The sequence below is a fragment of the Anguilla anguilla genome, chromosome 14 (assembly GCF_013347855.1).
Source record: "Anguilla anguilla isolate fAngAng1 chromosome 14, fAngAng1.pri, whole genome shotgun sequence".
NCBI classification, from domain to species: domain Eukaryota; kingdom Metazoa; phylum Chordata; class Actinopteri; order Anguilliformes; family Anguillidae; genus Anguilla; species Anguilla anguilla.
In genome coordinates, this window is record NC_049214.1 from 18,570,295 (window position 1) to 18,621,182 (window position 50,888).

The 50,888-nt window shown below is 42.1% G+C and overlaps 2 protein-coding genes across 2 annotated transcripts; both read left to right on the forward strand.

Moving 5' to 3' along the window:
- The first annotated feature begins 1,971 nt into the window (after nt 1-1,971).
- urm1 (ubiquitin related modifier 1) lies at nt 1,972-19,334 on the forward strand. The gene is made up of 5 exons (XM_035391239.1): nt 1,972-2,103; nt 8,502-8,572; nt 15,469-15,550; nt 17,138-17,186; nt 17,830-19,334. Exons 1-5 carry the CDS (start codon nt 2,069-2,071, stop codon nt 17,896-17,898), a joined length of 306 nt encoding a protein of 101 aa, XP_035247130.1. The 5' UTR covers nt 1,972-2,068; the 3' UTR covers nt 17,899-19,334.
- A 17,393-nt stretch (nt 19,335-36,727) lies between these two features.
- Nucleotides 36,728-45,068, forward strand: cercam (cerebral endothelial cell adhesion molecule). The gene is made up of 12 exons (XM_035391238.1): nt 36,728-37,202; nt 37,730-37,840; nt 38,143-38,260; nt 38,846-38,980; nt 39,280-39,484; nt 39,608-39,727; nt 39,986-40,062; nt 40,645-40,751; nt 40,867-40,999; nt 41,464-41,591; nt 41,819-42,022; nt 43,310-45,068. The coding sequence occupies exons 1-12, from the start codon at nt 37,003-37,005 to the stop codon at nt 43,539-43,541; spliced, it is 1,770 nt and encodes a 589-aa protein (XP_035247129.1). The 5' UTR covers nt 36,728-37,002; the 3' UTR covers nt 43,542-45,068.
- The last annotated feature ends 5,820 nt before the right edge of the window (nt 45,069-50,888 follow it).

The window sequence follows — 50,888 nt, forward strand, 5'->3', positions numbered from 1 at the left end:
AACCTTTTTGTGGGCAGTTTTGTAAGTTTCCTTGAATAAGCTAAATCTGCTAGATGTCTAACTGTACTATAATGCAACTGCATTGTGGCATGTTCTGGTGAGAGAACAGTAGCATGGCAGGTTGTGATGGCAGGAGGGTAGTGTGGTATATCCTGGTCAGAGAAGGGCAGTGTGCTGTGTTCTGATAACAAGACAATCACATAGAATGTTCTGGTGAAAGAACGGCAGTGTGACATGTCCTGGTGAGGGAATGGAGGAAATGACATGTTCTTGTGTTAAAAATGGGACTTTGACATGTTCTGGTGAGAGGAGACACCAGGCCATGGACAGTGTGGTGTTCTCTGGTGAGCCCGGGGCAGAAGAAGAACAGCGTGTCGTATTCTGGTGAGCTTAGCAAATGTGAAGTGACTGGGTGACATGTCCCAGTGGTCTAACACTTTGTTGTCTAAATCCTGGGGGCTTATTGAACAGGATCGCCACCCTCTCCGTGTGACACCCCCCTGCACCCACACACCCACCGACCCACCTCCGTTCAGCAGCCTTGATTCACATTTCAATCTGCCATGTCTCTCTTCCGTCCGTCTGTCTTGACTCGTGAGGCTACGCCCACTTCTTACCCCGCGCCTTGGTGTGCGTGCCTGGAGTGACTGTACCAGCTCTGCACTGCAACTGCAAAGCAGGGGCGAGTTCACGCAGTCTGGAACTTTGTGAAATGACAGAACTCTATAGAGGAAATAGACACTCTAATGCCTGGGCTGACAGGTGATGACAGTTTCAGGAAGCTGCGTCCCAAATGAAACTGCTGACGGTGAACGCTCACGGCCTCGCCGCACTGGACGCGTGCAGCAGCTTCTCCTAACTCATCTGCTCCCAGAACGAGAGAGAGGAGGCAGCAAGCGAACGGCCAGCGTCACCCATTTCACATACTGGCAAGGACATAATACTTATTTTTATTTATTACAGAGCAGAGTATGATGAAATCTGGTGTAAAGCCTGAATGTAGTATTACCGTAATGGTAATTCACAGAGAACTAAAATGAACGTTTTTCAGTTTTACTACAGAATAACGTTACTCTTGTCCAATTACACACCATTTGGTTAATCTTAAATTGAAAATAGCATTCATTTTTACCAACTAGATTTTAACCATAAGATCAATGCTTCTGAATCCATGAACGATGGGGGACTACTGCACGTTGCCTGTGGCTCCTTTTAATTGAATTAGGATATAATTCTGAGTTAATGCCCCAATGGCTCCAGTGGTTGGAGGAGGGGTGAGGGGGGTGATTGGGGATGTAGTCCAGTGTTCAATTCTTCTGGTCACGGCTCTAAAGCCCCCTTATACTTTCTGTTGACAGTTTCCCCTGGCCGACGCTCTTTGGCCGGCGCTCCCTCAACCCCTGACACCCCATGGCCTCTATACCCCCCACCCCAACACCCCATTACCACATGAATGGATGCCTAGGAAGGGCCACTGCAAACTCGGACGCCGACAGAAGGCTGCAGATTTGCAATTCAATCTGCCCCCCACTCGGGACAGGGCTGTCACCGACCTGACAGAGGGGAAGGGGGAGGGGGCCAAGCCGAGCAAAGCAGCCACCGCCTCAACATCCCCCATACCTCAGGCGCAGGCTGCTGTTTTACTTTGTGTAGCATGTATGCCTGAATTATGGATGGTTGGATACTGTTCTTTTCAACGATGTCTTGAATAGGTGCTTAACCTAAAGTGCAGTTCGAATTCTTCGTATGTTTTTCCAAAAAAAAAAAAAATCATTAATTCAATCAAAATGACATTCACGCAACTTATTTCATCCGTGCTGCTTGGCTAAATTTATAGCAGATTTAAAATGTAATTTAATTCCATCGCTGATCAGTGGAAATGGCAAGATTCCTATGTTTTTTTTTTCTCATGTGACGCTCCCTTAAGATTTGGTGGTTTTCCCGGCGTCACGCTGATTTGTAGGGGCATGAGAACAGCCCATAAACGGTAGCCCCCATAGAACTGTGTGGTAGCTGCGCACTGCTATTTCCGGTGATATGGTGATTACTTCCTTTTTCCTGGATCAATATGGCGGCGCCCATAACGTTGCACCTGGAGTTCGGGTGGGTAATTTTGAGATCAGTGTACTGGTGATAAAGATTTCTGCCTTTGTTGTCATTGACAGTAATTCGAGCTAACGTTATTCCTTCGTGAAATGACACGCCAGCACATGCTTGCTTACTGTCGATACTGGAGCAAATATCGTACTCAGCCTTAATGGTTAGCTAGGTAGCTATCGTCAACTTTTAAAGTGTTTGCCACCTGTGCTTTATAGCTGTCTTGGGAATCCAGTAATCTTATCAACAGCGTTGCGTTTTTTCAGTTTAATTAATTATTTTTTTAACTCGCGGTTGGTTATTATTTGCTATTTAGATAAGCAGCTGTGTGTGTATGAGCACATTGCGTGTTTTGAGAACACCGGTATCAGACGGAAATTGGGTATCGCCGGCAGGGGAAGAGGGTGGGGAGTTTGTTCAAGTAGTTATTGGACGGACAAGGTAAAACCAGGCAACTGCCGCTACAATAGCTGAGAATGTGAACGCAACAAAGAGCAACATACTGAAGCTGATGGAGCGTTCACATTCCGGAGATTGGAGACAGTATTTTTTGTACAGAAACAACGCAGGATTTTTTTCAGTTCACTAGTTTAGTGAACACAAATAACCTTATACTAACGTCAGTGAAATGTGTCAGTAAAGTCCATATTTGTGGCAATCATCTGTCCTTGAAATAGTTCTTTATGTTCCCAAGAAGAACAAGTTGGACACTTCTATAAGAAATAGGCTAAGCATTATGCCAAGGTATGGATGAGCAAATTTAAGAGCAATATTAATGATATGTGAAAATGAGTTTTCATTATTAGAATGTAGTCTATCCAAGTCCTTTATGTTTCAACTATAATAGTTTTTCATGTAATATTTCCACAGGTAGAATCTGTTTAAAATATGAAATGGTATATTCTTACAGAATATGTTTTTCATGTCAGCTCATCCCGAAATGGAGCTGCTAGGGTTTTTTGGTAGGCTATTAAAAACGTCCTGCCAATTTTTGGCAGGATTTCTTCACCAGAAAGATAATCTTGACCTGTCTTTTTGCCAGCATTATACATTCTAACCTCATTTTTGCTACTTTAGTTGAGAACAAATGAGCGTTTTCTTCGCTCACATTTGTCCTAATGCTTTAGTTGTACAGAGATAGGTCTAAAAAGTGCAAGCGTGAATGTTGAAATTGTGGTGACAGGCTCTTAGAGTTCGCTAGGCATGATATTAATACTTTAGCAGATTAGCATCAACATACCTATTTGACAGAACATTTGACATTCAGATTGGTAATTTCCTATTGAGGCCTATGTGTGGTTGAAAATGGAGACTATGACTTTACTGCTAGCATATATATATATATATATATATATATATATTAGTTTTTTCTTTTCAGTGTTTTAGACAAATTAACATAATGTCAAATAAAAGAGTCATGTTTTGTATTTGGTTGCATATCCTTTGCATGCCATGACTTCCTGACTTCCTATCAACGTCATCAGAGTCTGCATATCTTATTGTCAGGTTGTCCTACAAGCGATACAAAAACTCTTTGCATTTGAATTGATCTCTGTGGGAATTGGGGGGTGGGACTAGATTCAGCTGTAAATTATGCTGATACAGTATGGAACACATTTGTTGGCTAAATGGCTTTAAGTCATCAAGGGTCCAAGGTATCAAATGAGCCTCAAACCACCGTGCTGCTGCCAGATATGCAGTAGATACTACAAGCATTGTTTCTCCTGAATATTTTATCCATTGAGTTCAACAGGAAATTTAATCAGGAGAAACAATGCTTGTAGTTTACAGACATTGCCTATCAAAGGTGGACTGAATTGTATTAATATAATGCATCAAATAATTATTTATAATTGGTTATTGTGATTCTCTGTTGTCATTAACAGTTAACAGTTCTGTATTAAGTAGCTAGCTATATGATAGTTTGTTTTTAAGGCAGATGTCATGGTCAGGTACCATAGACGTGGATTTCAGGGGGACGCAGGGGATACGTCCCCCTCAATATTTAGTGCATTTGTCCCTCCCAATAAAATCATGAAAGAAGCAAAGGACTTTTAAATTGATGTAGAAAAGGCACAAATTGGTGCATAAAAATTCACCAGAATGCAGGAAATGAAGTGTTTGACGCTCAGAATTTCCTGGGGGAGGACCCCCAGACTCCCCGCTTTATGTGCCCCCCCCAATGTTCAAACGAAACCTACGCCACTGTCAGGTACTGCTGACTGCTCCCTTGGTCCCTCATGTTGTCTAGAAGAGAGACAGAATTTCATACTGTGCGTTACAGGAGCTTCTTCAGATTGACTGCAGGGTATTAGGGTATGCATCAGAAATAGTTAAGGGTAAAATTTGTACTGATTCAAGGACATATTTTTCAGAGAGCTAACTTACTAGGACTCAAAGTAGAAGCAGAGACTGGCTATTCTACGGGAAAACGGTGCTGAATAGTCTTTTGGTTCTATGACAAGCCTTGCTGAGCTGAATTGTCTAATCTATTCTTGGGGCTAAATGCTTTTGCATTCTTGTGTTTAAAGTGTTATTGGCCTCATGGTGTTAGCACATCAAAATTAAACTAAAATGTAGGCTATATTTGGTGTTGCTTAACTTCCTTTGCATACTTTTGTCTAAGTGGTAGGCTATGCATTGAGTTAAAGCTGCTGATTTTCAGTCCTGAATATAAGCTGTGCACGGGTATGGTTTGATGATGCTGAAGCTTGTTCCATTGTCAGGCCTCTTTGATGCTTCTGCCTCTCTTTAATCTCTGACCACACAAGTGATTGTTTACTGTGGGGAGTGGATAGCAGGGGACCAGATTGGAATAAATGTGGTCATTAACCTTGATCCATACTTAGACATTCCCAGGGAGTGTAATATAATGCCTTTATTGTGCCCGGTTACATTTTCAGAAGAAATAAAATGAGACTCTGTCTCTGAAAGAACAGATGTTAAAGATGAAGAAATTATTGCAGCAGTTATGGAAACTTTCCGGGTTTCTTCAGGTTGACATCACAAGTTTCAGGCAGTAGAACATTTCATACTGCAGCTTTGTTGTTTGCGATACCATTTCAAAAGAAAACACTGGCAGAATGTGTTTTACAGGCAGCATGAAAAAAATACACTCATCTTTGTCATTGGTTTGTGGTGAAAAATTCAGTTATCATAATTAGATTTTTTTCTTCTTCTTCGGAAAAATGACTATCAGACAGCTATAATAACCTCCTGGAATAAAGTAAAAATCAGCACAGATCTTTTTCTATCAGGTCTAACCAGTTGAGAACAAAAAGAAAATCCAGATTCTTAGAGGATGTATTCTAAAATGCAAGGGAATAAAGAAGAATCTGTCTCCAAATGTTAGTGATAGTGTTGACATAAAAAGGACCAGGAGTCAGGAGTAATAGAAAAAAGAAAATGGTGCTGCTTGCTTAAGCAGTTTTACTGGCCCTGAACGATTGCTTTATCTCAGTGTAATATATTACACGGCGTATTGATTAGATTGTGTAGGGTCTTTCTGGCCTGCATTCTGTGTGTCCCTCTTGTATAGATTTGAGTGAATCTCATGTCTCATTGACTGTGTACTGGTTGACCTCACTGACACCTGAACAGAAGCGGGTATACAGAGACAGGGATGTGTGTATGTGAGAGAGAGATGAAAGAGTATGAGAGGGATGTGCTTCTATGTGTGTGTGTGTGTGAGAGAGAGAGAGAGAGAAGGGCTGCTTCTGAGACAGTGTGCGAGAGAGAGAGAGGCCTGCTTCTGTGTGTGCGTGAGAGAGAGAGATTGCAAGAGAGAGGGAGAGAGGTAGAGGGGTCTGCTTCAGCACATGGACCAGTCCAGAGCTGAGGTCCAGTGCAGCGGCCGGTCTGTGTGCAGATAGAGCGCGGGCAGAAGGCCAGCAGGGGAATATCTGGAATACAACTGCACATTCTCCCCGCGATGTGAGGCCCCTTTATGGCCCTCGCACCTGCTGCTGCCGCCGCCTCACACTCCCTCTCTCTGTCACTAATGCCTGTGTGACTGTGGGAGTCTGGCTAAATAACGCCGGTCTGTTTACTGTGTGGAGGATGAGCATCTGTGCGGTGCCATCATCCCAACCCTCCGCGCTCCCCGCTGCGGGGCTGCTGTACCACTCTCCTGCTCCTCCTCGTGCTGCGGGTGACCGAGGGACAGCGCAGTCCTTCATGTCCGACCCCCAGCCCTGACTGAGGTGTGAGGGTCAAAGTTCACAGCACTTCAGTCAGTTTTTCTGTTGGAACCTGGGCGAATGAAAGGGCGTATTTGTGATGCGGTCGGAATAACAGACAAAATGGCACCCTCTCTCAGTGTAATATCAGGACAGGGATGAAAAGGCTTCACACGGCAAGGCCAATAAAGGACTCAGATCATACTAAGGAGGGGTAAAGAGGGTGGGTCATTCAGATTTGTCCCTAGAAATCCTGCTGGCCTGTTTCCTCCTCGTTGTCCGTTCCTCGTTCCTTCACTCCTCTTGAATCCTAATCTTTATATCCTGCTCCATGCACCTCAGTGGAGATTATCCCCCTATGCCCAAGCTGGATAGCTAAGCCCTCCCAGGACACAGATCTCTGCGGGGTGTCTCCACACTGCAAACGGGCAATGCCAAAGGTCATCGTCCAGGGGAAGATTAGGTTTTTTTGAGAGGGAGGGGGCAGCACCCTGACCTTCTCCCATGTATTCATGCGGGTATGTCAGATCATAGCACAGACTGAGTCTCCTCACAGATGCAGATGCCCCTCAGACCACCATGGGAAAGCTAGGCCCTGTATGTTTCAGCATTGAGGGCGCTAAATCTTTAGCTGTATCATGCATGTCTGCAGACAGGCTTCTGGGTTATTTATTCTCATATCAATCACCTGTTGAGCTTGGTCCTTTTTATTTCAACATGCATGTTTCCATAAATGTTTGACCATGAGAGAAATGGTTTGACTATGGTTTCTGGACCTGAATGACCGACAATTCAGGGGGTCAGCAGTACTCAAAAGTTCATCCATTTTTAGCCCCCACCCCAGCAAGTCTGTGTCTTCATCACCAAAAACAAGAGCGATTTAGATTTAGATTTTTGAATCGGGTATGTAAAACTTTTTTTCTATTTGTGATGACAGTTGAAGAGATTTCCTGCTTTTTGACAGAATTAAGTGTCTGGTATCTTAGTTTGGTCGTATCTGTGGATCTAATACAACATTTGGTACAGGTGAACTTCCTATACTCAGTGGGACCATTCAGGTCCTGTACTTTCCAAAAACTGCCTGATTGAATCAATGAATCAGCCTGTGTCTCTTCAGTTGTTGGTCATTCCTGTCCAGAAATTAGTCTAACCATTTATTCCATGAAAAATATTTTATGTAAACTTTTGTTAAAAGGAATAGGTGGCTGATTCATTATTCAAGTATTATCCTTTTCCCAGAATTCCTCTCGAATATATGTCATTATTGTATTAATTATATGTGATGCTGTTATTGTAATTTTGTACTTGAATATCTAAGATGATAGTTTATAGCCTATATGCTGTTGAGCTGTGTCCAACTTTGAAATTCTTGTTTTTGATTAATCAGTAAAGAAATAAAGACTGCCCTTACTCCATTTCAGTTTTCTGGTGTTCCATTTTTTCAAACTACAGACATGATCACAGAATTGACCTTTGAAAACCAAATTTGCCAGTGAGTGTTAAAGTACTTCTGTTTTTGTGTGGAATTTGGAACCTCATAATGGAGTAAGGTTTGTGTTGTAAACAGTAATATCACTGGAGTCCATGTACTTTTTACAGTACTTTATTTCATTTTACATAAATATTTAATAGGAATTTCTTCTTAAGAAATAAGAGAAATGTCAATAGGTATTTTAAAATGAACTGCAGGGAAATTATTTTGCTAAACATATTAAAAACAGCAAATAAACGGCTGATTTATAAATTGTTTTATTTTCTTGTCACCTCCTTGGGTGCCTTTTCGAATAATTATGTTATGTTAATAAACATGAGGTAGTTGATTTTGAAAACAAAAACAACTGAAATGGATTCGGCCTTTAAAAAAGTACAAGCAGGGGCCTTCCGTGTGCCTTTGCAAATCAGAAATGGGCAGCAGCTGATTCTGTGCATTCTTCACAATCGAGTTGAGAGTAGGGGCTGCCTGCGTGCCAGAGCCTGTGCTCTGCACAGCCAGGTCTGCTGGAGCCCGTGGCCAGTTTGTGCTCTTCAAGCATCTCGTTTCCTTACAGCCTTTTCCAGCAGCGTTTATCCAGCGCAGCCAGGCTCGGTTGCACTCTCGCTTTGTGGGTGACTTTAGGACCAGGTCACCTGGTGGGGAGGGAACCCCTGTATTTCCGACTGAAACCTTTTGTGTTATTTATGTAATGTGGTGCAGTGGTGTGAGATGCCTCTGCCTTTCTTTCTTAGAGGAGGGGCGGAGCTTCTCTTTGACGGTGTGAAGGATCACCAGGTGACACTGCCCAGCCAATCACAGCCCTGTGAGTAAACATGAATAAATATCATTTCATATCGCAGCTGTGTTCTCGTGTTCATGTTCTCACCTACGCTTTTTCAAAACAAATCTGTATTTACGCTTGTGTTATTAAAAACATTATAGTTTGTGAATGCCAATGTGAGCTCTAGCTGAGTGCGCTACAGTGAATGCACTATGTTGAAGCACTAGAAAAATTAGCTTGATCTGATGTGTTTTATTTATTTTTATATGTCCATTACAATTTCTGTACTAGAAATGAGACGCTGCACTCTACAAAATGAGTAGCTGTCAGAACATCAGACAGGGAGAGAAGCAGTAGTCACTTATTTGGGTTGAATGTAAATTTCTAGTGTGCTCGATAAAAGTATTACATTTCAAATATATGATCTTATATGTTTCTTAAACAAAAATGAATTGATGTTATTTTTCAGAAAATGTATTGTACAAATAACATTTTATTAAAATATGTGTAATACATCAACATAATACTTGTCAGTGTACTTGTCATTAATCATGACATGTTCTGGAAAATGTAATGTTAGCTATTATTATGCTGTTTTTAAATTAGTGAGATGGCGCTGTGCTTTTTGTCAAAACAAGTTATGGTGCTTCAATGATACAGCCCAAACATTGAACATAAATATATTTAATACTTCACTGAAAATTTACATTTATTTGTTCAATGTTAAGGCTGTATCAATGAAGCCCTTGAACTCATAACAATATAGCAGACATACTGTAATTTGCTTAATAAACCATGTTGGGTTGTTTCAGATGCCTTTGATATAACATGATACACTTTTCGGAGTCAAAACTTCCCTGCTGTGGATCTATGCTTAAGTTTTTACAGCAAATTGCCTGAAAACATTCATGAATGGAAACTTGTTATTATTTTCTGTATTTTGCAGTGCATTCGATTACAACTGCCTATTTATATTAACATTTATATTAATCATTTGTATCACTGCGTGAAGTTTCAGATACATTGCAAAATTTGTGTTTGCGTTCAGTGAGACGGGGTAACCTATGTGGCCATATCCTAGACAGTACTTGTTCTAGTCTGCATAGTTGTCAAGTGCAAAATACCAAGGCATTTACAACGTGAAGTGAAAGTAGAGGCAAAGTCAATCTGAATACAAACTGCCATTTTTAACTGGGGCGGTTGAATTGGGTTCAGGTACAGATAACGGAGGCTGGGACATGTAGTGCAGGCCAGAGAGAGCAGAGTGTTGTGTGAGGTGCTGAACTCCTGGGCTTTCTGATTGATACTCACAGCCCCCTCCCGCAGAACTTTAGAAAGTTATGGCTTGCGTCTGTGGTGCGGAGTGGCGTTGGGCAGACAGGCCGGTGACGGCTTCATTAGAGAGCTGCATCTGCAGGCTCTTTCTCTGTGTGAGGAAGCTGACGGGGGGGCAGTGCTCTCAGTGGCCTCTTCACCCCATCTGGAGCCGAAAGGAAGGCTTTTCTGCATTGCAATTTCAGGGGACAAAAAGTAGCGCAAATCATAGCCGAAGAATCCTGCCCCCCTCCGTCTCCGTGCCCCCAGCCCAACCTGCCCCCCCCCCGGCTGGCCCCCCCCGGCCGCCCGGGCCCTCCTCTGTCCCCTCTGCCACTTTCTGTTTGACCCCTGAGAGCCGGTGTTCACACGCTCCCCCGGACAGCTGTTGAGCCGGACGGCCCTCGCTCCTCTGTTCGGCCAGCTCTGCCGCTCCGTCACAAATCGGGTTTAAAAAAGCACCGGGCCCCCCTTCCTCCACTCACCCCGCTCTGACAATGGGCTGCGGCCCCCCCACACCCAACATCTGTGAGCGCCCCTCTGCCTCCCCATTCTTCTTCTAACTGCTCCATTATTGCCCCCCTTTCACTTGTAAATGCAGCTAGTGATACTGTTGATGGGTCTTTTATCCACAGCACCAGGGTCAGAGGAAAGGTAGGGGTTGGGGGGGGGGGGGGGGGAAGCAGGGGGACAATCGCGACAAAGAGTTAAATCCTTTTTGTGTGCGATCATTTTGGACGGTTGGCGGGACAAACGACTCTCCCTGCAGCTCGCATTCCTGCACCCTCCGGGCGGGACGTGGGCTGGAAGTGCGGCTGGGCCCAGCAAACGAGTCCCCCAGGCTTCCGCGGGCTCCCCTGGGCTCCATCCGCTGCCGGGCGCCCCTTCTCTCCGCAGGTCCCTCAGTCTGCGCCGCTCCCTCTGTGAAGCACGCCGCTCTGGCATCACATCTGTGAAGAGCAGGGAAACCCTTCTGACTCTCTCCTTGAGCTCCCATCTGCATATCAGAGCACAGAAAGCCTGATGCAACACTGCCAGGTGTTTGAGATACAGTTAAGATGTTTAATAATATGTAGAACAATCTGGGCCAGGCCATCCAACCTCGGCAGATGGGTGTACTTTTTAACTCACATTCTCTGTCTGCTGTTTTCAGTCCACATCAGAGTTTCCCAATTCTCAAATGGCTGGACCGTTGACCCATTTTCTCTTTAGCCCATTCCCCAGTGGTTGACTGTTAACTAAACGTTTTCTTTTTTTGAGTGGATTATATTAACACCAGTGCAAACTCTCAATTTATCTTGTAGCAAAGTATGAATTCATTAATGGAGCCATTTTTGTGAATATTTGTGAACATTCTGGCGTTATTTATATGGCAGTCCGTACCCTGTGCTTAGCACCCCACCTCCTGTGTTTGGGCCTGCCTGTGTGTGGCTGCTGAAGGAGCAGGCCTTTACTGTGCGACTGTAACAGCACAGTCCGAGCAGCCTGTGCTGGACTGTGCGATGCGCACACACTCGCCCGTGCGGTGCAGACGGGGGCCGGGGGAGCGGCGGGCTCATTTTTGCCGCTCGGGGAGCATCGGGGCGGTTTTCGGTGAGAGACGGAGCACGACCAGCACCAGGCTCTGTAGCCAGACCCACACTCGCCCCGCCAGTCTAAATGGCTGCAAAAGACAAATGTGACATCTGCTTTTTTTACAGCCTTATTCCGCAGTTTATATTGGCTGATAAACACAGAGCATAAAGCGGGGGGGGAAGGCTGTGTACAGGCACTCGGCCTCTCTGTGGCTCCCCCTCCATTTTAGAGCCCCGTGCTTCTCTCTCTGCCCTGCTTAGCCTTAGCCTTTAGCGCTGCCTGTGTGATATGCTCGTACGTATGTGCGTATGACAGATGGAGGTCTGGTGTGTGTGTTTTGTGTTTCTTCGTATTGCACATGCGTGCTTTGTGTGTGTGTGTGTGTGTGTGTGTGTGTGTGTGTGTATGTGTGTACACGTGTGCATGTGTGGTGTGTGTGTGTGTGTGTGTGTTTGTGTACACGTGTGCGTGTGTGTGTGTTTGTGTACACGTGTGCGTGTGTGTGTGTGTGTGTACATGTGTGCGTGTGTGTGTGTGTGCATATATGCCTGCGTGTGTGTGTGTGTGTGCGTATATGCCTGCGTGTGTGTGTGGAGGTGCTTGAGTTGTGCAGTCTCCAGTTGGCAGTAGTGAGTGATATGTGTTATTTTAGCTTCAGCGCTGACCTCAGTGAAACCACCGCACGCAACAAAGGGGGTCGCCTTTGTGGCAGTGGAGTCTCCACGGCGACCTGAGCACAAAAGGTGACCGATGGTGGGAATGTGGGGAGGGGCACAGAATGGGGTGCAGTGGACGACCTTGAAGGACCGCTGGACCCCGCGGTCAATCATGAACAAGTGACCAGGAGTGCGAGGGGTGCGAGGGGTTTGGGCCGTTACCCTCCGCGGGTTAGGGGTGACATGGGAGTCCAGAAATAATCCCTGCCATAGTCCCAGCCTTTCATTTCAACCTCCAAGTGATTGATGACCCGGCCAGACCCCCAACACTGAAATGTGCCCACCCCCCACGCCATAGAAACATTCCCGCTCGGAACCTCAGGAAGATGAATGACTTGGTTCCCCACAAATAATGCAGACGATGATAATAATGCAAAAAGGAGTGCTTTTGAGTCACTGCGCAGACACACTCCCTCCCACGCAGAACTATCCCAGCATGCACCGGGCGAGAGTGACGCACTCTCTCTCTGCCCCACCCACATCAGCCTTGCAGGACGTCACAGTGGAATGGCACAAAGGGAGAACCTTTCTCTGCCTCGTAGCTCTTAGAAGGGATATCTGCAGCCTGACTTGTGTGTGGAAGTTACTACATACGGAAATGAAGAATCCGGAGTGATTGCTTCTGTTTTTAGCCCTGTCATTGTGTAAGTCAATATTAATTGCTTTGCACCACACAGAAGTGAGCATCATTCTTCTTTATAGGTTTGGAGGGAACTGTCTCGGCTGCTGGGAGCGAGGGCGATCGTTACAGAAGAGAAGAGCTTGACAACCATCCAATTAACCTGAGACAGCGTCTCTGACGTCCCTTTAGAAACAGACCCGAACCACGGATGGGTTACTGCCACACGTATCCCACGTGTGACCACCTCCAGTGGTTACATGGGGAACGTAGCGTTTTAGCCTCAGTACGTACCGCATGCCTTGTGTGCCATTCCCCTCCGTCCGGGCTCTCTTTGTGCACAGTGACTCCATTTTGAGAATCGCCCGGCTGGAGTGATGTAAGCAGCTCTGTTTATGAAACACAGTTTCTCCCCTAGTGGTCTGGAATAGCCCTCCCTCTATGTGCAGTTGCACATATAGAAAGATCCTGTGCTGCCTCGGTTAGCATTGAGGTTTAATACACACACACACGAGCACACACACACACACACACACATGAGCACCCGTGTACTCACACACGCTCACACACACGCATGCTCATGAGCACGTGTACTCATACACACACACACGAGCACACGTATACTCACACACGCACACAAGCACACGTATACTCACACGCACACAAGCACACGTATACTCATATGCACACATACACAAGCAAGCACACATATTCTCATACACAAACACACACATGTGTATGCATATATACATATATACACATCATAAACCCCTTAAACCCCATCTTGTGGCAGTACATATCTCCAAAGACCTTTAACCGCCTCCATCATAGTTAAAATATTAAAATTCCCCTTGCTTGTGAGGAACGCTCCGTTTCCGAGTGTTCAAAATGGAGTCGGAGCGCCGGAGAGACGGTCCTTCCCGGGCTGCGGGTGAGGGGGAGCCCAGGAGTATGGCGTCACGTTGACCCGTCATGTGAGCGTCAGTGCCTCCTCCGCATCATGACCGCACCATTCCTGTGGCTACATCAGAAATGGCTACCAGGACCCACTGTAGCGGCAGCGGCTAGCAGAATTTGGATGTTGCCGTGGGGCTTCAAAGACTTGGTACACCAAAGCAGCAACCCTTCTGTTTTTTTTAAAAATGTCAGCGAGATGACCATCATCATCAACCTTGTCTGGTCTCAACAATTGAAATCGTGACAAATGAGCCTTTGTTTAATTAGCGATCTTGATGACATCACAATGGTTTTTTCTGATGGTAATGGTGTGATTGTGTGTATGTGTGTGTGTGTGAGAGAGAGAGGGAGAGAGGCTGGAGCGTATGAAAAGAATGAACAAACAATAGTGTGTGCTGGAGTTGAACGGGCAGCTCATAGCAAAACAAGTCACCGATAACAAAGAAGAGTCCCTCTATTGGTGTGCAGGGGTGTGTGTTTAAGGGGGGACCTCCGCTGGGTCACTGCATTGGTGCTGGGTCAGCGTTTCGCTGACCACACTGGGTTGGCTCGAGAATTTCTCCCACCACTCGTTCATACGCTTGAACCTTACAGCCAGAGTACTGCAAGCCTGCACTCCACACTGCACACCTGCATACAAATACAGAGCTGTGCACATCTCCCTCCTCTCTTAGTCCTGTACATATGCACAGCACCAAGTTGAGTTAAGTGGATTTTGCATTGCTTCACCATGTTCTCTCTCCATCTCTCTCCCTCGCCCTCTCTCTGTCTCTCCCCCCCCCCCCCCCCCCGCTCACTCTGTACCACTGAGGAACAAACTGGCTGGATCCAGCAGGAGAGCCTGGTTAGGTCTGGGGTTGGGTGGGGGGGGGGGGGTGGAGACATGGGTAGTGACAGTTCTGGTCTAGTTTCCTCCTGCCATTGTGTGTGTGTGTGTGTGTGTGTGTGTGTGCGCGTACGTCTTGGGAAACCACAGAAATGTAGAGAATCACACACGTGCACAGAGCTGTACTCAGGACCGTACAGCCGAGCTGACAGATATGCACCGGAACACTGACCAAACCGTAAATGAACAAACGGAACAATTTAGCTGAACAGAACACATCCACACATTACAGAGACAATGCCTCTGCTTGCAACCATCTGACTTCTGAACCTTAAACATAAAGCTGGATCACAGACCGCAGACTTGGAGAGCAACTTTGAGTCTTTGAGAAAATGTGGGGTTGGTGGTGTGATGTGTCCAGAATACGTTTATCAGTCATCTTTGTGTCTGTCATATGCATCCTATCAAATGGCATCTGTGTGCTTATTTTTCAAATGTTTTATCATCCAAAATAATACAAATCTCACTTTAAATCCAAACTTGGATATGTTACATAACAGAGGTTCGGTAAAATATTGACACGCCGTTTACATTAAATAGCCCCAAGTGCCCCATGCATTCTGTTCTTCATAATCACACTGTTTGACTTTTCTCGGCAAAATGTATCGTAATTCCATAGAGTTGCATTTGTCCCAGGGCTGAGTTATTCATTATGAATTCCACAATATTTAATAATAAGATGGACAATGCCTGTGCAACATCATCTCTGTTATATTAAATGCTGAATTTTTATATTTAATTTTAGGTTTTTAAATGGAAAGAGTAGGGTAAAATGGAGGGCGATGGCACTGGGGCTGGCTGAAGTGAAATGGGTGGCTTTGAGGTACTGCACTGGAGAGTGGCAGCTTGAACCCGTGTCTGTGTTTTCCAGGGGACATGAAGCAGCTGCTGGTGTGGATCAGGGCAAACATGCTGAAGGAACGGCCTGAGCTGTTTGTGCAGGGAGACACAGTGTGAGTACAGAGGTCCCAGCCTGCTGCGCAGTCATCACCGCTCAGAAATGGCAGCCATTGGCTGAGAGGCCTTCACCTGCTCTCTCACTAAGCTTGGTTGCGTGCGCCTCCCGGCTCCGGTGTGAGGGGTAGGGTGAGGAGTTGGGGACTGAGAGAAGCCCGTGGCGTGTGGCACGTGTAAACTGCAGGGGAAGTGGGACGGGTCTTTGGGGAGAGTGGAGTGCTTGTGGTGCCTTTTGGGAGGGGGGGGGTGTGGGGGCTGGGTGGCCTCCTCTGGAGTCCGCAGGGGAGCGACTCCTCTTCGGCGCGGGGGAGAGGCTACGCTCCCTCTGTCTGTTCGTGAGACGATGGGATGGATGCGCTCAAGCGAAGAAGGGAAGAAGCGCGAGGCGATAACATTCGCAGTGTCTGACATTGTTGGGACACTTAAAGGGTTGAAAGGTATTATGTTCAGGTGTGTGTACTCACAGGTGTGCGCATCTCCGAGCAGACTGACCCACTGACCAGGGGGCTGTTTATAGCTAAATGCAGTTTTTCTGCTTGCCTGAGTGCTTCTAAACAAGCAAAAATGTCATTGGATTAACTTTGCAATACCTTAAATGTCACAGATAATAGGGTCAGGCTAAGATGCACAGATATTCCTCTTTTTTCAGAGATTTTAAAGCAAATATGAGCCGGAGGATGAGTTTTGGCTGCTTAGACTACAGTGGGCTAACAGAAGGAAAAGGGGGAAGCTGTCTGAATGATACAGAAAGATGCCTGCTCAAGCTCAGAAACTGTCGGTTCACAATGGCTGTTCCTTCTGAATGCATCTCTTACTGTTCAGATATGAAATCATGTGATTCATATTGTTTTCCCCAACTCATGCATGCATGCCTACATACATATGTACACATGTTTATAACCATAAGCACAAAAAACGATAATAATAATAAATAATAAAAACAATAATAATTATTATTATTGTTTTTAAATTATTATTATTATTATTATTATTTGCATGCTGTTCTTAAACCTTAAACATCCCAAAACTCTAAATTTGTTTTTCTTATATAAAACAATGTTCCCAGGCACAAGGCACTGGGTGTGTTTTAGTTTAATGTTGTTATTATCATATCTTGTTTGTATTATTGTAAACTATGTAGTACTGCATTACTGCTATATCTGCATTGGTATTGCTGGCTAAATGCAAACTCATATAAGTTACATAATGTGTATATATGTAAGCTACATACAAAGCTACATTCACTGAGTAAATGTGAGGTCATAAGTGTATGGATGTTCATAAATATGCAGAGTGTTTATAATGGATAAACAGGGTGTTCTGTCTTTATTGGAGAAGATGTGTGCATGATGACAGTGTATTTTATGTGCAACCCTGGACTTGTAAACTGAGTATTAAATTTTATCTTGTCTGTTTCTACATGTCTATAGTATGCACGTCTGAGTATCCATCTGCCAAAAATATTTCTCTTTAAAAAAGAATCAAAGGGATAACTCTGTAACAAGTTATTTTGTACTTTTGTAGATATTTATATTAGAGAAAGAAGATCCACTTCAAGTTAACTGTGACTTGTGCTTTTCTAGGCGGCCTGGAATTCTGGTCTTGATCAATGATGCAGACTGGGAGTTGATGGTAAGCAAGCCCGTTTGGTCTGTGGTGGGGGCCTATTCCTACGCCCCTCTGTGCAGACAGCGTGGTGTGAGACAGGGTGGGGGGAGCAGCATGTAGTAGTTGATTGGATTAACACATGGCATCAAGAACAGGAGTTCTATCTTTTTTTTAGGTTTACTAAGAATTCACAGTTATGTTTGACATAAATTGTACATTTTCTTTGGTTTTTCTTAAATATTTTCTTAAAACATATACATATGTTTTAGTGAAATCATGAATTGCCTTGTTTTACACATTTACTAAAAATGCATGGATGACAAAATTCCCTTTGATTTTTAAATGTTGACTGAAATGCATAGATATGTTTGACGTAAATCAATAATGGTAATGTAAAGAGGAACTGACCATTAAACCCACAAATGGTAATTCATTGGGAATGACCATTCTACTGCAAGCGGTTCTGTGTGGGGTGCTTGCTTCATGAATATTTGATACAACCAAGGAAACTGTTGGCCGAGTCCAGTTTTATCTGTGTCTCCTGCAGTAGAGCTTGATGGCTCGGTGCATCTGTGAACGGCCTCTCGGGGTTTTTGTGAGGAAGAGCTTGTACGTGTGTCCACATGCAGTCAAATGCCGATCCTCTTTTGTCCGTTTCCGTCTTAAGGGCGAGCTGACCTATGAGATTCAGGACCAGGACAGTGTGGTCTTCATCTCTACACTGCATGGGGGATAGAGGAGACTGAGGCCGGGCAGACCTTTGGGTACCCCTGCTGATTCACACCCATCATTTTTTGGCATCTCTGCTGTCAACTTTAAGAGCTCCTAGTTGGTCTCTCAAGATCCACCAGTGGTACAAAACCCACCGCTTAAAACAGGAAAAAAGGAAACTGACTTATTTGAAGAAACAATGGATCCTTTATTTTTGAATGCACATGAACACAGGTTACAAGAAGCCAGCTCATACTCTGACCAACTAAACAAGTCAACCCTTGAGGTTGTTGTGGAGTAGGCTGGACGTCCCTTAGTGGTGGAAAGTTCAGAAGATTCTTCAGGAAGGCATCATGGGTAACCAGAGATCCTTGAAGATTCTCCTTTTTCATTTGGGAGGCTTGGTTTTCATCATTAGATCATTTGCATTATTCTATTTTTGTTATGAATGAATTTCCCTAAAATATTTGTTTTAGTCGATTAAATATATTTCAATTAAGCTGACAGATGTTTTGCTTTTAGTGCTCAGCTCATGCATGCAAACTGTCCTTGAATTCATGCTAATGGATAGAATAGCAAAAATATATGTCCAATCATGACATTAGGCCTAATTAAAATTTTGAGGGCAGACGTTTGTCTACATCTCTACATTGATTCACTTTCCTGCTATGTTGAATTATTGATAGGAAACCAGTTCATAAAGTACCATTACATGGAACAACCTTTTTCACATGTGTCAAGTTAAAAAGAGGCTGGTTCTAATTCTATTTATTTTATACTAAGGCATGACCTGTTCAAGTGTTTTTTTTGTGTGCTGTTATCTGTTTCCTATGTGCCTTGTACTGTTAGTTTGCTTTGAGTGTAGCCAGCTTTAAAGACTGTTTCCTTCTTATAATGGTCCCGCTAGAATATTTAAACAACCTACAAGAACACGACAGGAGGTCGCAGTTCCGCCTCAGGCGCTGCCCTCAGTCAAGCGCGCAACGACGGTAGCGACCTTTTTCCTGGTGTGCTCGATTTTGCGTCAGGAAACGATTTGATAATAGTCATAATGTGAATGCAAATCAGAGTGTAAGGGGTGGAAATATGGTGCCTGTAATTGAACTGCAAGTTGAGTGTCGTGTATGGGGAGAAGGGGATGCATTCGAAAGACTGAAAAGAGCACATATTTCCCCAGTGGCTTGACCTGTCGGGAGGGCAAGAGTCAATATTGTCGGAAAATGTGTAGGCAAATGGACGAAAATCCAAATTCCCAGTTTTTGGACTCGCCTAGTAGAACTGTAGTCTATAGGCCTACATTGCTGTCGCCTGACCATGGTTATATTTGCCACGTATTTCATGAATAGTAACATGATACAGGGGCACGTATGCACTGAATATGTTCGTTCTATGTTTTGCTTAGGTGAACACAGCTGTTATAGTGCGATTCGATTTGCCATAAACAAAGCTTGACCAAGATGACAATACCTTTTTCGTATTTATTCTACTATTGTTGTTTTCTAACAACGAAAAAATTATTAATTGTGCATAGTTTGTAAATTAAACGTAGCCTACGTTTTAAGAAGACTCTTGCCAGTATGGTTTGCACGTGTAGTCAGCCCCTTTTACAATAGACCTATAGTGCAAATAAACCGAGCTTAATCGGTAATATATGCTATATTGTTTTTAAGATAAAATATTTATTTAAAACGTTATAAGAATACGCATTGCCTTTGTGGATCATTCAAACTTTTAGCAGAAGCCTATAGGCCAAATACTGTATACGACTTCGTTTATAGAAAACCATACATTTACCTCATGAAAAAATATTGTACGTTCAGTCTTTTTAAGAACGGCTGTGAATGTAAGGTTGAATCATTATTCACTTCATTTAAATGACGGATTGAGGTTAAAACAATTTCATAAACAATAACAGGACGTTATAACAACATGGCCATATTATACAGATATATTTGTCCACCGATGAATTAGCCCAGAGAAGAACACTATGGCTCGTGAAAAGTAGACCCTTTCTGACATGAGTTAAGTATAGTACGACTTATCGCCGAGTTGTCAAATAATGTTCTTAGGCAGTATTTAAATGCAAACATATATATACCTGAACTTTGGCGATTTGTCCTCCACATAATAATATGCGTTGAAGCTGCTCCGTTGTATTATACATAACCTATGACAGCCTACTGAATCCGTGACTGTTTAGGTATGGGAGATTATTGATGCACTGAATACGTATTTACGTTGGGCCTTGAAAACGGGGGCGCACTACTGCGGCCTTTGAAGGCAGGTACTAGCCACTTGCGATCAGGTGACGGAACAGGCCCATGTTACCAACTGACCTTGAATCTGGCACAGGCATAGAGGAGACGCATGCAAGAGCGCATCTTCAGTTCCTGTCAGACCCACTTACACTTTCCACTGGTACAATATTCGTTCCAAATTTCCGCATGTATGTTGCCATTGTATTAAGTCTATTTCATCATCATCATCATCATCATAATAATAATAATAATCATTATTATAGTTGTTGTATTACGTTGCTACAACTTCGACTAGGCTTGTAGGCCTATTTGTAGGCTAACTGCTCGTCTGCAGGCTACGTGCGACCCTGCATATCTTCGTGGAGGCTACAGGAGGGTCTTCTGTATGATCTGTTTATCATCAGTAGCCTAAACCAGCTAGTTGTGCTTTCTTTTGCGCAATATTTGTGTAGTGGGAATGGTAGACATATTATAACGTAGGCTACATATATTGTTACTTATCTGCTATGGACTATTTAAATTCATATCAAAACACCAGTGGTAATATTGACCGAAAGATTTGCCTTATTTTTTTATAGTTTAATGAATAAGGGGGAGTACTATAAATTGGGACAGTTTTCATTTGCAGATATTATTCCAATATCCAGGCTGTTTAAGGGATATTAAACGTTGGCTAGTTTATGTGATTGAACCAATAAAATTAAACCAAGAACCATTGACGTAGCTTACTGGCTAAGAAATCGTAATAGCAGGTAGTTCACTGTACAGGAAAACGTACGAGATAATTTAGCTGCCAAAAACGAAGTCGAGGCTTATTTCCTTTTCTGTTACTTGAGTTTATAAATAATAGGCCTATAGATATTGGTTGCAATCATTTTTTAAAAGATAGGGTAATACGCATTTTATATGTTGTGGTGCAAACTTGTGGCGAAATCAAGTATAGCAGCTTCCCGCCACCAAAACGTCAAGCGAAGAATCGCCAAAGCGCCACATGGATCGCCATATTGGAAAAGTAGGCCTCACTATCGGCTGAAAACGATCCAAGATTGACTGTGTCACTGTTATTTTTTACGGGTTTTCCATTTGCGTCCCGTATCAGTTTGCGTAACCGTGTTATTGAGCAAATCCATTGCTTCGACTGGTGATGCTTTACTACGTATCATTTTTAGACTAGGACTTCTATCGTGGCGAATAACGGCCCTCTTAACTGACCATACCCATGCAACATAGGCCTGCATGAGAATAAAGCAAATTAGACCAAAAAATACATCTGTTAAAATTATATTAGAATTTATTCATTTGCATCACATGTTGCGTTTACAATCAAGTCTCAAAATAGGTGTGTTTTGAGGCTATTATGGAAACGTTAGTTGTTTTACTATAGCCTTTTGGTTTTGTATTGCAGCGTTCTTTTTCAGTTGCAATTGTTTTCCAATGAAAGGTAATAGATTCATAGTTTCCATGCCTCGTCAGCGAACACAGGGCTTCGACATAAAACATGTAGGCCTAAACACAATTTTCCAAACATGTTAAACCGGACAAATGCACAACAAATTACTGTCAGTAAATGATCGTTATTTTAATTGGATTTCAATGCACTATACTAGAATAATATGTAGGACTAGGCCCCACTATATAAAGTGGCCTTTAATTGAACCTAAATTTCATTTCCCCATAGATTTATATTGAGACAATAATATTCCACATTTATAAGGTAATCCCAACCGTCAATCCATCAACAGTGTAATCGAAATATATTTTCTAAGAAGTCTCAAGAAATCTGGTGCCATTATTTTGATCTTTGATATATCTCTATAGTCTAATACAGGCAATGGTGTAATCCTGTTAAAGACGTAAGTGCTCATAATAAAACGCCAATTTACTCTGTAAAACATAATTTACTGTATAGGCCTTTGAAGATGAATTCACCTGTGTAACACATTTACTTTCACAATTATTCTTTAAGCTTTCTGGTCAACAACAATAATAATATTAATATTTATAATAATGAATAAGGCATGTTGATAACAAACGTGTAAAAAACTAACAGGCTTACACACTCACACACACTCATGCGCGCACACACTCATGCGCGCGCGCGCACACACACACACACACACACTCACACACTGGCCACCATTTCAAGTCTCACGTGGCCCAGGTATCAACTTATTAAATTCGGAATAGTTGCGTCAACAATCGGCCTGCAAGACTGCACTCTGCTACACCCCGTTTCTGTGCCTGCTGTCGTGTCAACTCATCTAATTATGAAAGTTATTCGCTGTCGTTCTGGTTTGATTGCCATTTTATTCATGAACATTTGGGCTTGTCTAGGGTATGCTAGCACCGATCAAATTAATATCATGCGTCTACAATATAATATTTTAAAATAAAGAACTCATTGGGTACAAAAACGCACATATTTACAGTACTGTGTGCTAATTTTCAACTATATTCAAAGGTAAAATGTAAGAAGAATAAATCAGCTACTTCGCATCGTAATTTATTTTTAAATTTTCATTTCAGTCTACTTTTATAGCAAATAATTTACATTAAAATGGTCTTAGATAAAACACTGATTTCTGCTAGGCCTAACGTATAATAAAATAAAAGAAGACAGGAAATAAAAAATTACTTGCGAACTGTGTTTTTCAAAAACAATGCCTCATGGAAATGCAAATTATGTACACAATAAAACACAAAAATTCCAAAAAGAAATAAGATTGCATTTAATTGGTCCAACCGATAAAGTCTTAATTCAGATGAGCAAGTGCTGAGAACGGCCATTTAGCGCCACTCTGTAAGGGTAATGGACAGTAGTGGGTTAAAGGATATAATAAAAATAACATTTGCATCAACAAATAGGCCTACAATATATTACATTATATGTGAGATCTTTTCTCATGAACCAGTCTGAAATATCAGATTTATTCTACTGTTATTATTGCTGTAGGTTAACATATTGCTTGAATACTTTGAATACAACTACTTGCTATAACATATAAATGGTTTTCTATTAACGATTATTAGCATAATTTATTTTAGAATATAATTATTCTTTCATATTTCACACATTTCACTGAATCATTTTTTCGATGTTCGTTGAAAACTAAGCCGAATATATCTCAAATTATACTTTGAAATGAACCAAATTTTGAAAGTACTTATAAGGTAGAGTGCGCAATGGCTAAATAAGCAAAATATATATAGGCAAGCCTAATACATAACATGTAGATATCTGAAGACGGTAGCCTATAGAAATTATACTTCATAAAGTATTCATACACGAAGCTTTTTTATACCTCTCCCTTTTTATTGGCCCTCTTCACTTAATCTCAGCCATCTCAGTTTTTAAACTTTGCCCAGTTTCTAAACAGTTTCTTAAAATCACGGACTGCTTACCTGTATAACTGGAAAAAATAACAATGTAATTATATATGCTTTCTCAAAAAAACAAACAAACAAAAAAAAAAAAAAAAAATCAGCAGGGCACTGTACCATTTTCAGTGAACGAAGATGAAAGGGAACCTCCAGCAACAGATGTCCAGGCACAATTCTTGGGTTTTACTAGAAATTTCACAAGAATTGCGTTTGGACAATCAGCTGCTAGGACTCCATATAATTTCTTCCACAAAATATAATTAGACAAATTCGACAGTCACTATGCATTCTCCTATGTACAGAGTGCACCTTCATCAAAGTGAAAAAATTCCCCGTTTTTTTTTTCGACTGCTGAAATTTTCAATACAATACGTCACTTGGCTTTTTTTCTGGAAACAAAATGTTGCCTATAGCTGATACTCAGATAAATAAAACTTGACTGGTAGTTGACTTCAAGATACTGCAGTCTATGGCCTCAAGTACGTTTATCTAAACGTACGTGTCTGTATTAATTTGAGTGGAAAATGGATGCTTTTGCTATAGCCAATATTGGCATACTTGTATGGTGAATAAAAAAACACTTCAGTTGCTACGTTTATAATGAAGCTATCGGTTGGATCATAGCTTATCAAAATGACAAATATCTAGTTAGGTCTTATCTCTCTCAAAAAGTTAATGACACCCATGGTCAATATCAATAATTCTGCCACATAGGCTACTTTCTAAAAGACAATTTCACCTAAAGACAATCTATCATCTAAAGTAGATATAGTTGGTAACTAGGCCTGTAAAAATATTTCGTGTTAAATGGCAATTGCTTGTAATATATAAAAAATTTGTTTGAAGATAATATTTTTAAATGTATACCTTCATACGTTTAAGTAATAGCCAGCTAATTTCTTTTTATCACAACGCAATCAAACAGAAGCAAACTTGGAAACACTTTCCAGCATTTCGTCGCAAAAAATGTACTATTCTTCAGCATCTTTTATGAAATTGTCTAGTGATTTTTCTTTGCATCAGTTCACAAGTCAGGAAAAATACTTTCAGAAAACGACCTGACGAGACGTTCTTCAAAGTCCAGGTTGTCGTTCCGTCTGCTTTTCGCCATTTCTGCACCTGTAAGGCGCATATTCGTGTAGTCTCCACATCGCGTCATCAAAACAGGAAAATAGACTGACTCTTCTTGCAATCTTAAAGATGCAGCAATTAAAAATCGATGGTCCTCACAAGAGAATATCATGTCTTACTGTTGAAATGTAAGAATACAAGAGGGAATCTGTGGCTTTAGAGCGGAACAGACGAAAGCGCGCGGTCCTGTACGCTCTTCTCCTTCCTCACGTCGTGCGCTGTATCCTCAGTCTAGTGCTCGCAGAAAAATGGTAAGATGTGAAAAGGGGGATGCGAGGAGCAGCTTGTAGAGCTCGCAGACCCCGGCGTTGACTTGATGGGACGACTATTTAGGAATGGCACTGGCTAGCTCTCTCTTCCGAAGGCTTTTCTTGGGCTCCTCTAACAATAACGGTGTTGCTGAGGAGGACGGCAAGAGGGAGTGGAGATGATCCTCGCTTGGTACTGAATTTGAATAACACCACAGGGTGATAAATGTCCATTGTGCTGTAGAAGTAATGAATCTCCACTGTCTCCTATAGCACACAAGCCAGCAGCTGCGAGCGAAGGACCAGCAGCCTCTTAAAGATACAACAGCCCTATTTTCTCTCCACAGCGATTACAATCCATACACTGTTTATTCAGCCCCAAAACTTACTGTCAACACTACATGACGTTTGTTTTCTTTTCTCGTTTTTGTGCGAGTGAAAAAAAACTTGTGCAAAGCTGTAACCAGGCACTCACATAGAGAACAGACCCCTCTGAGTATTTCCTGACAAGGAAAACACTATTTAAACAATAAATTATGAGAATTTGATCTTCATAACGGATGTGTTGAGGAGTTCCCTGTTAACAACAACAACAACATTATAATAATTATTACTATAAGTTATAATATTAATAATAATGATTATTATTATTATTATTATTTATTTATTATTATGACTGTTATTACTACTACTAATACTACTACTTGTACTATTATTCCTGGGCAACGAGTTATGAGTTAATCGTGTAGGCTGATGTGGATAAAGAGGATGTATGCGTGCCTAAGCTCTGATAATGCATAGTGTGAGGAATTAAATCACACATTGTGAATATGCAGTATATTGATGAGAAATGAAAATCTGGTGGTTGAAAACATCCATAAGCATTACTGAGCCTGCAATCATAACTGCATTTATAGTGTTGTCACCTGCTACATTCGTACACACGTCATTTGACCCTGAACACATACGGTAGGCTATAATTAATAGATTATGTATCATATTGGTAATATAGACCACAATTTTTAGCACAAAAATAAAATGTTTATCAGTGAAATAATACACTTTCAGAATTGTTATCGCTTGTCATTCTATCGAAACCTTTAGGGAAAGTTCCAGAGACAAGTCACAGCACTTCAGCATCATATTAAAACGGAATTCATGTGTTATGATGGAGGAAAAAGAAAAGAAAAAAAAAAACCTGAATTAAAAATTTAAACCACTAGACATTAAACAAGTTCTGTAACTGCGCCAAAGAGTAATTGTAGCTCCACTAAAGATTAAGCCATTTGAGTGCAACTAGTTCTGAGTAGTAGTATTCTATTCAAATTGTAATTGTGAAGTGTACAGAGTACTTTTCTTCAGCTTAAGCTTAACCAAATATTGTTACACCTCCTAGTAACTTTCATAAGAATGTCACTTATTGCATGGGGGTATTGTTGCACTTGTGAATCGGTACAAAGTTTGAAGGTCTGCAACTGATATTAGAAATGAGGCATGTAGGTAGCATTGGCATATATGAAGAAAAATCGATAGTAAACAGTCAGGGTGGCAGAAAATACACAATACAAAGCACAACCTACAGGTTATCGGTATAAGTGCACTTGGTTAGAAGAAACTATTTTACACTACTGTTAACAGGCAGATGAAATCCATAAAAATAACTATCATGACCGCACATGTACAGATATGAGCGCAAACCACATGAGGGTATTTTGCATGTAGCAGCAAGCATTCACAAGAGCGTCTCGTAAATGACGACTCTGTGCCCTGTATGAGAATTAAACTGTAAAATAATGCTTCCGTCGCTTGTCTCAGCCAACATATTCAGGGGATCTTAATTCCTCTTAGCTCGGTTCTCTCTCTAATAAATCATTTGGCAGCGACCGCCCTCGGGTTTGGACCCTCCTTCTTAAAGCCACCCCTCTTTTTTTTCATCCGCGTCTCTAAAGGCGAGTTAACCTTTCCTTTACAGGAGGGGATAACTTCCCAGTGCACGCTTTCATTGCTCATTTGCTCCTTAAAAAGCCAGCCCGCTGCCGCCTTTTCACGTCTGTGTCAGAATAATTTAGAGCGGGAGTCCCCAGATCTCAGAAGATTACGGCCGTGAGATCCTTGAAACGCCTCGAGAAGATTATAGTTGTCCCTGCGAGAGTCCACAGAATCATATTTTGCGAAGTTCTTTTTTTTTTTTTTTTTGGTCGTTTTTCAAAAATGTTGCGTTCACCTTAAAATTGTAGTATATGTGCACCAGTATATGGTTTGTAGTGTTTCTTGCATAAATTAAGTTATAAAAACTTCAAATATGGGAATGCAAACAGTGACATTGAAATTAATCTACAATAGACGATTGACACATAACGCATAAAAGTATGCGCGTATATTCCAAATATCGCTCAGAGACTATATTTGAACCCAGCTCGGTTAAACACATAAACATGGATACTTGACTCTATTTTTACAAGTTTGACCACAGGAAGTAATTTTAAATGAAAACTTTGGCTTATAAATTTTTACGGAGTAAAAAATCCAGGAAAGCACAACACATTGTCCTGTTCATTTAGGCTATTTCGTTTTTCATACACTTCGAATTGGTCGAATGTGAATATTTGTGATTTAGTAGATCGTCGTTTAAAACAAAATTATGACTCAATTTAATGCAATTAATTCGTTTATTAATAGAGACCGTCAAGAATGCAGCTATTCAAAGCAACCACATTAAAAGTGTAATATTACAAAAACTATTAATAACGATTAATCCTCATAAGTACCGACAGACATTTATAATATCCCTTTGCCAGAACTAAATTCATTCTGACAGCTGAACTAAAGTAAAACTGCTCACATTTTAGTAAAACAAATAAATGTGTGTGTGTGTGTGTGAGAGAGAGAGAGGGAGAGAGAGATAGAGATAGATTTTATTGTTATTATTGATATATTATTATTATTATTATTATTATTATTATTATTATTATTATTATTATTATAGTGTTCTGGGTCATACTTGTTACATGTTGTTTATGTGGTTTCCATGTTTCAGTGTCTTACATGTGTTGCTTTGGCAATATGATTGTAATTGTCCTGCCAATAAATCAAAAAATTGAAATGGACAGACAGAGTGATAAACAGTACTGGGGTCCTACTCCTGAGTTACAGGTTGCTGTCATTCTTGGCTCTGTCTTTGCTCTTTAGCAGGTGGTCCCATCACCTCACCCTTGAGTCTATTGGAAAAACTCATGTCGGCAGGACACAATCACTCTTGCCCCACCAGCGTTTGGTTTGGTTTGGTTGAAGGAGTCCAGGGTTTCTCAGGTTTATCACCGCATTTGACCCTTCTAACTACAAATCAGGTGCACACAGGCTATCAGCTGTCCCCAGGGAGAAATACAGCCATCCTCCGATAGGCACTAGGTCTACTTTGTTGCCAAAGGTGAGTAAAATGGTCGGTACAGTGGTAACTTATTGCGTGATTGGTGATTCCAGTCTGGGGGAGAAAAAACATGAATTATTTAAATTGACATTTTGATTATTATTACTAGTAATCAAGTAGTAATTACAGTGCATGAATATTCCCTGCTCTATTAAGTTACTGTGATAGTTTAATTGGAATTAATGACATATGCCAGTTTTGTTTTTCTCTCATTTTTCTCCCCAATAACATCTGTGGACATGCTAATTTTGGAGAGCGTACGCCAGTCTGTATGTCCTGGGAAAGGCATTCAGCTTCAGGTTTTTAACGCTGCAATCTACTACCTGTGCTGCGACAATTACTGCAACAAGGTAAGTGTACTGCAGCTGGCACGAGCCAATCAGAGGTACCCAGCGGTGCAGCTTTTCAGCAGTGGGGTGGTGGAGAGGCCTCCAGCTGATGGCCTCCATCCCCACTTTGGAAATGGGCAAAGTATGACCGTCAGCACTGGCTCAGTCTGGATAGATTTTATCTGGACTACAAGCACATCAGCGTGCTTAAGACGAAACAGATTCCTTGGTGGGATATACTTGTGTGTTTGGCTTGTGCATTGCGATTTGTTTGTTATTACTCCAACAAGCATTTGCTGGTTTCAAGGCATGTATAGTGACAGGGTACTTTGTTTATCACTGCATAGTAATAAACGAACTATGCATGCAAGCAAAAAAAGAGAAGTAAGAATCATTCTTTTACAATAGCAATGTCTTTTGGTTTATTTACCCCTTCTTCTTTGTCGAGAAAGCTACAAAATTTTTTGCTTAACTGGGATGAACTGCTCAGTTGTCTGTTGTGTGTGATGTCATGGATCATCCACTTATATGTGCTTTACCTGCTGTGAGTGGAGCCTGGGTGCTACACCCTGCAGGGGTTTCTCACAGCTGGGACAGGCAGTGGAGGATCTGCATCCACATTCAGCTCCATCATGGCTGATACTCTCCAGTAATCGTGTGTGCAAATTGGTTTCAACTTTATCAGCGTATCTAGGTGTTACATTTTTTTACAGTCAGTTTTAAAACAATTTTCTGTACAACACAAATAATATATAATTCACATAATTTATACCGGGAAAAACTAGACCTGGATCAGATGCCTTATGGGGAATTCTTTAGTCTTTTACAAACCAGTAAAATGCCTGCTGATTACCAACATTTTGATAAAAAAAAACAATCATTTTCACCAATATTTGGGACAAAGTTTTTCCTTCATCTGTTTGTTCAATTTGGTTAGCAACATGTTTTATTGAAAATCCTCCGGGATCTGCAAGGGAGTTTTCAAATTTTACCAGCATCTGGAATACAAATTAGTTCACTGTATATTTGACCCAGGTCTACACTCATAGTAGAAAATATGTCAGACAAATGTGTAAATGTGCACTCTTCTTTTCCTCTGAGTATTTTAATAATATATAGATGCGCAATGATAAGTTAGCAGGGCTACATTTGTTGTTGTTGTAAAGGACACTGGTTAGGTTCATGTTTTAACTCAGTAGGAGACATTCATGGCAACACTGTGCACTCCCTATTCAAAAATCAATGTCTAACATGGAGGATACCAGGAGCCCCAGAGGGAAGAAATGAAAGCCACAGGATGGTCAATGAGCTGGTCCCATTGAATGATGTGCAGGGAGAGGTAATGAAAGGGCAGGGACATCCTTAAATAAACATCCCTGTTAAAGGAGTCTCGGCCCTGCTGCTTTCTGATGTGGGCTTCCAGTGCATCTGCCCAGGGGGGTGAGGGGAGAGGATGGGCCTTATCCCAGTACTCTGCTGAACTGGCATGCCACAGAGCCTATACCACAAAGCTTGTACCACAGGGTTTATACCACAGGGCCTATACCACAGAGCTTAAACCAAACGGCTTATACCACAGGGCTTGTGCCACAGGGCTTAAACCAAACGGCTTATACCACAGGGCTTATGCCACAGGACCTATACCACAGGCCTTCTGCCTCAGGGTTGAGTCCCTTTCCAGAGCTGGCTCTAGGATTTTGGTGGCCCTAAAGAAGTAACCAGCGGCAACCAGTCGCGGCCCGGGGAGGGGGGGGGGGGGGGGGGGGGCGTGTTTGTCGGGGATCGCGGACCAGGGAACCGGTGCAAGAACAATAGGATCTTGTTTCCTCTGAATACTGCACAAGTAAAATGTCATTAAAAAAAAAAAAAAAAAACATTCAAAACCTGAATTGTGTGGTCCATGCGTGGCTGTGGCCCTAAACGACCGTGTGGACCGTTTATACCAGCAGCCGACTCAGGCCCTGTCTGCTGCTCCTGGCCTAGGCTGTGTTCACGTAGGCTCCTCTGAGTTCCACACTGCTCCTGCACGGACCTGCACTCATTTCTGATGACATAATTGGTCCTCATGTAGAATATGCCGTTTAATTTGGTCTCAAAACTCCCTATATGTATTCAAATCAAGGTATGTTGTCAGTTTTTGTTGGGACATGCCAATACTTTGATATGTATGTATAGGTATCCATCCAGGTTTCAAGGAGTATTTTTGTCCTTAATAATTATTACTTGTATTCCTAGTATTATTAGATCATACTTTATACAAGTGAGTTAAATACAGAAACTTTCCCTTGCTCACAAGTGTTTAAGGGGAAACTTAATTTTTTTTAAGGGGATTTTTTAATAAACATAAACATTAAGCCAAACAGAAAAGAAACTCAGATGGAGGGATGTTTTTCATTTCTGGTGTAAATAGGAGTCATTTGGGTTAAATAAGGACTGCCTGTGATTTACAGTATTATATTTCAGACCACCAAATTGGTGTGTTGGACCGGTGGCTGCAGTTATACTTTGGAAACACACAATACCCACCAGGAGAATAATGGCCTGAAGAGAATTCGATTTTAATCCAGATTTAAATATTGAGATGCTCTCTGATTCTACAGCATTATGATAAAAGTCATTCCATAATGTCTATGCTCTGTAGCTGAAAGCTCTGCCACTCCTCCTTACTTTCAAAATTCTGGCGATGGGCACATAGCCAGCTGCCTGAGAAAATAAGTGTCTACAGGATTATACAAAATAATAACTTTACTCAGGTATGACGGAGCTGCACATTCAATGCTTTGTAGGTAAAAAACAGAATTGTGAAGCGGTTCAGTATTGAGTAAAGAGCCACAGAAGAAGAGCTATGACAGATGATATATAATCAAGTTTTTGTTTTTGTCAAACTCCTTGCAGCAGTATTTTGGATCAATTGGAGAGTGGACAAAATGCAATTTAGACTGCCAGACAGTAAGGCATTGCAATAATTCAGTCTTGAAGGGAGAAAATCATGGCCACATTTTTCTGCATCTCTGCATCTCTGAAATATTGGATACTCCTATTTTCGCAGTGTTTCTAAGCTGGAAAAAATAGCATTCTGGTCACATACATGTTTTCTAACCTTTGCCTTATAAGTTAAGAAAAAGTCATTCACAGTCAAGACAAACCTCAGCATCCTACCAATGAGCTCCTGAATCTAAGATGCAAAATCACTGTTTTGACAGAATTCATTAACACAGCTTTTCAAGTAATCTAGTTCCTATTGTTATTAAGAGATTATTACTCTTTCTACTTGTTTGGCTTTCGTTACATGCACTGCCTTGAAATTCCTGATTACTGAGATCCATGGAAATACCTTTGCCCTGTATAAACTTAAATCTATCTAAGAGATATGATCTGCCCCATAAAAGTATATCCCCACTAAGCCAACAAGTCTTTATAAGTGATTTCAAAGAATCCCACCTGTGGTGTTAATACCATATATCCAAAGGGACAAGCACAAAGACATGAAATTGGCCAGAGGATACCTTGTTCTGATACCTGAATAACTCAAATAAGTGAGTAATTACTTTGCCCTGATTGTTTCTAAGATTTGTGAAAGAAATGTTTGATTATATATAGTTGTGTAGTTAATTCAACTGAGCATTCAGATCTTGGTTGACACTGTTTTTACTTAGGGTTCTATATAGCTATTCAGAAGGAGTCAGGTATGCACTCCTCGAAACAGAAGTGCTAATTATTTTCCAAACTGGTTGCCACAGAGTAGAGAGAAGCTCCTTTAAAGGCTCTACACATCTACCCAATAAGGACAGGACTGCTGTGTCTTCAGGACTAATTACTATTGTTTTATACAGCCATGCCAGGGCAGACCACATTTTTACTGTCTCTCCAGAACTCACACTGGACCTGTGTGGAGAATAAAATAAGCTCTCTGTGAGAGTATGTAGCTGTGAGGCTGCTTTTTTTGGTCACTTCAGTTAAACTTTCATCATGGTTCAGGCTCAGCAAAAAATGTGAGCCGGTCTGGCAGGTGAATGCAGCCTCATGGTCCAAACCATCAGCAGTCCGCAGAGGTGAAGCCGGGAGTTTTTAAAACATGTTTCAGGGCATCATGGACAGACAGCTGGCTGGAATGGAAAGCTGTGCAGCAGAGGGTCAACAGAGGGCTGCATTTCTCAGAGTCGTGAAAAGGTGAGAGCAAGTTGTATGAATATCGTATATTGAATGTACAGATTTCACGGCTTTGTTTTTTTAAAGGTTTTCTATGTTATCTGATGCTTCTGTGTTTTACAGGGCAGGTAAATGACTAAAAGGGACATAATTTTATTCCTTCTTTGGGCAATGAGACATTCAGGAGACTAAAGATGGCAAACTCCTGTCTGTGATAAATGATACATCTCCCATCAGCCAACCACTGTTATCCACTGCTAATGTTACTCGTAGCCAATGGCTGTCTTCTGTCAAAACTGAGGTATGGATTTTTTTCGCATAATTGCAACCTGTAAGTAATTCATGATAACAGCCCGCGTGCAAGGTGTCATATGAAAGAGCGAGAGAAACAAGCTGTCTGTGAAAGCATTCTTTCATTGATTTGCTTTTTAATACAAATGACTGCTTATAAGAGCAATACTGTCATCTCAATGGCTTTTCAATGGGGTCCTCCATCATCGTAGTCTGTGTAAAATATCTGAAGTATGATTCCACACGTGCAGAGAGCAAATGCTATTTGAATAGCTACGGTCAATTGGATAATAGCGAGTTTGCATTTTGTTGCTGTTTTCTGCATTTGCACAGCTTCTCGTATGAATGCATTAGCCAGTAAAATAACATGCATTGTCATAATTTAGAATTCAGCTTGTTTTGTGAGTCACATTTTGGGCTAGACATGATGTATGGCTCACGAATGCAATTTGCCATATACATTTCAGTCAAGTGTTTTAGTGGAAGCTAACCCTGGTCATGGAAAGACAAACTGCAGTCCTGCTTTACATACTTAACATTGCTTGATGTGTGTTGAGCTGCAGAAGAAGGAAAGCCTAATAAAACACAATATTACATTATTTTTTTAAAGTTTAAAAAACCTGGTAAAAGTGCATATTAATCAGCTTTAAAAATTTGAATGTATTTCATTTGGCACAAAGTCTTGTGTACACTTGGCGGAAGTACCCATACTGTATGATTTGGTTGTTCTCCACACATTCCTTCCATGGTATCAGTGAGGATCTGGACAGCCTCGCTGACATGAACCTGTGCCCATTACACAGTCGTGGAGACTGGGGGAATCCTCTCGCAGGCTACCCAGCTCCCTTACCCCGATTTGCTTCCCTCCCCCTGACTTGAAATGAAAACACATTCTTTCACTGTGGCTGGGTGGTTGCCAGGCAACAGGGAGAGAGAATCACTGGTGGTGGAGGTTAGATAGTGTGCTGGGAGTCTCAACCGCCTTCCCGCCCAAATCTGTCCCTGTCCCCGTGCGGAACTTTGCACTCTGCAGTCACCCAGCTTACACACATACACACACACACACATCCAAAAACTCTCCTCTTCAGTTCAGTTGCGGCAGATAGAAACTATGAGTTACAAGATCATAAATATACATTTTTTAAAATCACATTCTTGGCTTATGTAAAAGAAATATCAACTACATATTTGTAAAAATTTCACATTGTCCTTTCTATGTCCAGCGGTGTTTCATATGAAGAAATTATTTCGCCCTCCCATTAGGTCATCATGAGCACATAATACGACCGTGTTTGAGATCATGTCTTCTTTGAGATGAAGTATCATCTTGGCTACATTATTTGATTGCTTCTCCTCTGATATGCAGAGGGCAAGAAGTTATAAATGTTGTAAGGCAGGACACAGTGGCATCCATACCTCCACCCACAACTCCCAAGCTGCTGCACCTCAAGCTTGATTTTTTTTAATGGGGTGCCTCAACCAGGTCCCCTGGTCATTTCTGCTTTCCCCCTATAAAATAGATGCTCACGCATACTTTGTGGCATGTCATGGTCTTGTCCTGTTCAGTTTCCCCTTTGGTAACATGGCCCTCTGCTCCACAGGCAGAGTGCTCTGTGGAATGGTACTAGACACGCCATCTAAGAACCAAACGGGTAGAATATTCCCAACAACTGGCACCATTTGTCTGAGATGAATATTTTTCGGGTGGACAGTCGAGTATTTCTCGAGCAGGGCACTGAGTAAGTTGGAATGAATGTGCTTTGGAGCTGTGAGTGACAGTTATTGACTCAATGAGGCGTGAGACGTTTGTGTGGGAATGCGGTTATTGATTATTGCTGAGGCTACAGGGTCCGAAGATTTCCCAGTGTCACAGCTGGGCTCCCAGGGTTCAGACTTTGTAAAGAAAGGGGAAAGGAGGAGGAGGATTGGTGCTGGCGAAGGGGGGCTGCGATCCCCCCATCTCTTTGTGTCCCTCTTCTCTCGGCACATCTGTAGGCCCCGGCGGACCCCCCACCAGGCCTGAGAGAGGGGAAGCTCAATCAGGTTGTCCGGGGAAATCATTCTTGAATAAATGTTTGGCCTCTCCCGCTCGCCTGCTCCTCCAGCCCCTGCCCCACCCTGCTGCCCCGTGCCTATGACCTCTGACCCAGCAGTGAAAAGTTATTGGAGCGCCGGGTTAACTCTCTCAGGCGTGGTTGTGCAGCAAGTCTGGGAAAGTGCCCTTCCAGGGTGAGGAGTGTGGATGGGGGTCACAGTTAAAGGAGCGAGGATGGGGGGGGTGCACGTCTGTCATCTATGGAGACCCCGCCAGCGAAGGCCTTTGCCCTGTTCGCAAGTGTGCCAGGGACGCTATTGTCACACGGAGTATTGGTCGAAAAACGGGGCCCCCATACTTCTAGATTTGTTAGGACTACCTCACTCTCTTTCTCTCCCTCCCTTTGACTCTCCTTCTTCATCTTTTTCTCTCCATTGCTCTCTTTATTCTTGTTTAACATCGTCCACAATTTTGCTCTGCCTCTTCCCTTCCCTTTAGAAAATCTTAAATGCTCTTTTCTCCGCTCATCTGAGTCCTCACAGTTCTGTAGCCAAGTCTACCCTGTTTTATAATAAGGTAGCCTACACCATTTCACGGTGAATGTATTGATGTAAACTGCACGTAACCTACATATTTATTAGTGCTTTCATTTTTAAAGAACTAACTCCGTTTATTGATTCACTCTGCATCTAGTCTGATCATGTTGTGCCAGGAGCTCTTAGATGTTTAGAGCATATTTGCACATATCTGTTACAATTTGGAGACCATGGTCCCAGTTTTTTTTTTTTTTTTTGTCAGATTGCGATAAAAATGTTCTGTAAGTGTCATTTGGTTCATATTAAAGTAAATAAGCATCACCTAATGATCATCACCTGTTTTTGCGGTCAATGCTATAGTTAGATCGTTTCTGGCTCAGGAGTGTGCGGTAGTGCTCCTACATAATGAATGGCCCTCTGGTGGACGAATGCGGAACACAGGCTGAAACAGGCCATCCGTTAGCTGAGGTATACTTTATAGTTGAAGCCATTGTGCTGTAGTAGTAATTGTTGATTTAAAATCTCACATATGAGTAACATCATCGTATTTCAAGGAAATGTTTGCACCAACATTGCACCATATAATTACTGAACTTTTAGCAGATATGTTGAATTATCAACCAGCTAACATAGGCCATCTTAGACAGTTCCTTATAATTAAAGTCAAGTTAATATAGCGATCTGAACTAATATACACACGTAATTTTCAGCCAGTCGTTCCATTTCTTAGGTTTTAACTTCGTTATTTTTTTTACAGAAAACCTGAATAAACTGTAGGCTATGGCTGTTGTTAAGTGTTAAGAGAAGTTAATAGTTCGATATATACAGTCAATAGTCTATGGCTAAATTGTCCAGCCAACATATCACATTTCATTTACTTAAAATTGCAACCTGGATGTGGGGTTTTTGGATGTATATTTACCTCTTAAATTTATTTTCCAATATGGCCAGTTGATGCAACGTTACATATGCTACAACAATTAGGACCTAAACCTATTTCTGCAATAGAGCTCTGTTGGCAACACTTTTAACTCCAGTTCGCTAAACAAACGAAATGGCTACAAAAGAGAAACTGCAGAACCACCCAACGAATCAAATGAGAACGTCTTGTATCTTCCAGTATCTTCCTGAATTATTGTCTGAAAACCTATATCCGAGAGAATACGGGGAAAGGAAGTTGAAATTTAAAACCTGCAGTGGCACACGTCCGCTCATGGAAAGGGGAGAGTTTTTAGAAGGGGAAGTTAAGGAATAGCCCCTTTTCCTGATTGCTGACGCGGCCAGCGGCTGTACGCAAAATAGTGTACTTCAAGTTAAGGACTGTGGATGTAACTGCTTGTCACGATGTTGTTTTGGATTCTCGTTATTGGGGCGATTACAAGACTAGACGGTTACTTTTCCGAAGAGAAAAACCCCGGAGAATCGAAAATGCAGCCGCCTACAGTCGTGATTGCAATTATCGCAAGAAATGCTGCCCATTCGCTTCCATACTATCTTGGAGCACTGGAGAGGCTAGACTATCCCAAAGATCGCATCTCGATATGGTAGGTGGCCTTCCAACTGCACTACAAACTATTCAGGGGGTCGCTAATATCCCTTTATGTTATTTGCACGCACACGAAGGTCAATCGTATTTAGATTTAATCTGTCACCCCTCCTTCCCTCTTCCATTGTCTCCCCTCTGTAACTTCCTCCCATCCCCCAACGTTTAAAAAATGTACTGTAGTTATTGCTCCAGCTATCTTCTGTTATTATTATTATTATTTTTATGGTAACTGAACTCATTAAATAACAGTGAAAAATAATTCTGTAAAATGTGTGTAAAAATCAGTGTTCCCTCTCTCCCTCATTATATATGTATTACTGTTTGTAATTGGTGAAGTGGTGTGCACAGTTATTCCTCTTGAATGGAATACAACAAAAAATCTAAAGTGAAGATACTCTTAGTACTTAAATTGATTGAACCCCGGGTTGCCAGTGAATTATGTCCTTCAGTGAGGAAACCCAGATCAGGTGATGCTGTGCATGCTGGGCCAGCTGTTTAAACCTGTGCACCCACACGATCCAACAGGGCTGCGACTGACCACAACGTCGACAACACCACGGCGATCCTGCGGGAGTGGCTGACCATCATGCAGCGGTTCTACCACTATGTGGAGTGGAGGCCCATGGACAAACCCACGTGAGTGCCACACATCCCACCGCTGCCACACTGCCACAGAACTGTTCATGTGCCAGGGGGCCTGTCACAGAACCGCTACGCAGCGATGCATGGAAGAGCAAAGAGCTTCGGGGCGCCCCCCTTCGTTTCATTTAGACGAGAGCTTTGCCTCCCGTGCCTTTTGGTCTTGTTTTGGTGGAATGAACCGACAGGCCTGTGCTTGCCTTCGTCTTTTGCATGCAGCCTGTGAGTTAGCGGACGATGTGAGGCAGCCCTCTGCTGCAGCCACGTCTCACCGAGCCCCTGCCGGTGCTGTTCCGCAGGTCGTACCCTGGGGAAATGGGCCCTAAGCACTGGACTAACGGCCGGTACGAGTACGTCATGAAGCTCAAGCAGGCAGCGCTCAACTTCGCCAAGAAACGCTGGGCTGACTACATCTTGGTAGGGACTCCTTCACTGTGCTTCTCTCCCCCTGGGCCACTGTCTTAATACCCCACCCTCTCTCTTCTAAAGGCAGGGCAACTATAAAAGTGAAGGATTAACTATAACTTAACTATAAGACCTTCCCGCTTGTTGCTTTTTTATCATAAAATGTTAAGTCTTTAAACATGCATATCCAGTTACCTCTGTGACCACTGGATGTAGTGAAAATTTTTTCAGGATTCCCCGCTGTGTGTCTGTTAGTCTCTCTTTGAACAGAAAGGGGTGAAATCGTTGCCTTTTGTTCAAGGAATAAGGAATAAAACAGAGTTATTATAACAGCTGCTAAGTGTTGTAGAGGCATGCATCCCACTGTGTGTTGCAGTGGTTGGAGCTTGACTTTAAGTGTAAATGGTCCCCATTTGAAATTTTCAGTTGGACAACCACTCATTTACTTGGAAGCCCTTTAAGACTCTCTGCAATGATATCATGTTACAGAAGAGGAAGGGTGATCATAGGGGTGGGTAAAGGGATGGGACAGAGGAGAGAAAGGCTGTTCTGGTTTCACGCGTTTTGGGATGTGTGAATGATGACCCCTGTCTTCAGTATGCAGACACAGACAACATCCTGACCAACCCAAAAACGCTCAGCCTTATGGTGGCGGAAAACAAGTCGGTTATCGCGCCCATGCTGGACTCTCAGACTGCGTACTCCAATTACTGGTGCGGCATAACCCCTCAGGTAATGCATGCACCACACCCTCTGTGTCTACCCACCAAGCACGGCTACGACCATGCTCTACAGCGCAGGTCTGATCAGTGCGCTCCCACTGCAGAACCTCTTACAGAAAGGAGGGAAATGTGAATTTGCCTAATTTTTTATTATCACACTGTGCATTTGACTATTTGTAATGACTTGTATGTTTGCACTATAAGCTGCCTTCTTGGCCCTAGGCTCCCTTGGAAATATGATGTCTATCCACAGTGGCTTTTCTGTGGTAAGGCAATGGTTATATAAAATAAAAACAAAACTGCTTTCAGGGATACTACCGCCGCACTGCCGAATACTTCCCTACCAAGCACCGGCATCGGCTCGGCTGCTACGCCGTCCCCATGGTGCACTCCACCGTGCTGTTGGACCTGCGTAAGGCGGGCACCAAGAAGCTGGCCTTCCACCCTCCCCACAAGGACTACTCCTGGCCTTTCGACGACATCATCGTTTTCGCCTTCTCCTGCCGCGTCTCGGGTATGGCTCCCCCTGGTGGCCAAATGGTCTCTAACCGCCGTGTGGTACTTCACTTGCTGTGGCGAAATAAAAGCGCTAACTGCGTGTCTGTTTTTGCACCCGTGTGACGGTTTTGGGTGCCAGAGGTGCAGATGTACCTGTGCAACAAGGAGCGCTACGGCTACCTGAATGTTCCTACAAAGCCTCACCACACCATCGAGGATGACCAAATCAACTTTGTTCATGTGCAGCTGGAGTCCATGAGTAAGTGCAGGTTTTTTTATTAGACTGGATTAAGGTGAAAGGCTATGGCCAGACTGTGAGTGAGTCTGCATGTGAATGTGTCTGTGCATGTTGTTCTGTTTATGTACGCAGAGTGAAAAGGACAGCCTTTGTAAAAGTGGAGTCAGTGAGTGAGCAGGTGTCACCAGTTTTGACTTGTCCTGTGAAAAGACAAAAAATACAGAGAAAAATGGTGACCTTTCAGAAATGCCGTGTGAAAGTTCTTCATTTGTTTTTCAGTTGATGGGCCACCCATGTACCCCTCACGGTACATACATTTGCTTCCCAGACAAAGAGACCTCATGGGCTTTGATGAGGTGAGGGATTTATTGTAAAAATATTAAAGGAAATGTCCAGGGTCTCAAAAAGGCGATAAGACGAAACACAAAAAGGAATGCACATAATTGAAGGGCTTATTTGTTATTATCTGTTTTTTAAACATTTGCATACACTTTTATAAACTCACTGAGAGATTTACCCTGGGTCACTTCAAGCTGCCATTGACCTTGTCACCCATGACCCCAGACAGTCACGAGGATGTACTTATATATTACATAACTGTAAGTTCAGAATCCATCAAGGTGCACTTAAACACTTTGGCAAAGAATCATGAAGTTAAACAGTAGCCAGAGGCATATCCAGAACAACACTCACAACAAATGTCCTCAGTTCTCTGTAAAATGACACATCAATTTTTGTGCGTATCTGGAGAGTCATTCCATTGGAATTGCTTTTCTGATTCTATATTTTTGTCAGAAATTGGGCTGTAGCACTACCTCTACAGGCTGTGTTCAGCTGACACCATGGTTACCCACTGAATTAGAAAATGTGGGTAACCGGCATCTCATGGTTCATGGTCTCATTGAGGCGTTTTTTTTTAACCTGTGCCTTTGCCGCAGATATACCTGATAAATTTACGCCGGCGTCCGGACAGACGGGATAGGATGCTGTGGGCTCTCAACGAGCTGGAGATTGATGTCAAGGTGGTGGACGCTGTGGATGGAGGGTAATTCAGCTTTGTCTCTCGCAGTGAGGAAATTGCACAGCATGTGCGAGTAATGAATCACTCTACATATTACATGCATGTGTACACGTGTGTGTGTGTGTGCTCCATCACACAGTGCTCTAAACAGCAGTGAAATCAAGCTTTTGGGCGTTGACCTCCTGCCGGGATACTACGACCCCTTCTCGGGTCGCACCCTGACTAAGGGCGAGGTCGGCTGCTTCCTCAGCCACTACTTCATCTGGAAGGAGGTGAGGGGCCCGCGGGTGCTCTCCACACCTGCATGCACATGCATTCTCTCAGGAAGACATCTTTTAGTTCATTTAGACTAAAAAACACGCCCAGGCTCTTTTGACAGACTAGTAGACACTGAAACGCTCATATGAAATAAAGCATGTTTATTATAAATAAGTCTGACGTTTGGTTTTAGCGTCTTCCTCCGATTCAACAACTTTTAGTTCTGCAATAATGCTGTTTCTCATCTGGCTTTTTAGTGTAACGTATTGTCGGGTGAGTTCCACATCTAAAATGATATTATAGCTGCCAGAATTCCATATGAGGTTACAATATAGCTCCCAGAATTCCCTGTGTGAGATTACATTACAGATCCCAATATTTCCTTTTCTAAGATGACAGCATAGCTCTTAGGTCCCCTCTGTGTAAGGTATAGACCCCAGAGTTCCTGCTATGAGATGATAGACTGTTTTACTTGCAGATGGTGGACATGCAGCTGGACAAGGCGCTGATCTTTGAGGATGACATACGTTTCCAGGGCAACGTCAAGCGGCGGATACTGCGCTTGATGGAAGAGGTTGAGAAGGTGGAGCTGGACTGGGACATTATGTGAGTGGGGCGGAGCCATACAATATCAGGCTGCTCTTGGGAGCAGACAGTGTGACAGGGATGTTGCCATGGAGACCATATAGTCTAGTTACTCGGCTGCATGTTGTGTTTTTTTGTGCGAGGTGAAGAGGACCATTGGTGGCAGTGCATCTCTTTGTGTTGCAGTGCCCTCTTGTGGCTGACTCCCCCTTTTGACTGACACTACCCCTTTCTCCATTCTGCCATAGATACCTGGGCCGGAAGAAGGTGAAACCGGGAGACGAGGTAGCAGTGGAGAACGTGCGGAATCTGGTGGTGGCAGACTACTCCTATTGGACGCTGTCCTATGCTATCTCTCAGCAGGGGGCCCAGAAGCTCATCAATGCCGAACCTCTCTCCAAGATGCTGCCTGTAGACGAGTTCTTGCCCATCATGTATGACAAACACTCAAAGTAAGTGGGACAAATACTTTGGTAGAAACCTGTATCTCCAGGGTCTAGAAACTTGTCCAGCTGGCAGTCTTTTTGCACGGTTCCTGCTTCTTCTCTGTTGCCACTTCCTTAGGGCAACTCTCAGTCAAACCATGGCAGGAAAAGCTGATGGTCTGCTCTGGCTTGATTGGTGTGAAAGACTTGGAATTAGGTGTGCATGAATTGGTTGTTTCATACTTACTTTTATATATATAGCCTGAGGACGGGCGGAAATAATTGAACTCTCATGCTCCTTGTTTGTACATTTATAATCTTGGCTTTACATTTGCCTTCTGGAGTCTCATACTGGCCTCCTCCTCTGATGTGTTCTCCTCTTTATCCAAGAGAAGTTGCCGGTTCAGTTTTTCATGTTGAAGACTTGTCAGCCTGTGATTCGTTAATCTGGATGAAAATACTCTCTCATGGTGTGACCGAGCAGCTACAGCAGTAGGCCCAGAGACCCTCTGAGCCAATGGGAGCTTAGCCCAGAAACATGTCTGGAAAATGCATCAGAGCAGTGGAATGGTGTATGGAAAACTGGCCCTCTGCCACAGTCCCAATGTGCTGGTGATAAGTTCTGCTTCCCTTGTCTAGCCACACTGGAATGCTACAGTACTTCTTACAGTGCATGCTCAGAAATCCATACCTAAATCATTCATTATTTAACTGATTTTGGTGATTTCAATGTGATATTTAAAAAGCCTCCTGACATTGTGCACTCACTTTTTCTCAGTTGTTTTTGCTGTTTTGTCTATCGAGGGCCTTAGTTAACATTTGCGATGGGAGACTTGTGGAAATGGTTATGACTCAGAGCCTGGGCCTCTGCACATTATTATTGATGTACTTTATTCAGTCTCTGCGCAGGGCACTCCTCATTTATAATCCTGTGTGTCTGGATATTAAAAATACTGTATATAGATGTTAACATAGAGCATTCTTTATTTTCTTTATACTTTTATTTCTGTTACAGGCAAGTATCAAATAGTTTTCCAGTGTTTCATACACGGGGCTGCCGGGTGAAATTCCTGGGCCCAGGTCAAAATTATTGTTTTATTCCAGGGCCCGGGACAGTAATATTTAGCACAAGTTCATTGGCCATTGGGCCCCCTCCCCTCCTCCTGGGCCCAGGATAATGTACCTGGTTATCGCCGCCCCCCACCCCCCCCCCAGTTTCCATTCAGTGATATACTGATAGGCAACAGCTTCTCAAACAAGGCCTGCATGTTACCCTGATGGGTGTCCTGTGATTTTAATTTTTCCCTTGCATAGTGAGGAGTACAAGGCCCATTTCCCCAACCGGAACTTGCAGGCGTACTCAACGCACCCCCTTCTGGTGCAGCCCTGCCACTACGCCGGAGACCCGGAGTGGGTGAGCGACACAGAGACCTCCACTATCTGGGACGACGATTCCGTGCGGACGGACTGGCGCGGGTCCTTCAAGACTTTGAAGGGCTCGGTGCCGACAGCGGGACTGCATACCGCGTACCGTGACGAGCTCTAACTCAGCGCGGTGCGGATCGCCTGCGGCATGAAAGGAACCTTATTTTATCGCATATTTTGTCATCACTAGGCAAGGGCTGTTTTGCTGCGTTCCTTCTACAAACAGCCGTGCTGTGGGTTCGTTGACCCGAGGCAGCAGTCCAGCTCCTGACCTCTGAGGCCCCCGGTCCCTCCCTCACATAATAAATATGGGCTTTCTTGCTCGGACATCTTACAGGTGCTGTGCGTCGGTACACCTGGAGTCAGGAGCCACTGTTCCACAGGGAAAAAGTGTGTGATAGGTATGCATGTCTCTGCATGCAGTGGACCGCATTTCTTTTATTTTGGTTGATACGGTTGTGGTGTGTGTCACATGCTTCCTGTTCTCCTTCGTTTGTGCTCACCTGCTCACCTCTTCCCGTGTGTAGCAAATACCCTGTCTGTGAGTTTCCATCTCATGCCACAGGTCACTGGCCACCATATCTTTTGCATTGAACACTAAACTTACCGGGTGAATCCAGTCATTCTGAACCATGAAGGGAAGAGATCCACAATTATAATCTGCCAGTGGAATTAAGAAATCTGTGTGAGCAGAGGTCTGCCCAAACACTGAGGCTAGGACTCGTGCTACAGGAAAGGCTTATCAGCTGGTTTTAAGGGAAACCAACTGGTGCCTGCTTTTAAAAGTGATAAAGACTTCACTGTGATGACAATCAAGCACCATTGAGCATGTGTCTGCAATCATTGCCTTTTCTGAATACAAATGGTACCTCTAATGCCTCTGCTTGTAGTTTAGGAATTAAGTTTGTTTCTGTTTTTTAGGCTTGTTACTAGTTGTTGGTAGTCTTAGCAGTAGTAGTACCTTTATTTATTTCCTGTTTTTTTATTTATTTCAGTATCCCACTGAGCTGAAATCTCATGTTATTTTTATTCTTGTTTCATTGTATCAAGTGAAACTAGAAATACAATCCCATTAGTTCAATGTTAATTTTCTTTACTAGATTCACTGGGCATGTAATGTCATATGAATTCAAGCGGATTTATATAAAAAATGTATTTTTAATGCATTTTGATAGTTACAACTTGTGATCAAAAGTGAGAAGACTATTTTTATTTGTCATGGTAACTATAAACTAATAATCTTGGGCTCAACCTTTCTGTTTGTGTTGGCGACTTGCACAATTACACTGAATGTAAATGTAATCAGTGCCACTGATAATTATTTACCTGTGCTCTAGGTCTGTGGATAATCTCAAAGGACTAGCATATAGCTATATAAACAATCGATTATTATATTTTTAAAATAATAATAATAATTGATAGCATTTGTGTAGCTATATGTAGGCCCTGTAGAATTATTGTAATGGTAAAATGTAATATTTTTATTATATGAGGTTATTACATGTTTACTATGAGCTCTGTGCAAGCTATGAAATGTAGTGTTTGCTGTATGCATATGTATTGCATGCTATGTACTATGTTATCATAACTCTGTATTACCTCGACATCATAACTTGCAAAAGTAAAAGTGCAATGGGTTCAGTTTAAATTTTTTCTGTCATCTGTCAGGTTCTGTCATCTTCAAATTTACAGTGCATGATGGGTTGTGGTAACAAATGAATGTAGCAGTTTTGTTCTTTATTTATCTGTACATATAGCATGGCTTCTGGGTAATCTTAGTTAACCTTAGTTTACCATAATTTTGAATACTTTAACATCTGTGTATATTTATACTGATAAAATGAAAGGCTTTTTGTTTATTGATGTTGGGTTTTCCCTTTAGGCATTTCAACAGCAGCTTTCCATAGTGGCCTAAGTTTAATTTTTACATTTTTTAAACTCGTAACATTAACCTTCACCCCCTGGAAGGTTGGCTAATGTTGCCTAGCTAGAAAGCTAAATGATGTTAATAGATAGCTAGCTAGCTAGCTAACTGACCTTCACCTTGATCTACAGTGAACTCCATAATGTTTGGGACAAAGACATCTATATTTTTTCTTTATCTCGCTCTGTACTCCTCAATTTTAGATTTGTTATCAAAAATTTGTGTGTGGTTTGCGTGCAGATTCTCAGCTTTGTATTTATTTTAAATACGTTTTGGTTTCACTGTGTAGAAATTACTGCGATTTTTATTCATAGTCCCCCATTTCAGGGTACTTTAACCACATGTGAATTGTCTGAATACAAATCTAAAAATGTGTCAAATCAAGGGGGAAAAAAAGTATTTGTCCCAAACCTTATGGAGCTCACTGTACATTATCTTACTTAAACAGCTATCTGTTTTCACGGTCCCAAATCTAACCGATCATCCATGAGAAGCAACATATGTGTCTCTAAGCAAACTGTTGGTAAGGTTGCAAAATGTGACACATTGGCAGTTTGGAAGTCCACGTATATGTCATAATTTGATCCAGTACAAGTGTTACAAAGTAGGTAAATATAATGCCACACCGGTATGCCCCAGTCGGCTATGTGTACTGTAGAACAAGAAATTGGGAATAGTATCTGGGGGAAGGAATGTTGAATGTTTTATCATGTAATGCCGAGTTTATATTTATAGCATTCATAGCATTTCCTACTGTCGCCTTTCTGGAACTGTCAAATATTTTTGGATCAGCAATTTCCCTTCCTGAATATGGCTGTTGTATCCAGTTTCAGGTTTCTCTAGCAGGCTGATAACAGTGCTAGCAGCAAACTCAGGCTATGAGCTCCAGGCTCCACTTTGTGCAGGCCATTCCAGGGTGGGCTGGGTTGAGCCTGTATGCGCTCATACGCGTCAGCACCTCATTTGTGTTGTAGTTATATAACAGATTTTCATATATTTGCCTTTGTGCTCTTCCATCAGCCATCTTGGGAAACTCATAAAATTAGCATCCAAGCCTGGCCCCGTCAATCCAAGTCTTGTAGTGTTTATAATCGAAGGCCAACCTTTGTCCCTGAAACTTTAAGTGTTTAGTGCTGAATGTTAAGGTGCCTACAGTAGGTGAATTGTATTCACTCTGCATTTTCTGATACCTTCACATAATTAGTGGGGAATATGTTTCTTTGAGAAATTCTATACCCAATTAAAAGCAGTTTGGATCTTACCCAGTGTGACCATTTGGAAACCATGGTGTGATGTGAGGCACAGTGCTGCATGTATAAAAAATAGTCAGAAGTGAAAACATTGCTTCAATATCTTTCTTATGATAATGTGAAAACTACATGAATAACAACCATTATGTTTCCCCAATGTTCATAACGATATTGAGAATTAATCCAATTTAAAATTGAGTATTATGGCGCATTGGCACAGAGAGATCACTAGAGGGCAACATAAACACGAAGGACAGGGTGCGGGGACAGACTTTCACTACATGGCCAAAAGTATGTGGACACCTGCCATCCTACATCTCATCCAAAATTATGGGCATTAATATGGAGTTGGTCCACCCTTTGCTGCTATAACAACCTCCACTCTTCTGGGACGGCTTTATACTAGATGCTAGAGCACTGCTGCAAAATTTGCTTCCATTCAGCCAGAAGAGCAATATAGAGAGGTCAGGCACTGACTGGGCGATTAGGCCTGGCTTGCAGTTATCTTTAAATGGATCCCAAATGTGTTGGATGGGGCTGAGGTCAGGGCTCTTTGCAGGCCAGTCAAGTTCTTCCACACCGTTCTCAACAAAACCATTTCTAAATGGACCTCGCTGTGTGTCCAGGGGTATTGTCATGCTGAAACAGGAAAGGGCCTTCCCCAAACTGTTGGAGAAGCACATAATTGTCTAGAATGTGATTGTATGCTGTAGCATTAAGATTTGCCTTCACTGGAACTAGGGGGCCTAGCCCAAACCATGAAAAACAGCCCCAGACCAAGGGATGCCCAGATATTTTTGGTCATATAGTTTACTTCAGCTGTAGGATAAGACCTGAACATTGAGCCCTTAACAACAGTCTCAATTTTAATTATTTATTTAGTTGATTCAGCATATGGTGCAGAGCACAAAAGGTCTGCCTAAAAAAACAGCCGTTTTTAATGAATTGATCTTGACACAAAGAAGAAAAATAAAATGGCTGCAGTACACCAAACTGTAAAGTATGGCCCATTGTAACAAAAATGTATATAACACCAGACCTTCCATTCCAGTGTAATGGGATGCAGTCTGGTATTTCCCACTCCTACCTGGGACAGGTTAGGAATGTATACTTTAATATATAATAACTCTTTACCGCTAATCTGAACAACAAAACTTTATTTTCCTTGAATGTAAATAAGCCTGACAGTGTAGTCTTGAAAAAATGGATTGCAGACAAAGAAGATTAGCTAAGAACAAAACCTTGCAAAACAGGTTCTGCTAACAAATATCCGCTTCATTTTATTTCTTCATTTATATATACAGTGCATTGAATACATGTTTGCATATATGTAATGACTGGGGGGGGGGGGGGCTATATGAAATCGGAGAGCATCACTGTGTACTGCTGCCAGGCGTGTGTGTGTGTGTGTGTGTGTATATACATATAGTGAGCTCCATAATGTTTGGGACAAAGATTTCTTTTTTAATTTAATTGGGTCAGTACTCCACAATTTTAGATTTGTAAACAAACAATTCACATCAGGTTGATGTGCAGATTCTCAGCTTTTATTAAAAGGTATTTCGTTTTTAAAAATATATATTTTGGGATTCGACATGTGAGTTTGACGGCTCACAATGTGTGTATATAGCCTGTAGGGAAAGTGGTTTCTCTAGTTGCTTCCTGTAATCGTGGTGCATTTTTACTATGGTTCCATTTGCTAGGTGCCTCAAGATATTTGTCTTCTGCCTCTGGTGTTATCCTTCTTCTTCCTGGTCTTCTCTGTTAACATTACAGCTGGAACCTTCTGAATGTGTACTGAACACTGCATCTGGAAATCAAGCTTCTTAACAATTTCTTGCCGGGAATAACCTTCTTGCCACAAATATGTTTAATTGGCTCTGCACATATAATATATATTTTTTTTAAAATTTAGAGCATATTTTACTTTCTTTACCCTACAAGCCAATGTTATTAGGCTACCTGTGGTTTTAAAAAACTTAAGGTAGATAGGATTTCAGTCAATTTATCTACCCCTCCACCTCCCACTCTGAAAAATGATTTGATAGACTTCCAATAATTAGCTTAAAACTACTTAAAGCCAAAGGAATCTATTTTGACGAAAGTCTAAGATTACTTTTATGCAAAACTAATCTTTTTGTGTTATTCTAAGTAAAACATGTTTGTACTTTGCTTATTTATTCAATAAATGCACATAAAATAAATAATTATTCTCTGCATAAAGGTTTAAAAAACAAAAACAAAAACAAACAAAAAACACAGGTTGGCCTAACGCTTTTGGCCTGAACTGTATATTTGTTTTGGCCTGCGTGACAACTGCAAAGCAGACTTCTGTTTCACTCAAACTGTCTGGATCAGTTTGAAATTAAGCAATCTTTATTTTGAAGGGGCAGGCATCTCTATCTCTGCTCTGATTGGATAAAAGGAGAAGGTTACATGGGGGCAACCAGAGTCCTGCATGTCTGGGCCGGAAACCTGCCTTTAATTGATGAACATTCTAAAACTGTTTTTCATTTTTTTTCCTCAACTGACAAGACCGTGAATTTAAATAAAAACAATGCCCTCAAATTTTCTGGAAAAAAAAGCAGTGATTTGGGAGTGTGTAGAAACTGCTTTTCACTACACTGAATGGAAAGAAATGCAGAAATAGAACTGTAAGATAGGGTTACTGAATGCCACAAACTCCATAAAAACCAAAAGTCCTGCAGAAACGCTATCACAAAAGATACTGTTTATCTATTTTATGCCTGTCTCATCCACGATATAAAGAAACAATGGCATGCTGTTGTAGGTTACTCAAGATGTTACCAAAAACAGGTAAAATGACCGTTAGCCCAGGAAGAAGCAGATCAAAAGTTTGTAGTAAAAACAGGAAGATTTATTACGCAGCCGGCTACGGGAACAACTCAGCAAGAAAGTTCAAAATAGTATTGGTGGGTGATTAGATTTATACAGTGGAATTCTATTGTTGAAAGGGATCACTGCCTCTGATTGCTGATAAGAGGCTGTGCTTCCTTCCGATTGGACCATTCAAATTCAAACCCATCCTACCTATTCAAACAGGTACCATTCACATTGAAATTGAAATACAACAGGGGGGCTCGCCTTCCCCTGGGGCCCAGCGGAAACTTCCCAAACGCAGAATACGCAAAACTGTCTGTTTCCCAACACTGTGATGGGGACGACACTGATGCTGAATTTCCACTTCTTTCCCGTTGTGTCGCAGCTGTGGAGTTCCCCCCTCGGGTTTCTGTGGTTGTGCTCTGGTGAACTGATGTGGTGTCATTCAGGCGTCTCACACAAATGGACACTGCTCTCAAGTTACTGAGCTGTATTTCTAATGATTCAGTGTGAAAAATATGAAACTTTAATCAATAACGACTCGATGAAATCAACCAATATAACACGTTCTCAAATGAGAAATGTATTTTAAAAACCTACGCCAGTATTTACACCCTTGTTTTCAGTAGTTTGCGTACCCTCCAGTGGTTCTAAACTTCTTATTGACCTAATAGTGTAATGGTATGTTTTGCTTTAAAATAGCATGTTACTCAATCAACCAATTACACAAATTTAATTGATAATTAGATTCAGCTGATTGAACACAACCAGGCTTGATTGCAGCCAGCCCTGTTCAATCTACTCATACTGAACCTTACCATCAGAGTGAAGCAGGCACCACAAAGTTTCCACAAGCACACTATGACACGATCAAAGGAAATTCCAGAAGAGATGCAAAAAAAGTTGTTGAAATATATGTCTGAGAAGGGTTACAAAGCCATTTCTAAGGTTCTGGGACTCCACCGAACCACAATGAGAGCCATTATTTCCAAATGGGAAACGCTTGGTACAGTGGTGAATCTTCCTGGGAGTGGCTGGCCTGCCAAAATTTCTCCAAGGGCGCAGCGACAATTCATCCAGGAAGTCACAAAAGATCCCAGAAGAACATTCAAAGAACCATAGGTCTCTTCAGCCTCAGCTAAGGTCAGTGATCATGACGCTACAATACAAAAGAGACTGGGCAAAAATGATTCGGGACAGCAGCCAGGCAGAAACCATTGCTAACCAAGAAAAAAATCTTGTCTTGCAGAAAAGCTCCTGGATGATCCCCAAGCCTTTTGGGATAATGTTCTATTGACGGATGAGTCAAAATGGGAACTTTTTGGAAAACATGAGTTACATTATGTTTGGCATAAAGCAAATGCAGTGTGATGGTGTGGGGATGTTTTGCTGCCTTGGGACCTGGACAACTTGCCATTATTGAAGGAACCATGTATTCTGCTTGGTACCAGAA

Coding starts and splice junctions, on each gene's coding strand:
- urm1 (XM_035391239.1), top strand. CDS start 2,069: ATGGCGGCGCCCATAACGTTGCACCTGGAGTTCGG. Junction 2,104..8,501: donor ACGTTGCACCTGGAGTTCGG/GTGGGTAATTTT, acceptor TTTCTTTCTTAG/AGGAGGGGCGGAGCTTCTCT. Junction 15,551..17,137: donor TTTGTGCAGGGAGACACAGT/GTGAGTACAGAG, acceptor GTGCTTTTCTAG/GCGGCCTGGAATTCTGGTCT.
- cercam (XM_035391238.1), top strand. CDS start 37,003: ATGTTGTTTTGGATTCTCGTTATTGGGGCGATTACAAGACTAGACGGT. Junction 40,752..40,866: donor GTGGACGCTGTGGATGGAGG/GTAATTCAGCTT, acceptor TCCATCACACAG/TGCTCTAAACAGCAGTGAAA. Junction 41,000..41,463: donor ACTACTTCATCTGGAAGGAG/GTGAGGGGCCCG, acceptor TTTTACTTGCAG/ATGGTGGACATGCAGCTGGA.